The sequence below is a fragment of the Pseudorasbora parva genome, chromosome 25 (assembly GCF_024679245.1).
Source record: "Pseudorasbora parva isolate DD20220531a chromosome 25, ASM2467924v1, whole genome shotgun sequence".
Classification (NCBI taxonomy): Eukaryota; Metazoa; Chordata; class Actinopteri; order Cypriniformes; family Gobionidae; genus Pseudorasbora; species Pseudorasbora parva.
In genome coordinates, this window is record NC_090196.1 from 36,102,294 (window position 1) to 36,174,382 (window position 72,089).

The 72,089-nt window shown below is 42.3% G+C and overlaps 2 protein-coding genes and 1 long non-coding RNA gene across 3 annotated transcripts in view; 1 reads left to right on the forward strand and 2 right to left on the reverse strand.

Moving 5' to 3' along the window:
* LOC137065054 (E3 ubiquitin-protein ligase RNF19A-like) overlaps nt 1-922 on the forward strand; it is a 1,653-nt gene extending 731 nt beyond the window's left edge. Inside the window, exons 2-4 of the mRNA XM_067436618.1 lie at nt 1-73; nt 230-379; nt 464-922. The exon at nt 1-73 is cut by the window's left edge and continues 31 nt beyond it. Of these exons, the coding sequence (XP_067292719.1) occupies nt 1-73; nt 230-379; nt 464-922 (682 nt within the window). The remainder of the gene's footprint in view (nt 74-229; nt 380-463) is intronic.
* A 2,923-nt stretch (nt 923-3,845) lies between these two features.
* LOC137065523 (uncharacterized) lies at nt 3,846-7,930 on the reverse strand. Its single transcript, XR_010901663.1, has 3 exons — nt 7,858-7,930; nt 4,908-4,943; nt 3,846-3,965 (listed from the first exon to the last, which is right to left on the reverse strand). It is a non-coding gene; the product is annotated as an uncharacterized lncRNA (long non-coding RNA).
* A 16,487-nt stretch (nt 7,931-24,417) lies between these two features.
* On the reverse strand, nt 24,418-35,438 carry LOC137065055 (E3 ubiquitin-protein ligase RNF19B-like). Its single transcript, XM_067436619.1, has 5 exons — nt 35,406-35,438; nt 34,851-35,000; nt 33,489-34,088; nt 25,823-25,924; nt 24,418-24,492 (listed from the first exon to the last, which is right to left on the reverse strand). Exons 1-5 carry the CDS (start codon nt 35,436-35,438, stop codon nt 24,418-24,420), a joined length of 960 nt encoding a protein of 319 aa, XP_067292720.1.
* Nucleotides 35,439-72,089: the final 36,651 nt, after the last annotated feature.

The window sequence follows — 72,089 nt, forward strand, 5'->3', positions numbered from 1 at the left end:
AGCTGTGTTATCCTGTGGTCACGTCACTGGTCCACAGACACTGACGGACTACTGCAGAATACAGCTGGATCAGGTAAGTGTAGTTTAGTTTACATCACAAGCAGATTTCTTTATTTTTAAAGCCTTTACAGTGCCCAGTGTGCATTTGTGAGCCTAACCTGATTCTTACTTTGAGATGACAGTATTGAAATGTCTTGATAATATTATTGCTCAAAATGTTTTATGGCAGGGTAAAGCCGAGCTGAGATGTCCTTTGTGTAACGAACAATGGTCTTACACTGAAGTGCGTAAACTAGCCAAACTCACGACTGAAGAACAGCAGTACTTTGAGGAAACTTTTGCCAACAATGCAACCAGAAAGATTGTAGACATCAAGAATGTGAGTATATTGCCTACAGCTTTTATTCTGACAAACATCAGTATGGTTACGCTATTGCTCATAAGCTCTTTCTGTCTCTTCCAGTGTCCTGGTTGTAACTGGTTGATCGAGAGATCAGATCAGTATAATCTCAGCGTCCAATGCACTGTTTGCTCTGTAAAAAACAAAAGAACCTTTGAGTTCTGTTGGCAGTGTCTGAGAGAGTGGAAAGGTCCTCGTCCTCGATCTGACAGATGTGACAATGACGGATGCACCAACAAAGAGCTGGATCTGCTCAGGGATTGTGAAATTATTATTTTAAAAGATGCTTCAAAAATTAAATGTCCAGCTGTCCGTGCTTGTCCAACCTGTGGTTTACTGATCAATCACAGCACAAAGAAATGCAAAAACATTGTGTGCCCTCGGTGTAATGTAGAGTTTTGTTTTGTCTGTCTGAAGCTCACACCTGACTGTCTGAAAGGGAAGGCACGTTGGTTTAAACCCTGTTCAGCTGGTGTGGCTCCACGGCAGACTTCAATTCCAGCTTGGAGAGATAACCAATAAATGACAAACACAATGGCAGTTTTGTGGTAGAATACTATTTAGAAAGCATGTGTAGCACAATGACTTTTATTATATAAAAGTAAAAATATGTCATTGAAAACTTCACCCTTCCTTTCCTGCATGTCATCTGCTAAGACCAAAATGTAAACGTAATAATGTTATTTACAGGAATCCATTTAAAGAAGAAAATGCGTGGCTGTTTTTGTTGTTTTTCTTTTCCTTTTATTTCCATTATCTGTATTTTGTCTGTGTATAAAATGTGTTCCTTTTAAGTGGACTGTTATTTACTTGTTTTGTGTAGTTTGACAATTACAAAAGTCTAATAAGTTATTTTGTTTCTTTCGTTTTGTTGCATTCTTGAATGTGTTGATTTATTTTGAAGATGTGCCCATTATACGTTGGTGTTTGAATTAATTATTGTGTGTGTGTGTGTGTGTGTGTGTGTGTGTGTGTGTGTGTGTGTGTGTGTGTGTGTGTGTGTGTGTGTGTTTGTGTGTTTGTGTGCACCATCCGAGCGTTTGTGTGTGTGTGTGTGTGTGTGTGTGTGTGTGTGTGTGTGTGTGTGTGTGTGTGTGTGTGCCATCTGACCGTAAGTGGACTTCACAGGGTCTTCTGCCATTTCTATTTATTAATGCCATAACCAGAACAACACAATGAGACATATTCATTCAAATCAAAAATACAGCCTAACTAAAGTAAAGTAAAATAAAACACAGCCAAAGGGCAAGAAGAAACGGAGACGGTGCCGTTCATCTTCTGCTCAGTGTTAGAAGCTCGGCCTGTTCACTCGTGCAGTTACACAAAACTCAACAATACAGATGGAAACCATTTTTAAAGCATGAAAAGGGAGTCTGACCATTTCATTTTAAAAATGTAAAATGTTCCTATTATTATTAATAATTGTATGAAGTATATTTTCTTTCACAATCCCATAATCATTTAAGTCTATGTCAAAGCCACTGCAAATCAGTGTTCATTTTTGCTTTAATTAAACGCTCCATATAGATATAAAATATTTGTGTATGTATGCAACGGAAAAATAAATATTCTTTTTGATCATTACAGAAATTACAACAGTAATCAAGACACTAAAAAAGTGCTCCACATGTTTTACTGGATATATTCAATGCATTATTTTAAAAGAGACTTCTTTTTTAATGTATCATCTATCGACTGTTCGTCAAGCTTTCCATAAACCTCTCCAAAACCGAAGAGCAGAAAAAGTGAGCTGGGAGATAAACAATTTTATTAAAAATATTTCTACTGTAGTTATTTGAGACTCTAGCTTGTACAATATTCATATTACCATTAAACATTTTACCCTTGATATCTGTAAAACTTCCCAGCTGGCATTTTAACATTGAGCCACTGTTGAATCAACGTCAGGTGCCAGTGTTGGATAACCGTTGAATTTTGTCTAGATTTTGCAAATCTAATCAACGTTGAAATGGCAACGTCTTTCCAATGTCACGTTTCTCAACATAGGTGAATTTGCCAACATTGAAACAATTTTGATTTTAGTTTAGATTTTGCAAATCTAATCAACGTTGAAATGGCAACGTCATTCCAACGTCATGTTTGTCAACATAGGTGAATTTGCCAACATTGATTTAAGTTTAGATTTTGCAAATCCAATCAACTTTGAAATTTCAACATCACGGTAAAGTCCTGCTTTTCAACATAGTTTTTCTTAAACTGTTTTCCCTGAAGTATTGATGTGTTCAACAGTAACACCAAACACCTTGAAATGGATACATAAACACTAAGTTTGCAAACACACACAGTCAGCTTGGAAGAAGCCAATTGGTCAAAGGAAGAGCAGGAAGAAGATTAATAAAGACATTTCACTGACGTAGGAAACATGCTTTATTACATAGCTGCAATTGTGCCAACCTTTCACATCAATTGTACACATGTCAAACTTTTACTTCTCCCACAAATACTGTCATTAAAGGGTTAGTTCACCCAAAAGTGAAATTGAGGTCATTAATGACTCACTCCAATGTCATTCCACACCCGTAAGACCTCCATTCCTCTTCAGAACACAGTTTAAGATATTTTATATTTTAGTCCCAGAGCATTGTGGCGATCCGAATCATTGATTCATGGCTGTTTGAATCTTTATTTAAGGTTTGAAAACAAACGCGGAAGAGAACACAATGCTGAATAAAATCGTACTTTTTTTTATTTTTGGACCAAAATGTATTTTCGACTCTTCAAGAGATTCTAATTAACCCACTGATGTCACATATGGACTACTTTGATGATGTTTTTATTCCCTTTCTGGACATGGACAGTATAGTGTGCATACTGCATTATGCTCTGGGACTAAAATATAAAATATCTTAAACTGTGTGTGAAGATGAACGGAGGTCTTATGAGTGTGGAACAACATTAGGGTGAGGAGCTAATGACATCAATTTCATTTTTGGGTGAACAAACCCTTTAAATGACTCGCCTTGTCGCTCCACACCCGTAAGACCTCCGTTCATCTTCGGAACACAGTTTAAGGTATTTCATATTTAGTCCGAGAGCTTTCTGTCCCTTCATTGAAAATGTATGTACGGTATACTGTCACTTTTTATGTTGTTGTTATTTTTGGACCAAAATGTATTTTCATTGCTTCAAAAAATTCTATCCAACCCACTGATGTCACATATGGACTACTTTGATGATGTTATTATCTTTCTGGTCCTTCTGGACATGGACAGTATACCGTACATACATTTTCAATGGAGGGACAGAAAGCTCGGAGTAAATATAAAATATCTTAAACTGTGTTCTGAAGATGAATGGAGGTCTTACGGGTCTGGAACGACATTAGGGTGAGAAGTAAATGACAGAATTTTTATTTTTGGGTGAACTAGCTTTTTTAACCTTTAAAAAAAACGGCCCAAACATTGGGCAACATTAAACACAGCTGGTTAAGTCTTCCTTTCTGGTTACTTCTTTCTGCTACCGCCACCAGTCCTCTCAGGTGCATATTTCAAGTCTTTGGCCATGCATTCGTCTACTTTCATTGGCTTTAAGCTCAAGACCGCATCTGATGAGAAAAACAAAAAAAAAAACAGATCAGTATTAGCAAACACTACTCTCTCAAATTAAAATATTTAGCAAATATCAACTTTTGTGGCATTGCCAATGATCAAAGTATATAAATTAGTATTGATCAACATGCAAAGTCATTGATAATCATGTGCTTGAGCGAGCAACAAAAGGCAGTTGGTAGTAACACTTGCTGCAGGTAGAGAAGTTAGTCTAGAGCCCAGAATGGAGTATTTTATTATATAAAAGTTTGGACACATTACTATGTGTAATGTTTTTGAAAGAAGTTTCTTCTGCTCATCAAGCCTGCATTTATTTGATCAAAAATACAGTAAAAAAATGTAATATTGTGATATTACAATTTAAATATTTGGTTTTCAATTTATTATATGTTAAATTACAATTTATTTCTGTGAAAAGCTGAATTTTCAGTATCATTCCTTCAGCGTCACATGATCCTTCAGCAATCGTTCTCATATTCTGATTTATTATGAGTGTTGGAAACAGTTCTGCTGCTTAATATATTTGATGAATAAAAGGTTTAAAAGAACTGCATTTATTCAAAATAAAAACATATTTTCAAATAAATCTCCTTTACTATCAATTTAACACAGTGTTTCTCAAACTTTTTCAGCCCAAGGACCACTTTATCTTCCAATTTTTTCCTGAGGACCACCTACAGAATCCCACTCTAACACGTCCCCCAAAACCAACAAAATAGGAAGGATAAGCTAAATTTAAGTTTAATATGCAACTGTTTCAAGTCAAAAACTAATCATTCAAACACAAATGCAATGATTTGATCAGAAATTATTATATATAAAAAGTCTTCCACATAAACCTGTATTTAAATTTTACAAAAATGTAACAAAAAAAAAGTTAAGGGTTAGTTACTTTCAGATTCAAATAGATGGTTGGGTTAGGTATGGGGACAACTTACCGTTAAAGGAGACTTTCAGGTAGTTTTTCCAAATCTCTGGAAAAAAGAAGAAAGAAGAATGTGACGTGCTAAAGATTTATAGATATTCTTATGCCTCTCCCTGATTGGGTAACGGTAGTACAAGACAAAAACATTCAAACTGATCTAATATGTATAACGTTAGCTTCATGGAGCGTACACACATACACGCCGGTGGAACGACGGACTAACGGCAGTTCGCGGTTAAACTAGTCTAGCCGTAACGTTACACTTAACGGCGGTTCGCGGTTAAACTAGTCTAGCCGTAACGTTACACTTAACGGCGGTTCGCGGTTAAACTAGTCTGCCTATACGTCTACACACACACAGATAAGAACGGCGTTTGACGGTTAGCTAGCACTAACTCCGGTGTTACGAGATTTTTGGTTTCTGAGATTTTCGGTTTCAGTGGGCGGAGCTTACATGAATATTCATGAGTTTCCCGCACATGCGCGTGAAACTGAGAATTTTAGCTTGCTCCTCCTTGTATCTCAGCAGATATAATCTATTGTTTCAAAAAAAGGTAAATCGTTTCAATGTCGCGCGAATTTATGCCTAAACTTCAATTGTTTATTGCGTTTACGAAATATTTATTAGTTAGCAAGTTTTGTGCAGTGGTAGTAGCTATACCTGAATAAAAGTTTGCAGGCTTTAGGCAAACTTCAACTAGTCGTAGCCTACTGATTTCATTTCGTTGTGATTTTCCTTTCTTTGTACCATGATGCTTTAAAACGGTATTTTAATAATTGTCATAATTTTTCATAAACCTGTATTTGTTTATGTGGACTAAAAAGTTAATCTATCCTGGTGTGATTTGTTCTTAAATTCTTGTTCATTTTTATTTATCAAAAAACTTAAAACCACACACAAGCATGAATGTGTTGCTTTAATAGGTCTACAGAAGTACAATTTAAATTAAAAGTGTCATGAGAAAAGTCTGCCTGTTTTTCTTTAGGCTAATAATACTGTTCAAAGGTCTTTCTTTTTTTATGTTCACAAAGGCTGCATTTATCTGATTAATAAAATTAAAACATATTTTTACCAAATGTATTCTTTATATTTATTTTATTTTTTTATCTTGTGATGGCAGAGCTCCAGTCTTCAGTGTCACATGAGTCCTGACCCTTCAGAAATCATTCTAACATAGGGATTTTCTGCTCCAGAAACATCTATCACAGTTGAAAATGGTTGTGCTGCCTTTGCTGCTGTTTTCCGGATTCTTTATGAATAGGTAGTTTAGAAGAACATTTATTTGAAATAAAATAATTTGTAACATTTTGTCTTTACTGTCTTTTTGTTGTTGTTTACCAATAGAATCCTTTCTTGCTGAATAAAAGTTAACATTTAAATCATAGTGATTCCAAACTTTTGCCTTGCAAATCTTAAGAGTGATTAAAAAAGTCAAGATGACAGAATGTCATAAATGTTTTAACATAGATTCAATAGTTTAAAGATGTTTCATTTTTCAAGATTTAAAGTCAAAAGTGTTTCTATGAAGGCATGAAGCCCAATTAAGAACCTACATGTTTATGAAACACATCCGGTTTCACAGAAAAGTCTAGCTGTTTTAACTGAAAGCATATCTTAAAATATGTCAGTTCCATTGTTTTGTCTCAAGATGCACCCACCCATTAATGTTTTTTTCTAAGGCATGTTTAATGTTAAATATTTTAAATATCCTCCTAATTTAACTAGGCCTAATTCTAGTTAATCTAAACCCTGTCTGTGAAACCAGGCCTTTATAACTTTATGACTGATAAATTAGTGTTTGTTGTGCATCAAAACAGATCAGATATAAATGATCATCAATGTGTATCATCCAGGCAGTGCAACTGAAAGAAAGGTTCAATGAAATGGTCAAAGAAAGAGCAGATGACAGAGAGTAATATCAGTATAGGTTGCAAAATGTTTATTAGGCCACTGACATGGTTGTGGGTGTTATTTCAATCATTTGCAGAGGGATAACAGTTTTAAAGCTAACAGAAGTGTATAACAATAAATAAAATGATAATCTGTTCATAAGCATATTATTTATCTGTTCTTCTATTGGAAATCGGATATGTGTTCTGGAATATTTGGTTTCACAGTGTAAGTGGAACCTTACACCGTGTCATAATTTTTATTTGTAAATTTATATTTGTTTGTAAAACAATTAATTTCAAACTTTAAAATGATTTTATTCATACATTTTTTAATTGTAAACATGAAAAAACAAAAACAAAAATCAGCAACATTTTTCAGCACTGTGACTAACCACACAGCAGACAGTTCACATTCAGAGAACATGAAGAATGTTCAATTGTTATGCTCATGAAAAGGGAAAGGTAACACATCATCAGTAGGCTATATGTTACAAAAATATAATGTCCACAGATACAATAAAACAGGTTTATTTCAGTTGTTACAGGCAGTTCATAATCTGATAAAAGACACCAGAGCACAAAGGAAAATAACGAAATGAAATTGCTAAATGTATTCGACTAGGCTGCTTGAAGTTTGCTTCTACCATTACACGTGAATGACTGCATTCATCAGGGACAATTGTAGCATAGGACAATTGCACAAAACGTGCGAATAATAATAATAAACTGTTCTGAAACGATAAATAGTTTAGCCATAATCTCGCGCCGAAATTATTTACCATTTTTGAGATAATCCATTAAACATGCTGAGTAACAAATGTGCGTGAACTAAAATTCTCAGTTTCACGTCCGGGAAACTCATGAATATTCATGTAGGCCCCGCCCACTGAAACCGAAAAGCTCAGAAACCGAAAATCTCGTAACACCGGTTCGCGGTTAAACTACGTTAGTCTGCCCATATAAACTCATTATTAATTAACACAATACGTATATGGACCAGAGTCAGGCACACTCAACATTTATTTAGGAATTTTCTAGTTATAAAATGTGACTTCAAAAACTTTGCTTACCGTCTGAGCTGTTATGGCCAAATTCAGTCGAATCGGTCCAGGTCAGAACCTGCGAGGCTGACGATGACGACACAGACCCACTTCGCGCACGCGCAAGCGCAAGCAGGTGTTGTGTGGAACCGTCAGAGCCTATTGGCCTTTGTGTGATGGACAGTCGCTGTCCTCCAATCAAGCCATACATCTTGTATTCGTGTGTGTGTGTGTGTGTGTGTGTGTGTGTGTGTGTGTGTGTGTGTGTGTGTGTGTGTGTGTGTGTGTGTGTGTTATTTTTTTAATTTTAAGCGGTCTGTTAATTTTTTTCCAGAGCTGTAGGATATATATATATATATATATATATATATATATATATATATATATATATATATATATATATATATATATATATATATATATATATATATTTAGCTCTGGAAGAAAAATTAAGAGACAACTTAATATAAAAATTAACTTAATATATACAACTTAATATATAAAAATTAAAATGCACCAGAATGCAGGAAATCACATCTACAAAATTTAAAATTGTATGGGGGAAATGTATATCCCCAGACCCCCACACAAACAGCCCCACATATAATATTTTCACCAGCCGCCACTGCATATATTGTTCTTGTATGGAATGACTAACCAAAATGATCAATCGGACTTGCTGTCAAAGTAAGCCATAAGATGTAGAAAGTGCTCAACAAACGTTTAATTCAGAGTTGATATTTCAACGTTGTATCATTATTCATGTATCAACTCTTTTTCAACAGTTAATTGATCAGCATTGTTTGGACGTTGTTCCAACGTTATTTTTCTACTAAGATATTTCAACAAAAATTTTAAAAGTCATAGTTGAAAAAATAATGTTGATTTGACGTACAACTCAAAACTTGTTGATATTTCTACGTTGAATTCTTAGTGAGTTAACAACACCAATTCAACTATTTGGTGTTCAACGTTGTTTTGACGTTGAAACAATGTTTTTTCATAAACTGACATTATTTCAACTACATTTAAACGTTTAATGTCAGTTGAATGCCAGCTGGGTTAGATCCTCTTTCTGTGATGTTTTCCTCAGAAGGATCAGTCCTTGTGGGGGCATTGCCTCCATTACAGCAGCAGATGCCTCAGGTCTGGGATTTATAATGTGCTCAGACATTCTCTGTGTGTTAATACCTTTCCATCATTGTTTAACAGCGGACTAATAACTATTATATTCTCCTTAACCCAGTAATGAAAAAGAGAGATTCATTTTTGTATGGGATTTTGTAAACAGAACTGATGGTGAACAGAAACAGAGCTGATGGTGAACAGAAACAGAGCTGATGGTGAACAGAAACAGAGCCGATGGTGAACAGAAACAGAGCTGATAGTGAACAGAAACAGAGCTGATGGTGAACAGAAACAGAGCGGACGGTGAACAGAAACAGAGCTGATGGTGGCCAGAAACAGAGCTGATGGTGAACAGAAACAGAGCTGATGGTGAAAAGAAACAGAGCTGATGGTGAACAGAAACAGAGCTGAAGGTGAACAGAAACAGAGCTGATGGTGAACAGAAACAGAGCTGATAGTGAACAGAAACAGAGCTGATGGTGAACAGAAAAGAGAGCTGATTGTGAACAGAAACAGAGCTGATGGTGAACAGAAAACAGAGCCGATGGTGAACAGAAACAGAGCTGATGGTGAACAGAAACAGAGCCGATGGTGAACAGAAACAGAGCTGATGGTGAACAGAAACAGAGCTGATGGTGAACAGAAACAGAGCTGATGGTGAACAGAAACAGAGCTGATGGTGAACAGAAACAGAGCTGATGGTGAACAGAAACAGAGCTGATGGTGAACAGAAACAGAGCTGATGGTGAACAGAAACAGAGCTGATGGTGAACAGAAACAGAGCTGATAGTGAACAGAAACAGAGCGGATGGTGAACAGAAACAGAGCTGATGGTGAACAGAAACAGAGCTGATGGTGAACAGAAAAGAGAGCTGATGGTGAACAGAAAACAGAGCTGATAAGAGAAACAGAAACAGAGCTGATGGTGAACAGAAACAGAGATGATGGTGAACAGAAAACAGAGCCGATGGTGAACAGAAACAGAGCTGATGGAGAACAGAAACAGAGCTGATGGTGAACAGAAAACAGAGCCGATGGTGAACAGAAACAGAGCTGATGGTGAACAGAAAACAGAGCCGATGGTGAACAGAAACAGAGCCGATGGTGAACAGAAACAGAGCTGATCGTGAACAGAAACAGAGCCGATGGTGAACAGAAAACAGAGCCGATGGTGAACAGAAACAGAGCTGATGGTGAACAGAAAACAGAGCCGATGGTGAACAGAAAACAGAGCCGATGGTGAACAGAAACAGATATGATGGTGAACAGAAAACTGAGCCGATGGTGAATAGAAACAGAGCTGATGGAGAACAGAAACAGAGCTGATGGTGAACAGAAAACAGAGCTGATGGTGAACAGAAACAGAGCTGATGGTGAACAGAAACAGAGCTGATGGTGAACAGAAACAGAGCTGATGGTGAACAGAAACAGAACTGATGGTGAACAGAAAACAGAGCTGATGGTGAACAGAAACAGAGCTGATGGTGATTAGAAACAGAGCTGATGATTAACAGAAAACAGAGCTGATGGTGGACAGAAATCAGGGTTGATGGTGAACAGAAAACAGAGCTGATGGTGAACAGAAACAGAGCTGATGGTGAACAGAAACAGAGCTGATGGTTAACAGAAAACAGAGCTGATGGTGGACAGAAATCAGGGTTGATGGTGAACAGAAAACAGAGCTGATGGTGAACAGAAACAGAGCTGATGGTGAACAGAAACAGAGCTGATGGTGAACAGAAACAGAGCTGATGGTGGACAGAAATCGTCTCAGGTTACGTATGTAACCCTAGTTCCCTGAGGGAACGAGACGCTGCGTCGAAACGCTGTGAGAACGCCTCTGCGTTAATGCGTCGTGAAGCGCCTGTAGAACCATTCCATCGGAAAAAAGATCGATCGTCGGCGTGATGACGTCATCGACCGGAAGCTATAAAACGTCCGTGAAAACAAACAGGAACTAACTTCTGATAAAGCCTGAAGTAAGTGATCACGGACACGCCGGGAGTATGGCAAAGCGACGCAGCGTCTCGTTCCCTCAGGGAACTAGGGTTACATACGTAACCTGAGACGTTCCCTTTCGGGGAACTCGAGCTGCGTCGAAACGCTGTGAGAACGCTTATACCCACAACGCCATAGGACCAAGTGTCTCGTATGTGTGAAGCCGAAGCGCACACGGTTACGAGAGTACCAGTGCCCCAACAGTAGATGCCAGGTCTAGTTCGTAGAACCTGACGAAGGTTAAAGGAGACGACCATCCGGCCGCGTTACAAATATCGTGGAGGGAAGCCCCCGACAAAAGTGCTTTAGAAGCAGCCATACCCCTGGTTGAATGCGCCCGGACAGCCAGTGGAGACTGCTGCCCGGCCGCCTCATAAGCAAGTGAGATGGCCTCGACCACCCACTTGCTCATCCTCTGCTTAGATACTGGGGCCCCTTCTTAGGGGGCCCGAAACAGACAAACAGCTGATCAGTTTTCCTCCACAGGGCAGCTCTGTGGACATAGTATCTAGTGCTCTAACAGGGCACAGCAGATTAATCCTTCCTGGTCTGACGTCGTGAAAGGAGGAGGACAGAATGCTTGAAGAGTAATGGGGCCCCGTGGGCTCGTAGGAACCTTGGGGACATAACCCGGCCTGGGATGTAGAAATCCCCGGCGCAAACTCTAGACATGAGGGCCCTACAGACAGGGACTGAATATCTCTTATTCTTTTGAGATGAAATAGCCAAAAGGAATATAGTCCTGAGGTGAGGAACTTATCCGACACCTCATCCAAGGGTTCAAACGGAGGCTCGGACAAGCCCTGCAAAACACAGGCTAAGTCCCATGCTGGGAACCTCGAGTGCATAACAGGCCTCAACCTTAAAGTGCCACGGAGGAAACGTGTAATCAGAGGGTGTCTTCCCAAGACACTCCACCCAAAGGGACGTGGAAGGCACCCAAGGCCGCCACGTACGCCTTTATTGTGGAGGGGGTCAACCCTGCCGAGAACCTTGCCTGCAGAAACTCCAGCACTGTACCAACCGGGCAGTTAACTGGGTCCCACTGGCGTTCTCTGCACCATGCTGAGAAAAGTTTCCCTTTCAGAGCGTACAGTTTCCTCGTAGACGGAGCTCTGGAGTGAAGGATGGTCTCTACGACCTCGGCCGAGAGACCTTCCTCTATGAGCCTAGCCCCCTCAGAGGCCAGGCCCACAGTTTCCACATCTCTGGGCGTGGGTGCAGGAATCTCCCGCCCGCCTGAGAGAGTAGATCCCTCCTGGTCGGAATCTCCATCGGAGAGCCTTCCAGGAAAGATATCAGGTCCGAAAACCATACTCGGGTCGGCCAGTACGGAGCCACTAGAAGTACCTGGGCCCCGTCCCGGCGTACCCTCTCCAGAACTCCTGGAAGCAAGACAATCGGGGGGAAGGCGTACAGAGGTAGCCTCGGCCACCCCTGTACCATGGCATCCAACCCCAGCGGGGCTGGATGGGTCAGAGAAACCACTGCGGGCAGTGAGAACTCTCCGCCGAAGCAAATAGCTCCCATATACCTTCCATAGGAGCTCCACCACTTCTGGGTGGAGTCTCCATTCCCCGGGCCTCGGCCCCTGCCTCGACAGGCTGTCTGCTTCCTGATTCAGGACCCCCGGGATATATACTGCTCTGACTGACAGCAATTTCCCTTGGGCCCACAGGAGGATCCGATGTGCCAATTTGTCCAACGGACGGGACCTCAGACCCCCCTGGTGATTTATATAGACGACCACCGATGTGTTGTCTGCACATGGTGGCCCCTGAGGTCGGGCAGGAACTGTTTCAATGCAAGAAACACTGCGAGCCTCTCTAGCCGATTTACGTGCCAGTGCCGCTGATGTTCCTGCCATAGACCCTGGGATGAGCGACCACTCATGGTCGCCCCCCCCCAGCCCGTGAGAGAGGCATCTGTCATTAGCGTTACGCGACGAACGAGAGCCCCTAACACGGGACCCTGAGATAGAAACCCCGGGTTTTTCCACATGACCAGAGCACGTAGGCATCGCCGCGTGACTGTGATCGTGCGGAGCGGATTTCCCCTTGGGGAGAATCCCCTTGTTTTGAGCCACCACTGCAGTGGCCTCATGTACAGTAGGCCAAGGGGTATTACATTGGACGCTGCTGCCATGAGACCTAACAGTTTCTGGAACTGTTTCACAGTGACGGCCCGGCCTAGCTTCTGTTCTTTGACTGCTGCCAGGATCGATGCTATGCGTGTTGGCGATAATTGCGCCCGCATTATTACCGAGTCCCAGTTCACACCTTGAAAAGTGGTTCTCTAAGCCGGAGAAAGCACACTCTTCTTGGCGTTCAGCCTCAACCCCAACTTCGACATATGCGCGAGAACAGCATCTCGATGCTGAACCGCCATCTGCTCTGTATTCGCTAGAATCAGCCAGTCGTCGATATACCTCAGTATGCGGATGCCCTGCAGACGCAACGGCGCCAGTTCTGCATCCACACACTTGGTAAATGTGCGGGGTGATAGTGCTAGACCGAAAGGAAGCTAATGTCGGGCGTAAGCCCCATCCTTCTTCGGCACGATGAAGTAACGGCTGTAAAACCCAGACTCCCTGCTGGTAGGGGAAACCCTCTCTATAGCCCCTTTTTGCAGGAGTGTCTGTACTTCCTGTATCATTACCAGAGCCTGCTCCGGGCACACCTCTGTAGGTAGGACACCGCTGCAGGACCCAATGAGATATATTCGATTGACGTTTCCACTCGTCTAGAAAATCTACTAAGGGAACCAGCCTCTCTAGGCTGGCCTCTGGTGTACTTTGAGCAACAAGCACAGTGCCCTGAAGCGGCGGACCGGCAGGGAATGACTGACTTGACTGCTCGGGAGCCCCCCGAAGGGGGAGCGGACCACCCTCGAGTGGCCCGCGGGGACCGCCTGCGCCCCGTCATTGCGGCGGGGTTGGTCGCGCGGCCCCCAGAGGGCGCTGCAGGACAACGGGTACCGTAGGCAGAGGTAAACACCGTTTCCCTTCGGAGGGGACTACCCTCAGCGTCCTTTTGTTTCTCCTGCCCTCCGAGGAGGGGGCGGCCCACCCTCAGGTGGCCCGCGGAGACCGACTGCGCCCCGGCATTGCGGCGGGGTTGGCAGCGCGGCCCCCAAAGGGTGCCGCAGGGAAAACGGGTACCGTAGGCAGGGGTAAACACCGTTTCCCTACGGGGGGAACCACCCTCAGCGTCCTGGCGCTTCTAGCGTCAGGAACGCTTCGACGAGGCCTTCTTGGCGATCAGGACTGTCCTCAGATCAGCCCTGCCCCTCGAAGGCCTCGTCTGAGAGCGCCGCCCCTCGTCCCCGCGCTGAGGGGGAGTTCGGGTGGCGACGCTCTGTTTTTGTTTTGCCCTGTGCGAGGCGCTCGTACTCGGTTTGGGCTGCTTGATGTCAGCAGCAGCCCCAGGGACCTGAGCCCTGAGAGGGAGAAACTGCTTGAGCACCGCAGCTTGCTTTTTGGACTCCTGGAACCTCTCGGTGACAGTATGGACTGCGTCACCGAAGAGGCCTCCAGGAGAAAGCGGCGCATCCAGCAGAAAAGCTTTCTCCCTCTCTTTGATGTCAGTGGGGTTCAACCATAAGTGCCTCTCCGTGGCCACCAGGGCTGCCATAGAGCGGCCCACACATCTGGCCGTCTCTTTGGTGGCCCGAAGAGATAAATCGGCAGAAGAACGAAGTTCCGTAATAATATCTACCCCCACTGCATCGCTACTGTCCAGATCCCTCAGCAGGTCAGCCTGGTATGCCTGCACGATTGCCATAGTGTGCAGGCATGCAGCCGCCTGACCCGCTGCCGAGTACGCTTTGCCCACCAACGCCGACGTTGTTTTTAGAGGTCTGGTGGGCAAAGACGGGGCTTTAAGGGACGATGCCGAGGAAGGCGAGAGATGGCTCGCGAGCGTCTCTTCAACCTTTGGCATCGCCCCATACCCATACTGTTTCAGCCCAGCGATGTTACTATAGACCGAAGTCTGTGGGCTGAAAACGCGGTATGATGCCGGTCTCTTCCACGATCTTGCCACCTCAGTGTGCAAGTCGTGAAAGAACGGCAAGCCCCGCCGCTGAGGCTCTGAAGCGCGAGAAGGCAGGAATCTCTCGTCTAATTTACTTGCACGTTTACTTCCTGCCTCGTATCTCTCGGTTGGCAAGTCGATGTTAAGCCTGGCCACCGCTCGCGTCAGAACCTCAACGAGCTCCTCGCATGCAGGGGACTGAAGTGGCGAGTCTTCAGTCTCGATGCTTTCAACGTCCACCTCCTCAGAGCTGGACAGATGAAGCACCGGCGACTCTCTCCGGGGGGAAGAAACCGCCATGCGTGCTTCCATGCCCCGAGTAGAGCCGCTGGATGGTGCAGGTGAGGGCAGAGATAAGGCAGCGCCCGTCTCTAACCCCTCTGCAACATCCAATTGTGATCCCCACGACTGCAGCCTCCACTCCGCCTCGGCGGCAGCGGGACCAGAGCCGCGGGGAACACGAGCCGAGGCACCCTCCTCAAAGAGTGCCCGGCGGGAGCGCAGCGTTCTCAGTGGCATACGCTCACAGTGCTCGCAAGCAGCCCCCTCGAGGGCTGCCTGGGCATGCTGCGCTCCCAAGCAGGCTACACAAAGAGAGTGTGTATCCCCACTCGTGATGTAACGTGGGCAGGGATGAACACAACTCTTAAAACTGCTTTCACTCGCCATAATTCTCTATCTATTTTATTTTCTCTTTGTTTTGTTAATATATATGAAATATTTAACAAAAAGGGTGGAAAAGCTCTTCACTAGACAGACAAAAACACCAAATAGACAGACAGGTTCACACAGATCGCTTGCTGAAGGCTCAGAAGCTAGTTCCTGTTTGTTTTCACGGACGTTTTATAGCTTCCGGTCGATGACGTCATCACGCCGACGATCGATCTTTTTTCCGATGGAATGGTTCTACAGGCGCTTCACGACGCATTAACGCAGAGGCGTTCTCACAGCGTTTCGACGCAGCTCGAGTTCCCCGAAAGGGAACAGGGTTGATGGTGAACAGAAACAGAGCTAATGGTGAACAGAAAACAGAGCCGATGGTGAACAGAAACAGAGCTGATGGTGAACAGAAACAGAGCTGATGGTGAACAGAAACAGAGCTGATGGTGAACAGAAACAGAGCTGATGGTGAACAGAAACAGAGCTGATGGTGAACAGAAACAGAGCTGATGGTAAACAGAAACAGAGCTGATGGTGAACAGAAAACAGAGCCGATGGTGAACAGAAACAGAGCTGATGGTGAACAGAAACAGAGCTGATGGTGAACAGAAAACAGAGCCGATGGTGAACAGAAACAGAGCTGATGGTGAACAGAAACAGAGCTGATGGTGAACAGAAACAGAGCTGATGGTGAACAGAAACAGAGCTGATGGTGAACAGAAACAGAGCTGATGGTGAACAGAAACAGAGCTGATGGTGAACAGAAACAGAGCCGATGGTGAACAGAAACAGAGCCGATGGTGAACAGAAACAGAGCTGATGGTGAACAGAAACAGAGCTGATGGTGAACAGAAACAGAGCTGATCGTGAACAGAAAACAGAGCCGATGGTGAACAGAAACAGAGCTGATGGTGAACAGAAACAGAGCTGATCGTGAACAGAAAACAGAGCCGATGGTGAACAGAAACAGAGCTGATGGTGAACAGAAACAGAGCTGATCGTGAACAGAAACAGAGCTGATCGTGAACAGAAAACAGAGCTGATCGTGAACAGAAAACAGAGCCGATGGTGAACAGAAAACAGAGCCAATGGCATATATATATATGCACTTATGTGTGTATATATGCACCTATATGTTCAACTATACTGTAAAAAATTGAATTACAGGATATTGATGTTAATTATAATTTATTAAACTGTAGAAAAACGGATCAATTATGTCAAATTACACATAAACCAACACATTTTCAATCAAATTTATTTTACAAACCTGCGCTGTCCATCTACAGTACTTTACTTTTAAAATATAGGTTTTCCGTGTACTACAATAACTAAGATATTATGTATAAAAATGCAGTAAGTACATTAATTCAAAAACATGTTTTCATAATTACTGTATTACTCTTTATTTTAAAAGAACCACTCACAACTTTAACCTCTAAATTAAGTAGGCCTACTTGTACATAAATAGCAACCTTTACAGCCAATTTCTGTTAAATTTACTAAATATAGTACAGAAACTGAACATTTACATTATTAGTCATTGTGCATAACACATAGGCCTATGTCAAGTTACTTCCGTTGTAGAAAATACAAGCTTAGTATATCATTTAGAATATGCAAAAATATCTACATTAAAAGACAATGATCTTTATATTTTTATACTGTAACATTGCAGTTATTATTTTATACATGTACAATTACATTTTATCCAAAGCAACTTACAAATGAAGAGCAGTAATTAGTGCAGTGACACTTTTCAGTTAGGCTAGCAGTTTACCATTTATTTTCTTTTGAGTGAATTTTAGCTATAGATGATCAAATCACTAATATAACACTATTTTTTTTCTCTATTTGTGTTACTTTAAGTGTTAATAGGCTAATTAACATCACAAAGTCTAATGAAATTAAAAACATCTGACTAAAATTCCCAATAGGCTAAATCTATTTAAATCGTGTCTTTGCTTTGTTCATGAGAGGATTTGTAGGTAATGAGAGAGAAGAGGAGAAGACGTAAACTTGCACTAAATTCATTCCGCGTTTTGAGACCGTATACAACTTGTTTGGATCGATACTGAGGGGATTATCTTCAAGGTAAATTAAACATATGATTGGTCATTATTTTCAACAGAAATGCCCGTGATTGGCTACAACACTCAACACTGTAAAATCATGATGTAGCTACTCGCGTGACCCAAATAAAATAACCATATCACTCAAGAAAAATATTAACGTTGTGAATAAACTGCAACTGTAAAGCCTAGTCGAAGTCGATGCACATATTGTGTAAATATTTTCCAGAAATTGCTGTAAATATAGTGAATCTACTGTCTTTCCAGCTTAATCCCATTCAGCTGGATTGACAGCGCGGAGTTGTTTGGAACTATTGAGCGCTCTATGAACCACGTGACACCGTGGCGGCGAGATTAAAGAGTGTCGCAAATCTCTTTTTCTATGGCTCTGAGGCATACATGATAGAAAATGTGTCTGTCTAGTGAGGAGCTAGAGCATGGATGGATTGATAAGTGAATGTCAACAATCCAGTACAAAACTGTTTTTAGATAGGTCTATGCCAGACAAAGATAGAGTTTTAAATGTTGAGCTAGAACATAATCTGAGAATCGAAGACAAATTCATGTGTTTTTGTTAACAACTCGCAATGTACGTCGATCTCACAAATTATGGTAAAAGGACTGCATTTATATAGCGCTTTTAACAGACCCTATGGCCATCCAAAGCGCTTTACATCTTGCCTCACATTCACCCATTCATACACCGACGGCGGTGTCAGCCATGTAAGGCGCCATCCAGCTCGTCGGGAGCAGCTGGGGTTAGGTGTCTTGCTCATGGACACCTCGACACTTGGTCAGGTCGAACCGGGGATCGAACCACCAACCTTCTGGTTTGTAGACAACCTACATGACCCACTGAGCCACTGCCACCCAAATTAATCACTCGATGTTATTTGTGAAGCAGATGATTTTTAAAAATCTATTCAAAAGGTTCAGTCTCGAAACTCAGAGATTTCGATAGGCATTTGCCTACTTCATAAAGTGAATCAAATTATTGACAGTGGAAACTGTGATTTTTTTGGATACAATTTGATCTAAATGTCATGTTCTGGGATCATATTTAATCATTAATAGCATATTTCATTAATAATGCATCAGAATATGCTGTAATGCAAGATTTTGTTTGAGAAATAATTGTATTGACCTCCATGTGCTCGGTTCCCGTAAGCTGACCCCTTTCTTATTCCTTGCGTCACTTTGAGCATCGTTACTGTTAGTTTTTTTATACCACACATTTAATGCAGAGCATCTGCTATTTCCTCTAGAGTGGACAGCCTTTCTGAAGATCGATCCGCTCAGCTCCGCTCGCTCATCCCAGAATGCCCATAGTGACGTGCTGACTTGAAAATATGACAAATAACTATGGCTGGCCTGACTAAAGTTTGGTCTGTTTGACTAGTTGTTCATTTAAGGCATTAGTTGACTATGCACACATTTATATTCATTTAATTACTTAAATATATACTGGAGAGAATTCTGTAAAGGACCTCAAAGTATGACGAGTCAAATGCTTTTATTTTGACACTTCCTGTTTAGCAGAAACTGTTTTTATTTTGAAAGGAATAAAATCGAATAAAAAAAAAAAAAACAAAGAAAAAGAACAAGGAAAAGATTGCTAGTAATAAAGAGAAGGTGAAACAGCAAGAAAGGTTAAATAGATTAAGAAGATAGCTTCGGTCAAAAGTGGCAACAAGGTATGCTATGTCTTATGGTGTAGAGGATGTTTTTGTTAAGCTTTGGAACATACTGAAAAAGTGTTAATGAAAATGGCAAATGTTTGATTGAGAGTAAAACGTTGTTTTGTTTATTTTGTGTTCAGCTCTTACGTTGGTTTATGACCTGCAAGGATAGCCTACTCATTAAAAACGTCACTAAACCATCAGTGTTGACTGACTTCTTTCGACTGGACGATACAAATTCTAAACAATAATGAGCATATTAGCCTATTTTCCACTCAAGCACAAGCATAATGCTTGTGAACAAACAAAACAAAACAAAAAATCTGGAAAAAAGTAATGATTATGGATTTCTCAAAAATAGCAAAGAGACATTTTAATTGTTTATTAATAAACTAATGTTTCTGTGTTTTTTTGTCTGCAAAGATGAAGTTTACGATGCTGACTCTCATATCTGTGAGGCAAGCCTAAACGCAGTTTTAGTTTGGATTTAAAATTAAGATACAATTTATGCTAAACAAGATTCCCTTTAATTAAAGGCTTTCTACAAAACAGAATTTAAAGAAATGTTCAAAATCATGTGTGACCCACTCCATGTCTCCCGACATATTACTTTATGATGTGTCCTTTCTTACTCATGCTGTGCACTTTTCATAATCAACAGAAAATGTAAAAAATATTAATTCATTAAAAAATATCTATAATATTTCATGTTTATACAATGATAGTGCAATACAGAGAAATGCCATTTGAGTAAACGTTTTACCTGTGAGCGTGAGTGATTGAGTGCAGAATTAGGCAAAAATCATTGTCAAATATCACTTACACCAGGAAAAAGTCGATTACAACATGCAGTATAGTTCAGACTCAGCAATTGTTTTTCTGACTTCAAGAGATTACACTACACAGGCTCAACTATTTTTCCTAAATGTATTTCAATAAGTCTATTTATGTATTCTTAGTGCCAATTTTATCTCCTTATGTATCTGTAGTGTGTAGTTACTTTTGAAGCCTTGGGAATAAACTGAGGTCAGCTTGAAGAGAAACACTGGCATCTGCTGCTGAGACACACACAATACAGAAAGATCAGAATATAGCTGTGTCCCAAAGTGAAGGGTGCGCACTTCGAAGGCCAGGCCACGCCTTCAAAGTGCACGAAGCGGCACGAAGGGCGAACCGAGGGACAGGATTGCCAGGTCTGAATAATAAAACCCCTCCAATTGTTATTCAAAGTATCAGATTCACAGCCAATGCGGGGCGTGGGCGGTAGAAATATTGCTTAAGTAAAGACAACTTAACCCATGGACTATAGGCTACAAACACCCCAAAGCAACAGTAGCCTAAATGCAACCCCATTCCAGACTTGGCAACAATGAACCAAAGCGCCGTTAATGGACTAGCAGGTTCTGACAACTGACAGCGGACGTTCGTGAGGAGATTTCAAAAAGAGAAATGGAGCATATATAATAATAATAATAATAATAATAATAATAATAATAATAATAATAATAATAATTATATATATATATATATATATATATATATATATATATATATATATATATATATATTACTTAATATATATATTACTTTTTATATTTTATTTTTTTGAGCTTTTTATTGGGTTTTGGATTGCTTCAAAGCCTGCAACGATGCACAGCAGTCAAGGTTAAATAGTTCTGAATAATGACTGTAAAATTGACAATCATCTACAGAATGATTCAAGAGAACTGAAAGTTGCAGCAGTCGATGTTCTCACTCTCGTGTTACACAAACACACGTTATGACAGATATTTGGCTCCGTCTTGTGTCTCAGACCAACAGTAACAGTAAAATATTATTGACGTGTCAAGTTAGCTTTTTTTTACAATTCTGGTTCAAAGCAGCTTCACAGAATTAAACAGGAAAATAACAGAATCAATGATGCAAACATATCAAAATCTATTACATGTAATTAACATGTTTGCTATTACATATTTAGTATTATATTATATTATATTATTTTTCAGTGAGTCGAAGGCTTCTGGTGGGGGTGTAGACTCGTAGGAGTGAGCGAAGGCTTCTGGTGGGGGTGTAGACTCGTAGGAGTGAGTCGAAGGCTTCTGGTTGGGGTGTAGACTCGTAGGAGTGAGTCGAAGGCTTCTGGTGGGGGTGTAGACTCGTATGAGTGAGTCGAAGGCTTCTGGTGGGGGTGTAGACTCGTAGGAGTGAGTCGAAGGCTTCTGGTGGGGGTGTAGACTCGTAGGAGTGAGTCGAAGGCTTCTAGTGGGTGTGTAGACTCGTAGGAGTGAGTCGAAGGCTTCTGGTGGGGATGTAGACTCGTAGGAGTGAGTCGAAGGCTTCTGGTGGGGGTGTAGACTCGTAGGAGTGAATCGAAGGCTTCTGGTGGGGGTGTAGACTCGTAGGAGTGAGTCGAAGGCTTCTGGTGGGGGTGTAGACTCGTAGGAGTGAGTCGAAGGCTTCTGGTGGGGGTGTAGACTCGTAGGAGTGAGTCGAAGGCTTCTGGTGGGGGAGTAGACTCGTAGGAGTGAGTCGAAGGCTTCTGGTGGGGGTGTAGACTCGTAGGAGTGAGTCGAAGGCTTCTGGTGGGGGTGTAGACTCGTAGGAGTGAGTCGAAGGCTTCTGGTGGGGGTGTAGACTCGTAGGAGTGAGTCGAAGGCTTCCGGTGGGGGTGTAGACTCGTATGAGTGAGTCGAAGGCTTCCGGTGGGGGTGTAGACTCGTAGGAGTGAGTCGAAGGCTTCTGGTGGGGGTGTAGACTCATAGGAGTGAGTCGAAGGCTTCTGGTGCGGGTGTAGACTCATTAGCTGAGCAAAGGCTTCTGGTGGGGGTGTAGACTCGTAGGAGTGAGTCGAAGGCTTCTGGTGGGGGTGTAGACTCGTAGGAGTGAGTCGAAGGCTTCTGGTGGGGGTGTAGACTCATAGGAGTGAGTCGAAGGCTTCTGGTGGGGGTGTCGACTCGTAGGAGTGAGTCGAAGGCTTCTGGTGGGGGTGTAGACTCGTAGGAGTGAGTCAAAGGCTTCTGGTGGGGGTGTAGACTCGTAGGAGTGAGTCGAAGGCTTCTGGTGGGGGTGTAGACTCGCAGGAGAGAATGTAAGGCTTCTGGTGGGGGTGTAGACTCGCAGGAGTAAGTCGAAGGCTTCTGGTGGGGGTGTAGACTCGCAGGGGGTGTAGACTCGTAGGAGTGAGTCGAAGGCTTCTGGTGGGGGTGTAGACTCGTAGGAGTGAGTCGAAGGCTTCTGGTGCGGGTGTAGACTCGTAGGAGTGAGTCGAAGGCTTCTGGTGGGGGTGTAGACTCGTATGAGTGAGTCGAAGGCTTCTGGTGGGGGTGTAGACTCGTAGGACTGAGTCGAAGGCTTCTGGTGGGGGTGTAGACTCGTAGGAGTGAGTCGAAGGCTTCTGGTGGGGGTGTAGACTCGTAGGAGTGAGTCGAAGGCTTCTGGTGGGTGTGTAGACTCGTAGGAGTGAGTCGAAGGCTTCTGGTGGGGGTTTAGACTCGTAGGAGTGAGTCGAAGGCTTCTGGTGGGGGTGTAGACTCGTAGGAGTGAGTGGAAGGCTTCGGGTGCGGGTGTAGACTCATTAGCTGAGCGAAGGCTTCTGGTGGGGTGTAGACTCGTAGGAGTGAGTCGAAGGCTTCTGGTGGGGGTGTAGACTCGTAGGAGTGAGTCGAAGGCTTCTGGTGGGTGTGTAGACTCGTAGGAGTGAGTCGAAGGCTTCTGGTGGGGGTGTAGACTCGTAGGAGTGAGTCGAAGGCTTCTGGTGGGGGTGTAGACTCATTAGCTGAGGAAAGGCTTCTGGTGGGGGTGTAGACTCGTAGGAGTGAGTCGAAGGCTTCTGGTGGGGGTGTAGACTCGTAGGAGTGAGTCGAAGGCTTCTGGTGGGGGTGTAGACTGTTAGGAGTGAGTCGAAGGCTTCTGGTGGGGGTGTAGACTCATAGGAGTGAGTCGAAGGCTTCTGGTGGGGGTGTAGACTCGTAGGAGTGAGTCGAAGGCTTCTGGTGGGGGTGTAGACTCGTAGGAGTGAGTCGAAGGCTTCTGGTGCGGGTGTGGACTCATTAGCTGAGCAAAGGCTTCTGGTGGGGGTGTAGACTCGTAGGAGTGAGTCGAAGTATGCGGGTGCTGAGCTTGTGGAAGATCCATAAGCAAGAGTCAGGGCTTTGAATTGGATCTGGGCAGCGAGTGGTAGCCAATGCAGAGAGATGAATAGAGGTGTGACATGAGCCCTTTTGGGCTCATTGAATACAAGACGTGCCGCAGCGTTCTGGATCACAATCACCAGTGAGAAATGCCCCTGATTACCACCTGAGGGCACTCTCACTGGTGAATGTGACATAAAAGTATTATGGGAGATGTAGTCCTTGATGGAATGACAGTCCGGGGTGGAGTGCCCTCAGGTAGAGTCCTGCACCGGGATGGAGTGACCAATCCCCTGGAGACACACGGCCCCTGGAGAGCATGTCTGCTCGCTGGTTCATTCTGCTTGGTAAGTGCAACGCCTTTGGCGAGTGCAGTCTGCCTTTCGCCCATAGGTGGCGATGTCTGACTTGTTGGTTGAGCCATCTCGACCTGAGCCCGCCCTGGCTGTTTATGTAGGAGACCACTGTCATGCTGTCCATACGGACTAGGACGTGATGACCCATAAGACACGGCAGAAAAGTCTTGAGTGCTAGCACTACTGCCAGCATTTGTAGGATTCTGCATTTCTCCGAGCTCAACCATGAGCCGGATGCCGGTTCGGCATCGCAGAGTGCCCCAACCCGTGTGTCCACACCTGATTCCTTTTTCTTACTTCGATCCAAAGCCGGCCTGAATGCCACGCTTTTTAGCCAGTACTGCAGGGGGCGCATGTGCAGCATGCCCAGTGGAAGTACTGAAGAAGCTGGACAGGACCTTTAGGGCTGTGAACCTATATTGGTCTCACGGTTCGGTTTGATTGTGTTTATCATGCCATCGATTTGGTTCAATTCGATATCCTAAGGCATTGACGAGTCACTGCATCCTCATGTATACAATGTTGTCAGTCAGTTATATGAACTGAACCTTTATTTTTTCCAGCTCAAAGAAAACACGCTTCTTGAATATATCCAACACAACTCCAGTCTGGGCACAGAAGACAACAGGAGCATTTAGAGCAAATACACACAATACTAAAGCCCCTTCAGGAGGAGGTCTGGGTCGCCTTACAGTCAATGCTAAAGTCTACATGCATCTGGTTGTTGAAACCACATATGTACATTTTACTCCTCCCAACAATGCTAAAAAATAAACGTGTGAGAGCGAGTTATAGACTATACATGTTATAGTTAGATATGACGGTGCTACTCTAGCACGCATCGCCATTAAACCAACGTACTAGGGTTGTAACGATTCGTTTTACAATGATTCGATTCGTATCACAATTTGAGGTTGTCGATACGATGATATTGGTTCATTTAGAACGATATGATCCGAAATGATTCAGGGACTTGAAATCAATTCAGTAACTTTTTAGCCAAAAATTTAAATCAGTGTGACTGTTTTATTTCAGCCGAATCAAAGTTAAAACGAATCGTTACACCCCTACAACATACAAACTACTGCAAATTAAAACGAAAGTAAAGTCGTAGCTGCTCAACACACAATCATCTTCATTAAAAGTGCAGAAACTGAATGATCTGTTCAGTGCTCTGGCCGCCCTCGCTCATATCGCAGTCATTGATTGTGAAATGATCTGATGATCAATAAAACGCAGCTCATATCTGATGTTTTCGGTGACGTGAACTCCATTAAATCTGCATATAGTGTGGGAATTGAAGATATTATATCCATTTTTCAGAGATACATTTATGTGCCCAAGTGTAAATTAAATCGTTTTGATAAATCATAGCTTTGATTTACACAGCGCGTGTGTTCTCCAGGTCGTGATTACCAGGTTGTTCATAAAAGTAGAAATGTGCCCAGATGTCGGCTTTTAAAGTAGTTGGTGCATTTCTAATCATTCGCGTCTTGCCTCCCTCTGCCGTTGCTCTCCACTACCGTGACAAATAACATTATACGTGACGTCAATAACATTATAACCGGTTATGGTCTATTACTGAACCGATACTGAATCGTGAAAATCGAAAAACCCTGACTCGTTCTGAGCTGGAGGCACCGCATCTATAGCTTGTTTCGTCAATAGGCTCTCTATTTTGGTTTTGAGGATGTGAGTTACGTTGCTCTCCACTAAAGTGTGTTATGCCCTGCAAAGCGGGGTGATTTGCGATCGAATTGGAGCGAGTAGCCTCGTTGTATTGTGTTTATAACCCACTGTGACACGCCTCTGCAAAGTTACACTTGGGTTTTATAGTGTCAAGTGCAGGGCACAGTGATTTAGTGTAAAATCAGTGTTTCATAAAACAACAACATTTACACGTTTTTATCTCTGAAGAGTGGATCATACATATTTAACCTGCAGGGTACATGAAAAATCCCAGACACTGGTGTTCTCAAACTCTTCCAATGAATCCGCCACATCTAAGAGTTCCTTCCTCATGTTGTAGTTGATGAGGAACTGGAACACCACCCATACGAAAGGAAAATATATTTACCAATATATTTTCTTGAAATATATTTTAATATATGGAATAATATATTGATGGTATTATAAAATATATTATATATTCATGCAATATATTGCAAAATATACAAATGATTGCCGCTTTCAATATATTGCAATATATTGGAAAATATAAATATTAAATCCCATATATGTGAATATATTGCATGATATTTTCAAATATATTGCAATATATTTTGGTTTCGTAAGGGCATTTTGAATCTGTTCTAATCAAACACCTCCAGAAACAGGAACAAACAAGAATCACTCCGTTGCTGTGAGCTGAAATATAAAACCAGTTGTGCACCTTATCATTTTAAGCTTAAATAAATGGGCGTGTTTTAACCTGAACACAACCAGGAAGAGTTTGCTGGCCAGAAGTCATGAGTAGGGAAACATGAATATCATATGGGCAGTGTATGTTTAATAAACCTGTTTAAATGTCATTATTATTGACAGCATTTATACGTTCAGTAGTGTAGACAAACCTGCAGTCTTTGACCGTTGTAACTCTTGTATGAAGGTCTGAAAGGCTCTGACTGACAGGACAGATGTGATTTCTCCTGCTGAAATCTGATCAGACGAGACTCTGTTAGCAGCTTTAGTTCATGTTTTAACTTGAAGCAGGTCTGACTGGTTTCCTCACGCTCTGAGGTATTTCGTTTTTAGGGTAAAGGCTAATGTTTTAATAGTGTGGTTCACTTTAGTCAGTAGATTCATGAGCGCATTGAGTGCATTGTATCTCAAGTTATCACACAGATCTAGACCCACCCAAGAGGTCAATTTTGCTGTCTGCCAATATATCAATTAAATCAATTATTGCTTTGATACCATACTAGTTGCGTTCTATAGTGTCTTAGTGGGTATGATCTAGTGCTGTACAAATCTTTCCTGTAACACACTTAGAAATTCTGATGCATGTTTCTGAGCATGATGTGTTTGTGTGAATGGATGCTTTGTGACTTTGTTTTTTACTCTCCAGTCACATGAAAGCTTCACTTTGAAAGCAGGAATGTTTGAGCCCAGACCACTGTTCTATGGGTTTGTAGAAGTACAAGTCCATTTACTAACCTTTAAATATATATAAGCCTATGTTACATTATCATTTATTCTGCCATATAAATGGTATAAAAACTATAAAATAATTAGTAGCTAGTGCAATCTTTTATTGCTTCAAATAACTTGTGGTATTATTATAGTTAGTAGCGTAAGATGGGGTTAAAGGCATCTTTGATTTTATTTTCCTCCCCTCTAGATTTGCCTCAGCACATTCCAAAATATCCCCTTTTCAAGATGCTCATGGAAATCTTTCTGATCCTTGACATGATCAGAGCAAAGATTATTCTGCGTTCATTTTATCTAATATTTAATGTTTTGTTTTTATGTTGTAGATTTTAGTAGCAAACCAGAATCGATACAATTATTGAATAGCTATATTTTGAAACAAAGGTCTTGTTACTGATTTTCAGATTTGTTCAAAGTAAATTAAATAAAAAATAAAATAAAATAAAAAGTTTTTCAATAATCGAAGAATGTGTAAATTATGGTATTTGTGAAAGTCACCATATTTAGCATGATCATAAACAGCGGCTGACTTTAACATCATAAATATTTGTCATATCAACATATTTATTATGAAAACATCATATTTAAAAATATGATATTAACCATATATGATTTATTGTTACTACTGTAAATCTGTGTTAAATGTTTATGGGATCTCATTCAATGTTTTCAGAAACTTTACTTTTTTAAATTTTGTTCCTGTATTTAAAAAAATATATATTTCTATATTAATATATTTAATGGCTGTATACAACCCCAAATCAGAAAAAGTTGGGACAGTTTGGAAAACGCAAATAAAAAAAGAAAGTAGTGATTTCTAAATTTACTTTGACTTGTATTTCATTGCAGACAATATGAACACAAAATATTTCATGTTTTGTCTGGTCAACTTCATGTCATTTGTAAATATGCATCCTTTCCTGTCATTCAGACCTGCAACACATTTCAAAAAAAGTTGGGACAGGAGCAATTTAGGGCTAGTAATGAGGTAAAAGGGTTAAATAATGATGCGATTTGAAACAGGTGATGTCAACAGGTGATTGAAATTATGATTTGGTACAAAAGCAGCATCCAAGAAAGATCTAATCCTTTAGGAGCAAAGATGGGCCGAGGATCGCCAGTTTGCCAACAAATACGTGAGAAAATTATTGAAATGTTTAAAAACAATGTTCCTCAAAGAAAGATAGGAAGAGATTTGGATATTTCACATTCAACAGTGCATAACATAATTAGAAGATTCAAGGAATCTGGAGGAATTTCAGTGCGTAAAGGACAAGGCCGCAAGCCTAAGCTGAACAACCGTGATCTCCGATCCCTCAGGCGGCACTGCATCAAGAATCGTCATTCATCTATAAGCGATATGAACACATGGGCTCAGGACTACTTTGGCAAACCTTTGTCAAGTACCACAATACGTAGTTACATCCACAAATGCCAGTTAAAACTGTACTGTGCCAAAAGGAAGCCTTATGTTAACAGTGTCCAGAAGCGCCGTCGACTCCTCTGGGCTCGGAGGCATCTGGGATGGACCATCACAGTGGAAATGTGTACTGTGGTCAGATGAATCAGTATTTCAGGTATTTTTGGGGAGGAATGGACGACCAAAGAAGGTCCATTCGGTCCTCCGGACCAAAGAAGAAAAGGATCATCCAGACTGTTACCAGCAACAAGTCCAAAAGCCAGGGTCTGTCATGGTATGGGGTTGTGTCAGTGCCCTTGGCAAAGGTAACTTGCACTTCTGTGAAGGCACCATTAATGCTGAAAAGTACATAGAGATTTTGGAGCATAATATGCTGCCTTCAAGAAGATATCTTTTCCAGGGGCGTCCATGCATATTTCAACAAGACAATGCAAAACATTCTGCACACATTACAAAGTCCTGGCTGCGGAGGAAGAGGGTACGGGTACTTGACTGGCCTGCCTGCAGTCCCGACCTGTCTCCAATAGAGAATGTGTGGCGCATTTTGAAGCGCAAAATGAGACAACGAAGACCCCGTACTGTTGCCCACCTTAAGACTTGTTTGCAGGAAGAATGGGACAAAATTACACCTGAAACACTTCATCACTTGGTGTCTTCAGTCCCTAAACGTCTTTTAAGTGTTGTGAAAAGGAATGGCAACATTACAAAGTGGTAAATGCTTTACTATCCCAACTTTTTTTGAAATGTGTTGCAGGTCTGAATGACAGGAAAGGATGCATATTTACAAATGACATGAAGTTGACCAGACAAAACATGAAATATTTTGTGTTCATATTGTCTGAAATGAAATACAAGTCAAAGTAATTTTAGAAATCACTTCTTTTTTTATTTATTTTACACATTCCATACTGTCCCAACTTTTTCTGATTTGGGGTTGTATTTATTGAGCCAAAACAAATGATTTATCAAAATAAACATAAAATAGTGCAAAAGTACTTGCGTTTAGTACAATACAAATATACTATAATGTATTTTTAATACATTGAATAGTCTTTTTAACCTGGGTTAACTTATATTAAAACAATGTGTTTTTAATAATGTCTCTGTATGTGTATCTGTGTGCCTTTTGCCCTGTGCTGGTTTTACTGTGCGGCCATTAACCCGAGATCACAGTTTCGATGCTTTATCCATTAAAAGCCTGACAACAACACTACATGTGTTTAGTTTTATGATAATATAATTCACTTATTAAAGTTAGGCAATAAATGTAATGTAACGGCAACTATCATTATAATAATAGGGTGCAACAAGGCTAAAGGCACACCTTAATAAAATGTGCTTTGGATTACTCCCATAGTGTATTATTGCAGAACAATATACATATATATATATATATATATATGTTTGTACTGAACATTCATGGAGCAACAGACTATGTGTAGAAAAAGCGCAAATTAACCAAACTAAACTAGCCAATCAGATTTCTGATTCACAGACCATATGACCAGCTTCATCTCCATATCAGTGTGAACAATCCATCAAGCACAAGGATCTAATATGACTTCTGACTTGTAATGTTTGCCTGAACCATAATCATAAACATACACTGTCAGGCAGAAGGACAGAATATGAGATTAGTTCTTTATTAAACTCATAAAAGACCTTGAAGCAGATCTGACACACACACACACACACACACACACACACACACACACACACACACACACACACACACACATCACACAAACTCATGCGTGATACACACAAGTGTAAGGTGCTGTCCTGGCCATTAATGCTTGGATAACACGCCCACGTCTCCGATTGAAAATAATGGCTAGTGTGGTGGCTGGGATGTACTAAGTGGCTCCTCCCCCAGTTTCAGTTGAAGCTGATACGAAAGTGACTTAAACTGCAGTTCATTAACTGGCCACTAGAGACAGACTCCAGAAGGAGCAGAATCTCATTGAGCCCCATGTTAAAATGCCCAAATTCACAGCAGAAAAACACGTTTACAGCCTGGGACACATTGTGGTTTTGGTCTTTATGGCTAATTTTGACCTTCATGAAGACTGTGAGGAGGGTGAATTTTTTTATAACTCAATCGTTTACATTATATAAAGCCTTAAAGTTCTGCATAATTATGGGTGTGGCCACTTTGAGTGACAGGTGGATTGCTGTTTGTCTGCTGTCTGTTACGGCCGTTTCACACCGCAAGCATGAGCGGCGCGTAAGCAGCGCATATTTTTTCCAGCGCCCATGTTAATCAATGAGTGCATTCAGGAGCAGGAGCAGCACGTGAGCGTCAAGCAGGAGCGTCGCGTGAGCAGCACTTCAGCATAACTACACCGTGACTGCAGCTGCAGACGCGCGAGAGTATTCACACTGGAAGCGTTGGTGCAGCGTCACAGCAGCGGCTCCCACAATGATAGAGCCTATAGCTGTCTGAGTGTTAAATACTAATCTAAAATAAATTATTATATTTTCTGGCTAGTTTACTTTAATTTTTATAATACTTTCACCCAAACTGAATAATTAAAACAAGTTTAAAGGTAAATCTTCTACAGATGATTTTTATTCTTCGTTTTCTTTAATGACATACTCCAGTTATTGTTAAAACACACCACGTGTGCTTCTTGTGTGCATTTTGAACACTTTTTTGTGATATTATATTTATTTTGTCCATCAAAAGTGTGCTTTCGCTTCACACTGTGACTGCAGCTGCAGACCGAGAGCCTTTACCTGTCTGAGTATTAAATACTAAACTAAACGAAAGTTTGTTATATTTTCTGGCTAGTTTACTTTATTTTTTATAATCATAACCATACTTTCACCCAAACTGAATAATTAAAACAAGTTTAAATTGCTAAAATCTTCCACAGATATTTTTTATTCTTCGTTTTCTTTTCTGACATACTCCAGTTATTGTTCAAATACACTACACGTGCTTCCTGTGTGCATTTTAGGCACTTTTTGTGTGAAATCACATTTATTTTTATCCTTTAAAAGTGTGCTTTCCCTTTAATTGAGCGTCAGGAGCGTCAGCAGCGCAGCAAAAATAGGCTCTCCGCCGAAACCCCCGCTCCACTGCTGCTCACGCGATGCTCCTGCTTGACGCTCACGTCCTGCTCCTGCTCCCGGTGTGAATGCACTCATTGATTAACATGGGCACCGGAAAAAAAACGTGCTGCTTATGCGCCGCTCACGCTTGCGGTGTGAAACGGCCGTAACCCTAACCCCTGCTCACGCTTGCGGTGTGAAACGGCCGTAACCCTAACCCCTGCTCACGCTTGCGGTGTGAAACGGCCGTAACCCTAACCCCTGCTCACGCTTGCGGTGTGAAACGGCCGTAACCCTAACCCCTGCTCACGCTTGCGGTGTGAAACAAGCGTAAGTCATCACGTCACCTAAGCTCCGCCCACATCCCGCCTCTTTGCTTATTTCTGGGCGATGGCGCCCTGACAAGATGGCGACAGCTCGTCTCTACTTTACGCTTCAGAACAGCTCTTTGTAATCCTATGGGTGATGTCACGGACACTATGTCCATATTTTTATACAGTCTATGGCATATACATAAACCTACCAACATCTATGGCATAATTTTTGGAATGATTTATCGCAATAGGAAAAAAATAAGTTTTAGTGGCATAACATCGGTTATTGGAAATGCTGTCATTTCGCAATCGTTTTTAATCGACATTTAGAAAATATTGCAAAGGTTTTACACACATCTGTAATGGCACTAATGGACATTTTTCAGGAACTTTGGGAGGAGATCTGAGCTTTAGCTTTAATCTCTAAATTTCCATAACTGTTTCACAAAAAGTAGTTGATTAGTAATGTGTGTGCACTCTCAGAAATAAAGGAGCAATGCTGTCACTGGGGCGATACTCTAAGGCCACATTTACAGTGCATGGTTCAAGTGACCCAATTCCGATTTTTCCTCTCATGAGGCACAGATCGGATATGACATGTGAATGTGTAAGCAGGAAAACAAAAATGCATGGATTCCGAGATCCTCAGATCGGATTTAGGCCTCACTCATATGTGGGAATAAATCCAGCCAGGACAGGTTTTAAAACCACTAGCCTAAGGTACAAAAGTGAAAAGGTACATTTTTGTACATCAGTGTCTGTTCTGCCTCAGAAAGCTATCTAGATTTCACATTGATAAATCTATGATGACCCTTTTCTATCGAGCCTTCATTGAATCAATCTTGTCAATCTCCCTTGTGGTGTGGTTTGTTAATTTGTCTTTGAAGAACAAAAATTAATTGAATCGAATTGTTAGGTGGGCAAGTAAAATTATAGGTGAAACACAATTTAACTTAGCAGATCTTTACTCCACTTATTTACAGCGTAAGGCAAGTTTTATAATGAAAGATTGTTCGCACCCTTTACATTATGAGTTTCAGCTCCTGCCCTCTGGATGTCAGTTTGTGGCCCCAAGGTAGAGAACTAAACAATACAGGAACGCTTTTGTACTTGCAGCTAAAGAATTATTAAATGAAAAAAGCAGGAGATGACATGCATGGCTATTGTATATATCGTAGGTGGGTGTCGAGGGTGTGTGTAGAAGCACATTGTCATGACTTTTGATTTATTGTAATATTTATAGGAATTGTATGTCGGACTATTATATTTTATCAACTGTCTTAAAAATGGATTGCTGAATCTCCTGTCTGCGCAACAAATTTACCTTCCGGTACTAATAAAGATACCTTGACCTTGTACCTTACTCACCCCTAAATGGTACTTATTAGTACCATTTCAGTTTTGTACCTTAGGGTAAGGCCCCAGGAATGCTGATGCAGCACATTTTTGGCCACTTTTGTAAATTAACATAACAGGGAAATTGGCTGTAAATTTTGTATTTGTACCACTTTAATAGTCAGTCTTATGGTTTCTTTCACTGCATAAAAACAGATTGTGACATGAAAAATACACAAGACTTATGCAATTACTTCTAGAATTTTAAAGCCAGATAAGCTAAAATTGCAACACATATCCCAACTATAAAAAAAGCTAACATGCCTACAGTGGGATTCCACATATTTGTATCGATGGGATTCCACATGTTTGTATCGATGGGATTCCACATGTTTGTATCGATGGGATTCCACATGTTTGTATCGATGGGATTCCACATGTTTGTAATGATGGGAGTTAGCTTGTTTGTAATATATTGGTTATCTCTCCAACCTGGAATTGAAGTCTGTCGTGGAGCCACACCATCTGAACAGTGAACAAAGTAACTACTAGTCTTCAGACAGTCAGGTGTGAGCTTCAGACAGACAAAACAAAACTCTTTATTACACCGAGAGCATGCAATGTTTTTGCATAGTGTTGTGTTGTGTTCAATCAGCATGCCACATGTTGGACAAGCACGAACAGCTGGACACACAATATTTCCAGCATCTTTTAAAATAATATTTCCACATTCTCTCAGCAGATCCAGCTCTTTGTTGGTGCAGCCTTCATTGTCACATCTGTCAGATCGAGGACGAGGACCTTTCCACTTTCTCAAACACTGCCAGCAGAACTCAAAGGTTCTGCCCTTCTTTGCAGAGCAAACAGTGCATTGGACGCTGAGATTAGATGGATCTGATCTCTCGATCAACCAGTCACAACCAGGACACTGGAAGAGACAGAAAGAGCTGATGCATATGAAATAATTAACAATCCCATTAAAATTGTATGCGTATATACACTATTGTTCATTACTGACATGTCGTATTATAGCCACTTTGCCTGTGTTTTAGGTTGATGTCAGTAAGTTTTATAGAAGACAGAAAGAAAAAACTGTGCCTTTTCCAGAAAGTATTGATGATGATGGCAGTGTATCAGAAAATAAGGTCATAAGAAAGGAAGAATTTGAGGATCAAGGAGGATAGAAATGTTGAGGGTGAAAGAATTCAAGACACACTGACAAACAAATGCTCCAGAAATAATGAATAAACAGGTCAAAAATCGAGTCGTGTGGAAAGTGTGGGCTACACACACACACACAAAAAGAAGAGTTTTGTTGATTTTCACTTGTTCTACAATTATTGATTTTGAATTCCGAGAAAGAAACAATGCTCAAGGTTTTTGGCATAACCTCATGGAAAGTGCTGATGATGTGTGATGTCTGCGCAAGCAGGGTGCCAGGAGGTATGGAAATACATAAGCTGACAGGCAGGCATAGGACATTGCATTGGACAAACATTGAAAAATATTGCATTGAAAAATGTTCCACAGAAGTCATATATAATATTTTTATTTATTTATTCATTTTTAGACCACTTCTATTGTTGATTGTGAAGGGTTTCAATCAGAATAACAAAAAGTGTTTACTAAATAAAATGGCCAACTCCACCTTTAATTTATGACTCAGTAAATGTAAAGGAGGAATACTTACATTATTGATGTCTATTCTCTTTCTGGTTGCATTTTTGGCAAGAGTTTCTTCAAAGAATTGCTGTTCTTCAGTCGTGAGTTTGGCTAGTTTTCGCACTTCAGTGTAAGACCATAGACCGTTACACAAAGGGCATCTCAGCTCGGCTTTACCCTGAATATGATCATAAGATATTGATTTAGAGATGAGTTTACATAATATGTATTTTGAGTAGACACTAAAATGCTTTGGTATGAGAAAATTATGAAAACTGGTGGGACATGTAATTGCTCTTTAGATTCACCTCTACATTCACCTCTTTTTTGCACCTCTGCAAATAAACTTAATCTGCTGGTGTACACAGGCATTACAGCAGTCTCTCTTCTCAACACACAGGCAAGTGCAGTGAGCTCCCCTGGGCGCTACAGCAAAGCAAAAGTTTCCTTAACCCTGAGCAGTCTGCAGAAAACGCGTACAGGATCACAGAATCCATTCATAAAAACAGAATGTCACTGTGGCGACGTGGACGAACGAGAGACATGGGAGGAGCGAGCGTGACCAGGTGCAAATGAGCTTCACCTGTGAGCCACAGAGCTCTGTGTCCAAGCACATTAATACTAGAGGCGAAATGAAGGAAAAGATGTGGTAGAAAAAAGTGTACACGCAATAGGGATAACCACACCGTGGAGAGGATTATGAAACAAAACCCTTTAAAAAATGTGGGGAAGATTCACAAAGAGTGGACTGCAGCTAAAGTTGCAGATTTAATTCTCCAACAGGACTGGGCACCTGCACACAGTGCCAAAGCAGCCAGTGCCTGGTTTAAGGACCATGGTATCTCTGTTCTTAACTGGCCAGCAAACTCACCTGACCTTAACCTCATAGAAAATCCATGGAGTATTTTGAAGAGGAAGATGCGATACGCCAGACCCAACAATGCAGAAGAGCTGAAGGCGGCAATTAGAGCAACCTGGGCTCTCATGACACCGGAGCCGAGCCACAGACGGATTGACTCCATGCCATGCCGCATTGCCGCAGTAATTCAGGATAAAGGAGACACAACTGAGTACTGAGAGCTGGACATGCTCATACTGTTCATTTTTATACATTTCCGTTGGCCAAGATTTATAAAAATCATTTCTTTGTATTGGTCTTAAGTAATATTGAAATTTTGGAGATACTGTTATTATCATCAAAATTAAAAGAAATAAACATTTGAAATATATCAGACTGTGTGTAATGAATGAATATAATATACAGGTTTTACTTTTTGAATGGAATTAGTGAAATAAATCAACTATTTGATTATATTCTAATTATATGACCAGCACCTGTGTTGGACAGTAAAATGTATTAATGTAATAATTTTAACAGTCCTAAACCTCTGTTGTGTAGCACTTTGAATGTACACAAATTAAAGGGTTTGTTTAATTTTCATTGGAATAAAAGAAATGCTGCACTGTAAAACATTTATGGTGGTTTTTGTTGGTTTAACTTAAAAAACGTAAGTACCCTGGTTGCCTTAAAATTTTGAGTTTATTGAAATTAAAATTTTGAGTTGATACAATGAAGGAAATTAGTTTAATAAATAGAAACTTAAAATATTTTTGTATCTGAACCACATAAAAAATGTGATAAATCATGAAAATAGCACAATTTGGCATGTTTCACTGCGTCATCAGAAATAACACACACATAATTACCCAATATGCTTACAAAATCTTTTAATAATATTTTAATAAAGGCTGTCGAATCTCAAAAAATGTTCATTGTATTAACTCAAAATTTTAATTTCAATTAACTCAAAATTTTAAGGCAACCAGGGAACTTTTTTTCTAAATATTTTTTTACGGTGTGTTTGTCTTTATTGGATCACCCAAAAAATAAATACATTAAAATACATTAAAACATTTTTTTTAATATATATAACCCTAACCCTAACCCTAATGCATCTGAAGTTATAATTAAATATGGAGCAACTGTGTATATTATATATTTTTAGTTTTAAACGGTGCTCTCTCTTTTCTGTAGATATACTCGAGTAGATGATGCATGCACAGTTACTTTCCACACATGCACACTACATTTTGGTTGAAATAATTTTTATGCGTGTAATCAGTTCTTTCAGTTTAATTTAAATTATTGGGGGAAAAAATATGTTTAAATTTGTTTTAGGATTTGATAGCCTTGTGTTGTGGAAAGAGCAGTAAAAATTACCTTAAAGTACCACTTAGTGTCCAACCTACTTTAATACAGTTATAACCCATTTACACATGAACGAGGGATCTACAACATGACAAAATAAATTATAACATGTTCATGGAAAAGAAAAAAAATGGATAAAACTATGGGACAAGGTTGTGCAGCAGCAACAACAATGAAAGGAACCTCAAGGTTGTAAATGTGCAATTGTATAAGACCCCATTCCTGTATTTTGTTTGGGGCCCCGAAATCACTAAATCTGCTTCTGTAAAATGTGCTAATTCAGAACATAAAATAGATCCTTTATTAAACCGCTTTGTGGAATTTAACGCATCTTTACAGAAGCTGAATGGATTAATTCAGACCTAATAATGCTTAATGAGAACAGTGTCATACAGAGGGCATAGTGTCACATTATTTAAAGGGGAAGTTTGCACTGAATCAGTGTTTATTCTTGTTACTTTCATGTGACTGTTTTTGCGGTCAATTTGGAAACATTTCCAAATTGTATTTGTATATTTTTGTTGATAAGGCAATACCTTTGTTGCTTTTTAAGATTTGGCTGGTGGGTGCCTATAAGGATTTTGCCTAGGGCATCAAAATGGCTAGAAAAAGCCCTGCGCTGGTGGGATCATGCTCAAAAAAGAGCCGCACCATCTGTTCCCCCCACCATCAGCCACACAAGTCCGAGTTTGGAGCCGCGGTTGCCTCCACGGGAATGTTATTCAGGTGAGCCCAAGCATTTTTAACAAAGTGTTCTGTGTTCTTTTCTCTCCAACCTCAGACATTCGCTACAGAACGATCTAAGGTAGTGCTGGTGATCACGCTGCTCTCCGGACGCGTGGCTCAATGGGGAACGGCGGTGTGTGAAAATCAACACCAATGCTGCTCCTCATTCCAGGCCCTTACCAAGGAGATGAAGCGGGTGTTCGACCGGTCGGCCGCTGGGCGTGAAGCGGCGCGACAGTTGGACAGAAATGGAACGAGGACGTGCAGTGGGACAGATTCCTGCATGGATTGGCTGACCGCATCCAACAGGAGATCTATACTCTGGACCTGCCTACGAGCTTCGATGGACTAGTTGAACTGGCTTTAAGGGTTGATGCTCAACTGGAACGTCAGAAGCAACGAGCTGCGGCGTCCCCGAATGGTCTGCGGTCAGTGTCATGGATGCGGTTAGCCTGTCACTCGATCATGAACCCATGCAGGTCGGTAGAGCTCGGCTTTCCCGGGAGGAGAGAGATCGGCGGCGGGCGAATGGCTTATGCCTATACTGTGGTGGTAATAACTTCTTGGACCATTGTCCGGTAAAAGCCCGCGCCCGCGCCCACCAGTAGAACGGAGGTTACTGGCGGGCGGTCATTCTTGAGGAAACCCTTCATCAGCCACTCTCCTCCCATTAAGACTTCAATGGGTGATCTCCACTCATCAGTGTCACGCCCTAGTGGATTCAGGAGCTGAGGGTAACTTTTTGGACAAAACTCTCACCACTCACCTTCAGATCCCTCTCAACACACTCACCCACAAGATTTCAGTCAGTGCACTTGATGGACAGAGCCTCCCGGACATTTCATTCAAAACCAACACTGTCACTCTCATCACTGCAAGGAACCACATGGAGGAGATAGAATACTTCATTACCGATTCTCCGTTGGTTCCCATCGTCCTCGGTCACCCCTGGTTGGTTAAGCACAACCCCAGGGTTGACTGGGGACACAATTCCGTCTCGGGTTGGAGTAATCAGTGCTACGCCTCTTGTCTTGTGTCTGCCTGTATGTCTGTGTTTAGTTCTGTGTTGCAGAATGCTGGGTCACAGGATGATACGGTGAATTTGTCAAATGTGTCCCAGGTATCTCGACCTGAAGGAAGTGTTCAGTAAGTCCCAAACTGCTTCTCTACCTCCTCACCGTCCCTACGACTGTGTCATGGATTTATTGCCAGGGTTGTCTCTGCCTAAGGGCAAGTTATACTCACTTTCTGCTCCTGAGAGGGAGGCCATGGAGAAATATTTCTGATTCTTTGGCAACCGGGCTCATCCGCCCCTCTTTTTCTCTGGCAGGGTTCTTTTTTGGGGGAAGATGGATGGATCTCTTCGACCTTGTATTGACTACTGAGGGCAAGCTAGTGGGGTCCACTCGGGAAGATATCGCCGTTGTCTCTGGCTGGCCGTCTGTCTCTCTGGATTATCTTTTATTTCCTTTCCTTAATGAATCAAAGTGTTGCCAATCATGTTGAAACGTCACTTATATACGATCGCCAGACGTTGCTTGACATTAGAATTACAATAGAGTCTTGCTCTAACAATGACGTACCTGCTGAGTGCTTTGGCTTTCCGCCGCCTCCTTTTGTGGGAAGTCTACCTGTGTGGCTGCATCGTGGGCCGTCTGCACTTCCTTGGAGGAAGTGGCGTAGAAGGAGAGGAAAACGTGGTGGTGTGGTCGTCAAGCTGAGGCTGGGACTTACGCCTGGACTGGTTCGTCGACGCTTGATTTCGTTTTATCTCATGGTGTCTCTATTTCTGATGTTCAAATTGGTGATTTAAGTTTTTCAGATCATAGGCCTGTTGTTTTTAGTATTGATCTTCCATGCCGCACCACTGCATCTGTTAGTCCCAGTAAATGGTCACGTGTAGGCTTATCCTGTCCTTTATCTGTGGATGCTTTTTCTGCCGCCTTTTCTGATGCAGAGCAAGTGTTTTCTATTGAATACCTATCAGATGCGGCAGATATAAATGAGGTATTGAGTGCATTTAACCAACTGTGTAACAACACTCTTGACTTGATAGCACCTCTGAGGCTTAGATGTCAGAAAAAGAGGGATGAACCTTGGCTAAATAGCAATACGCGGCATTTAAGACAACTCTGCAGAAGAGCTGAGCGGAGATGGAAAAGGAATAAACTACAGGTGTCCTATGAGATACTACGAGAAGCTTTAGTGTCATATCAAAAAGCAGTTAAAACAGCTAAGTCACAATATTTTGCAGAGTTGATAGCGAAAAACTCAAACAATCCAAGGATCTTATTTAAGGTTTTAAACTCGATTTTTAACCCGGTGGGTAACAATTATTTCACTGAATCTGTTTCTACATCAGAATTTTTTTTTGACTTTTTTTGTGGAGAAGCTAGTTACAATTAGACAGTCAATAACACCCGGTAATCTTGTCCCTCTGGATACTCCTTTGGCCATTAAGTTCTTAAACACTTTTGAGCCTATTACTATGTCTAGCTTAACAGATATAGTTTTTAGGCTCAAGTCCACTGGTTCATCTCTTGATATTGTGCCTACATGGTTTTTCAAACAAATATTTCATAAAATTGGGTCTTGGATCTTGACCATTATAAATAAGTGCTTTCTTTCAGGTGATGTTCCTGCCCTTGGTAAACATGCTATGGTGAGACCTATATTGAAAAAGCATAACCTGGACATTGCTGATCTATCAAATTTTAGACCCATTTCAATTGTGTTATTGCAGTTACAGAGATTTCTTGATGAGAACAGTATTCTGGAAAAATTTCAGTCTGGTTTCAGGAGGTTCCACAGTACTGAATCTGCTTTATTAAGAATTTTGAATGATATTTTGTTATCTCTTGATTCGGGGGATTCTGTCGTTTTAATTCTACTAGATCTGAGGGCAGCATTTGAGACTGTCGACCATGGAATTTTACTATCCCGTCTTGAAAAAATTGTGGGCATCCGAGGAAATGCTCTCAATTGGTTTAAGTCTTACCTTACAAATAGGACCTTCTCAGTCGGCATTGGTGGCTCTGTTTCGTCTGTAGCTCCTATTGCCTGTGGCGTTCCGCAAGGCTCCATTTTGGCTCCTACTTTATTCTCATTATATATGTTACCTCTCGGATCTATTTTCAGGAAGCATGGAGTGTCCTTTAATTTATATGCAGATTATACTCAAATCTATATGCCTTTTAAACGTACTGACACAAAGGGTCTAGAAACCTTTTTGCATGTTTAAATGAAATAAAATCCTGGATGTACGCAAATGTTTTATATTTGAATGCAAGTAAAACAGAGGCTATTGTGTTTGGGCCCTCTTTAGATAATGTAAAAAACCAATCAAAATTTGGCTAACCTACAGTGTGAGATCAAACCTACAGTTAGGAGTTTGGGTGTTACCTTGTACTCCTCCTTTAAGCTTGACAAACATATTAACACTGTGGTTAAATCGTGTTTTTTCCATCTAAAGTTGTTATCAAGAGCCAAGTCATTCTTAACATCAACCAAACTTGAAAGAGTTCTACATGCCTTCGTTCTGTCCCGACTTGACTATTGTAATTACAGGTATCTTACTGATCTTCTTCATATTTACACTCCTTCACGCACTTTATGATCCTCACTCTCACTCTTTCTTGTCTTACCACGTATACGCTTAAAGACCATGCGAGCTAGAACTTTTAGCCATGCGGCCCCTCGCTTGTGGAACTCTCTCCTTCTCGATATCCGTAATAGTGACAGTCTGCATACTTTTAAATCTCGTCTTAAGACCTACCTTTTTACACAGGCTTTTTTATGATTTACTACTTATTTTTCTGTCTCTATGATGCATGTGTGTTTTAAGTGTGTTGATTTATGTATTTATATTGTTATTGCTGTTTTTCCCTGTAAAGTGACCTTGGGTGTTTTGAAAGGCGCTGTTAAATAAAATGCATTATTATTATTATTATTATTAATTCACTATATGCAGGATTACCCACGTTTTATATTAGAAGGCTTCAAATGGTCCAAAACGCTGCTGCCAGATTTTTAACTGGGGTCCGCAAACGTGAACACATAACGCCAATTTTACTGTCTCTAAACTGGTTGCCTGTGCATTATAGGATAGATTTTAAAATATTGATGTTTGTTTTTAAAGCCTTAAACGGTCTTGCCCCTTTCTATTTATCCGAACTCGTGACTGTGAACGCGCCCGGTAGGTGTCTACGGTCCTCCAATACCCGTATTTTGTCCCAGCCTCGCTCCCGTCTGAAGTCAAGAGGGGATCGTGCTTTTGCTGTTATCGGTCCGAAGCTTTGGAATGGTCTTCCATTATCATTGAGATCTTTAACCAGCGTACATGATTTCAAACTTAAAGTAAAGCTACATCTTTTAGACCAGGCATCTGCCTAAATTTTAAGCTGTGTTTGTACTGTGTTGGGGTTTTCTTTGATGTTTCTTTATGTATTTTATGTAAAGCACAGTGGTCAATGTTGGTTGTGTTTACTGGTGCTATATAAATAAATAAAAAGAAAGAAAGAAAAAAGAAAGCAGAAAAACATCATGGTAAGAATACTTATCCTTTGCCGTTGATGTCTTAAGCCTTCGAGAGGTTGCAGGGAGCATCGGTCTTCACAAAATTGGACATGCGTAATGATTATCATTTGGTCCACATAAGAGAGGGGGATGAGTGGAAGACAGCATTTAAAACCTCCAGGGGGCACTTTGAATACTTGGTCATGCCCTTTGGGCTGTCCAACTCCCCGGCGGTCTTCCAAGCACTCGTTAACAACGTGTTGAGAGACATGGTAGATCAGTTCATTTTTGTCTACCTGGATGACATACTGATATTTTCTTCGTCTCTCCAGGAACATTTTCAGCACGTTAGACGAGTGCTCCAGAGGTTGTTACAGAATGGGCTTTTTGTTCAGGCAGAGAAAAGCGTGTTTCATGCACAGTCTGTTCCTTTTCTAGGTTTCATCATCTCGTCTGAGAGAGTGCACATGGACCCCGAAAAGGTTAAGGCTGTGGTGGATTGGGCAACTCCAGATCCCCGTAAGGCCCTGCAGCGGTTTCTGGGGTTCGCCAATTTTTACAGATGTTTTATTTGTAATTACAGCCAATTAGCCGCTCCTCTGACAGCCTTGACCTCCCCCAGAGCTACATTCAGTGTCCGAAGCTACATTTTCCAAAATCAAGAGCCGCTTTGTTTTGGCTCCCATTCTCATCGCCCCTGATCCATCACATCAGTTCATGGTGGAGGTCGATGGGTCAGAGGGGGGGGTAAGTAGGGTTCTATCCCATCGCTTTTCCTCGGATGACAAGATGCATCTTTGCACGTTTTTTTCCCATTGATTATCTCCAGCTGAACGTAACTACGATATTGGTAACAGGGAGTTGTTGGCAGTAAAGTTGGCCTTGGAAGAATGGTGTCATTGGTTGGAAGGGTCAGGGGTACCTTTTATAGTCTGGACCGATCATAAGAATTTGGAATATATCAGATCCTCCAAAAGACTGAACTCCAGGCAGGCTCTGTGGGCACTTTTTTTCAGACGCTTTGATTTTTCTCTCTCGTACCGACCGGGTTCCATTTACATTTACATTTACATTTAATCATTTAGCAGACACTTTTATCCAAAGCGACTTACAAAAAAGGGGAGAGTAATAGAAGCAACGGAACAGACAAGGCCAAAAACCTGTAAGAGCTGTAAGAAATCTCAATTAATTAGCACAATACACAACAAATTTTTTTTTTTAATTTTTTTTTTAAAGACAGACATCTACAACAAAAACTCACGTACGCAAAGTGCAGAACACTGGATTTTGATAGCTAAGATAACAACCCATTAGGACTAAGGCTGTTGCCCCAGCTGTTGTCCAAGAACATCAAACCCGATGCTTTATACCCGATGCCGTTTGAGTGTTGTATAAGTTACCAGCCACCTGTTTTTCCTAGTCTGGAATCCGAAGTTTCGGTCCCCTCCACTCACGCCTTTGTCCAGAGGTGCCGTCGTACTTGGACCAGAGCCTGTGAGACTCTGCTCTAAGTGAGATCGCGTACCAAGGCCCAAGCCGATCCTCACCGGTCTAAGCCTCCCGTCTACGTCGTTGGTCAAAAGGTGTGGCTTTCATCTAAGAACATTCCTCTCCACTCCGTTTGTAACAAGCTTGCTCCCAAATTTATTGGTCCATTGTCCGTCACCAAGATCATTAGTCTGGTGGCAGTCCGCCTCAAACTGCCTCCTGCGTACAGGAGAATTCATTCCATATTAATCCGCCTGCCCCGGTTCCCCCACCGCCGCATCTCATAGATGGGGAACCAACTTATGTAAATCGTATTCTGGACTCGAGAAGGAGGGGGCACGGATTTCAGTATCTGGTGGACTGGGAAGGTTACAGTCCGGAGGAGAAAAGTTGGGTTCCTGCGAGGGACATACTGTAATACTCCCTTATCAATGATTTCAATCGACAGGTAAGTTCCACTGGGAGCGCCAGGAGGCGCTCTTAGGGGAGGGGGTACTGTCAAGGTTCATGAATTCACTGGTTCATTCTGTGTGTGTGTGTGTGTGTGTGTGTGTGTGTCTGTGTGAGTGGGAGGCGGGGCTTCTTATTACCATTCATCAGATCATCACCACCACCTGCTGCACTTGATTACCGGGTCTACATGTTGGCTTGCTAACCACCCTGTGTTTGTCAGATCGATTGTTGATGTTCTGTGGTCCTGTCCTGTTCTCCTCCCGTTTCATCTGGTGTTTGCTGTTCTCGTGGATCCTGTTCGTGTTCTGTGGATGTTTTCACCGTGGTGGATCAGCTCCCGGATCTGGTTGGCCATTGAGTGCCTTCGTTACCCGGATCAAAGCCTGCGTACATCGTCTGACTTGCATATCACTAACTACTGTGACAAGAGATGGAACCAGCTTAAACCTCTGACCTCCTTCGTATCTACTAACCGTGTCCTGAGAAATAAAAGATCTTGTATTGCTCTCGCACTTGAATCCGCTTCTGTTTCATGACATTAGTAGTGTATTTATAAGTATATTGTAAAGAAAATCTAGTTCCTACATTATGTTTCTATACATTGACTCACTGAGGGCTATAACCTGCAATATGCCCTTTAGAGGATTTGCCATCACGTGGCTCCCTCTAGTGGACAACATTAGTGGTATGGCCTTTGTCTTTGAATCACATTTAACTCTTTCCCCGCCAAACACGGAAATTTCCGTTATTTGTGAGAAAACGCTTCCAGGCCAATAACGGAATTTTCCGGGTTTCCGTGTTTTCACTGTCGGGCGCTAGGGAGTGCTATTGCGCATCTTCTGAATGAGTACTGAATCTCCTGATCAAAACACACGTGAGGAAGACGCATTGAAACGAGCAATCGCATGTAATCATATGCATATTAAAAATAACGTGATCATCCTCATTAAACAGCATATGAATCAAAACTGCCTAATGTTACTGAATGAAATGTGTACCCAGGATGAGCTACAGGACTGTGTAAGCATTAGGGGTGTTGATGGACTCGATCTCCTCATCTGTGTTTGATCATCGCTCTGAATCTGATCTGGAAACAGTCTTTCACAAAAATTAGATTTTCTCAGCTTTTTGTTCAAAATGTTGCTTTTTTTATGAAACCTACCCATATTCAAGTGTTGATAAAAAAGGAATGCGTGAAGCTAGAATAAAATGATTTTGCATGCTCAGATATTCATTTAACAAAATATTCTATGGGCTATTAAATTTAGGTGAAAATTGTCAAAAAGCCTGGCGGTGGCAAAAAGCTTTTTTTTAAAACGCTGGCGGGGAAAGAGTTAAATAATTGGCAGAGTTTTTTATTTTTATGATTTCTGATTATTTTAATGATCACTTTATTACTGATAATACACCCACAATAAACTCAAATCCTCTGATGTGTGGTACCTGTGTACCACGTGTTTAATGATTATTTAATAGTTGCATTCAGTTCTGTTCTGGACCTTACTTACTGTATGTCAAATGCCACCAACAGATTTATTTTTCTAAATCATAGTATTACTAACCTTATCTAGATAATGGGGCAAGTCTTAAATCCAGCTCATTAAGTCTGATATACAGGCAAAGCCGAGATCCTAAAAAGACTTATTGGTAAAAACCATGTACAAGCTTGTGTTTTAGAACCAAAACTCACGCACCATATTTTATAATCATTGAGAATGCTTCTGTAGTTCTTGATAAACTGGTCAGATAAGGGACTCTTACCTGATCCAGCTGTACTCTGCAGTAGTCCGTCAGTGTCTGTGGACCAGTGATGTGACCACAGGATAACACAGCTCTAAAAACATCTGGATAATCATCACATGGATCTGATGGGGAAATTAAACTAAATGTTGTCCGTGTTTAAGATGTATGTTTGTCCGCTATAGTGACGTAAACACAAAGTGATTTGGCATACTTTAGCTATGAATGGCGGTAGACCTAGTACGGTAACACTTTACTTGAAGGGGTGTGCATAAGACTGACATGACACCTTCATAATTATGACATGACACGTCATGAATATGAAGGAGTTTTTATGCATGTTTATGACAACTGTCATTAAGTGTCATTCGCTCAATTATGTCATTTTTAATGCAAAGATGACATTATGTGAGATGTCTTTGTTATGATAACTTGACATAAACCAATACATCATAACCTGTCAGTGTCTTTGTCATGAAAACTTGACATTACCAAGACAACATAACCTGTCATAAACATGACATAGCAGATTATCAAACTAAAAAACTACTTAGCTTTATGGGTTAACATTAAACTGTCATGTGGTTGGTTTTGATGTTGACTGAGGCCAGTATAATGTCTTTTTTTTCAGTGGCGGAAGTTTAATTTATCATTAAAATGAGGGTCCAGGTCTGCCCACGCCCACGGGTCCTGGTCAGCCCGCGCCTGAGGGTCCTGGTCAGCCCGCGCCTGAGGGTCCTGGTCAGCCCGCGCCTGAGGCTCCTGGTCAGCCCGCGCCTGAGGATCCTGGTCAGCCCGCGCCTGAGGATCCTGGTCAGCCCGCGCCTGAGGGTCCTGGTCGGCCCGCGCCTGAGGGTCCTGGTAGGCCCGCGCCTGAGGGGCCTGGTCAGCCCGCGCCTGAGGGTCCTGGTCAGCCCGCGCCTGAGGGTCCAGGTCAGCCCGCGCCTGAGGGTCCAGGTCAGCCCACGCCTGAGGGTCCTGGTCAGCTCGCACCTGAGGGTCCTGGTAAGCCCGCGCCTGAGGGTCCAGGTCAGCCCACGCCTGAGGGTCCAGGTCACCCCGCGCCTGAGGGTCCTGGTCAGCCCGTGCCTGAGGGTCCAGGTCAGCCCATGCCTGAGGATCCAGGTCAGCCCGCGCCTGAGGGTCCAGGTCAGCCCGCGCCTGAGGGGCCTGGTCAGCCCGCGCCTGAGGGTCCAGGTCAGCCCGCGCCTGAGGGTCCTGGTCAGCCCGCGCCTGAGGGTCCTGGTCAGTCCGCGCCTGAGGGTCCTGGTCAGCCCGCGCCTGAGGGTCCTGATCAGCCCGCGCCTGAGGGTCCTGGTCAGCCCGCGCCTGAGGGGCCTGGTCAGCCCGCGCCTGAGGGTCCTGGTCAGCCCGCGTCTGAGGGTCCAGGTCCGCCCACGCCACAGGGTCCAGGTCCGCCCACGCCACAGGGTCCAGGACCGCCTACGCCACAGGGTCCAGGTCCGCCCACCACACAGGCCCGTCTCAGCCACGCCAGGGTCCATGCTTGGTGCCTTTCCACTGGCCTGGCCCTCCATCCCTCCCCCCAAGTCCGGCCCCAAGACTTTTATTGATGTTTTGACTATGTATGGGCGTCAGGGGCTGACCATGGGGGGGGGGGGGGGGGGGGGTGTCTGTCACAGGGTGTTTTGGTGTTTCATGTTTTTAGGTTTTCATGTTCACTGTCATGTTTTGTCATGCACTTCCTGGTTTTGTCATGTGTTCCCTTGTCATGTGACTCTATGCCCTCATGTGTTCCTGCCTCATGTTCCCGTGTCTTGTTGTCATTGGTTTATGGGTTGATCATTGTTCACAGGTGTCCCTTGCCTTGTCATTAGCCCTTGTGTATTTAAGCCGTCATGTTTGCCATGTATCGATGGGTGCGTCTCAATCAGCTCCCTAGTTCAGTAGTCAGGGCACTGATCAGAGAGTCAGCCCATTGAATTATGTCCTGATCAGTGCCCTGACTAGTGAACTAGGGAGCTGATTGAAACGCAGGGTTTGTCAGTTATTGTATGTGTAAACCACTGTGGGTGAGTTTCTGTTCATGGTTAGTCAAGTTTATCTCAAGTCAAGTCTATGTCAAATTGAATCAAGTCAAGTCTTTTGTTGTTTTGCCAAGTCTTTGTTTTACATTTATGTATAAAGGCAACTGCACTTGGGTTCTCAACCTCACTGTCCAGTGGATTATTGTTACAATAAACATATATAACAACATATACACACATAAACAAACACAGAATATTTTTGTCAAACCCAAAATAACGTTGTTGTGAATTGTTTTACCTACTGCAAACTAAATTGACATTAAACACCTAAACAAACTAACCTGACTGAGGCTCTGCCATCAACTGTTACAGCGTACACATAACCAGTGGTGCCACCATAGACATCATCATATAGGTGTATATGTCTATGCCACTCTATCATTTTGAGTTATATTAATAGTTTTATTGACTCTATACGATTTCCTCTATGATGCCATATTTCAGGTCAAGAAATATATTTATGACACTGTTATAAAATAGTTTGAGAGAGTATTGACACTTAATGACATGTTAATGACAAATTCAATTTATTAAAAAAATCATGACATTATAATGGCCTCATGACAGCCAATGTCAAAAACCAACCACATGAGTTTAATGCAGCTAAGTAGTTTCTTAATTTTAATAATTAATCTGCTATGTCATTCATGTCTGTTTATGACAGGTTATGTTGTCTTGGTAATGTCAAGTTGTCATGACAAAGACACTGACAGGTAATGATGTATCGGTTTATGTCAAGTTATCATAATAAAGACAACTCTGAAATGTCCTCATTGCATTAAAAAAAATGACATAATTGAGCAAAAGACACTTAATGACAGTTGTCATAAACATGCATAAAAACTCCTTCATATTCATGACGTGTCATGTCAGTCTTATGCACACCCCTTCAAGTAAAGTGTTACCACAGATATTATAAAAAACTTACCAATATCGCTGAACTTTTTCACGAATCTAATGCCTTTCTCAGATCCATCATATCGCTTCTCGTCATTGCACATGATCAGGTTCCTTTCACAAACTATGAAGTTTCAAGTGAGGGTGTAACCTGTTTTTATAGTGTCGCTTCTAGATGGTTTCTCTTTCAGATACTGAAAAACCTGTGATTAAGTGGCGGGGTTAACTGTATCCAGCCTGCAGAACGGGAATGACTGTATGTGCCGCTCCTCCCTATAACTACTCTGATTGGCTTGATCTTCCTTTCAGAGACGTAACAGATGAGGAAGGACACACACTCACAAATGGAGTTCAACTTGAATTTATCTTTTTTGGACAGAAAAGAAGAAAGGATTTCACATGGCTGAAGACTGCGGACATTCATAAAAGGCTGCAGCATCGACACTCAAATCTGCTGCCAGCTAAACTCATTCTAATTAAACACAATAATATACAATGTGTTAAATGTTAAAATACATGTGTAATTCTTCATGAATTGTGAAGTACATTTGTTAACATTTAAAACAGAATAAACACAAAAGTGACATACCTTTTTTGGACAGAAAAGAAGAAGGATTTCACATGGCTGAAGACTGCAGACATTCATAAAAATGACACTGTTCACTCATTACAACTCATAATACAAATAATTGTTAGATTGTTTAGACAGACATTAATCACATAATCACATAAGTAATCACATTAAATGAACGTGCTCACGTATGGAAATTCAGTACATTTTATAACTTTCTCAACAACCGTGTTTAAGCATTAAATGCATTATTTATTTATAATTTTCCCTTATTTGACTGATATATTTCTGGTCTTGGAGTCTCTACTAACAAGCTGATGAGTTGAATCAGTTGTGTTTGATTAGAAAGAGTTCAAAATGTGTAGTGTTGGTGTGCCTCCAGGAACATGGTTGGGAAACACTGGGATAGACAATATTCATATACAAATCTGTATGAGCTGGAAAAGTTGTCAATTTCACAAAACCTCATTGTAATGCACAGAAGAACATCACATTAGTACTCGCAATGCCCCTTAAATGATTGTTTTGGTAAATTAAGTTGGTCTTTAAGCTAATGCACGAACAACACCACAGCATTTAAACAAAAATTAATTGGTTGAGTATCCACAGCTGAAGGGTTAGGTCTAATTTATAAATCAAATAAATTCATGAAATGTGATTATTATAAAGGAAATTAGAAAGATATATCAGTATCATTTTAATTTAAATCGCAAGACATACTTCTATTTACTGGTGTTATTAGTTTTACAAGCCATGTTGAGTGTGATGACTAAAAGATGAAAATAAGTGTCATTTTAGTTATGAAACTTTCTTGTTCTTCATTGCAAAGCTGAGATCTTCTCTGAGACTTGACAGTGATGTCCATTTGGTGAGCGGTATTTAGTCAACAAGAGAGTAAAGTGAGCAGTAAACACTTGATTTGGTGTCAAATGAGCTCACTCAAATGAACCAAGATCTGGGAGTAATATAATATTCTCAGATCAGGTGTGGTCATATCAGCAATTGGTTCAACTCATTCAGTTCCAAAAATCTAAACACGGAGGTAAACAAAATCTTTGCTACTGTCAGTGGCAGACGTCAGAAGGTCTAGCCGAGGAAAGGCTGCTATTGGCGGGTTAACAAGCGTTGAGCACCCGCTGATCCACTGGATCTCACAACTCCAAAAACACCAGATCAAATGTTCAAATGGGCAGCAACTGAGGACGTTTCACAAGTCCACGAGAACACGAGTACAGACAAGAACGCATATTGAAAAAACAGCCCTAGTTTCTCTTTCCTTTCAGATCCTGAAAGTTACATGGTTGAGTTTCATTCAGGGTGGAGATCTTCTTTAAGCTGCATTTGTACAACATTATTAAGAACAACTGCAGCTCATACACACAACATTTGACACATGAAGGGTTTCAAAATGACAGCAATGAAACCAGAACCTACTCGAGGCAGGGCTGTGCTGTATTTAGTTTGACACTCTGTGTTTGATTAAGTTGACTAATGTGTTGTGTTGCTGTGATTGATGTGTTGATTGCTCATGCCTGGGCAGTGTTGGTATAAATAAAGGAGAAAGCACAAGGCTCAGAGTTTCCGTCTCATGGTGTGTTATTAAACATAGCGACAAGACATTCATATATCACCACGCTCCACTCGGACAAGTTAAATAAGGACACAAGAACACAACAAGGGCTATTTTAAAAAGATGAACCGTTCAGTAATGTGAGTTTTCCTTTTTTATATAATAAAATTAAAGGAAAAAATATATAAAAAATGAGAGTGAAAGTGCACAAAGTATTCTGTTTAAAAAGCAATAACTTGAAATGCTTTAAAATATGTGTTCCTCTCCTTCTCAATTCTTTGCAGTTTTTGGAGGGTGGCAGAAAGTCTTTAATTAATTATCATTTCTATTTTATATAATTATTTGGTTGTGTTGTTTAGTGGCTCAGTTATTTTGATCTAAACATTTTACAAAATGCCTTATTTTTCCACTGTAATGATTTTTGTCTTGCATAACATTGTTTTTTTTCTCCACGGTTTTCACCAAATTCCAACCACTTAACATATAGACTCATTGTATTCATATTTCCTACACATTTTTTTATTTTATTTTATATAATGTAGCCTCCCAATAATATTGACTCACAGCAGCTTGTTTCAGTATCTGTTTGTGATCTGTGAGCAAGAGCAGAACCTCCCGTTGAACTGGTTAATTGGAGATTTGCCATGTGTGTGTCTCAAGGAAATGATTTCTACTGTGAACTTTTACAGCCACGTGTACATTGACCTGCAATTAAAACCAGATACTTGATCTGTACCAGTATATTCCAGGAGGATGGAAAAGTAAACCAAACCAAATATGTGCTTCTGTAATGGTGCGTTCACATCAGACGTGAATGAAGCATTATGTTGCGTTCACACCGAACGCAAATAGAACAAATAGCGCATCTACAATCATGTTTACATTGACTTAACATGGAAATCACTCACTCCATATGCTCAATTCACATTCTGTGTGAGTGCAGCATTAAAGGGAAAGTTCACCCAGAAATTAGCCTGTGATGTTTATCTGTTGACCACCAGTTTGTCTGAGATGTCGGTGTGTGTGTGTTTCTTCAGGAGAACACAAATGAAGATTTTTAACTCAACCGTTGCTCGTATAATGCATGTCAATGGGGTGTATTTCTATGAGAGTAAAAAACACAGATATACGAATCCATATTAAACCCTGAGGCTCGTGGAGACACATTGATGTCTTAAGACACGAAACGATCGCTTTCTGCCAGAAACACAACAGTATTTAAATCATTTTTATCTCAAATACAACACTTTGTTTTTATGTTTTTTTCCTTAAGTTTTGCGCTAGTAATAATGCGATTATAACTGAAACTAATCTGTGTCAGCGTCCAGGTCCTAACAATAGGCGAGTGACTGACGCCTGACTAAATAACACCTAATTAACTATTAACTATTACACATATGAAATAACACACAAAATGTCTGCACCTCAGTTTAGCATACTTTAGGTAATTCTGACACTGAATGCAGATCGATATTTATTCACTTGACATGAAGAATCTCTGGACTAACAGTCAAGACACCTTCATTTATACTTTTCACAACAAAGATTGCCTGACAGCTAGCCTAGAAATCTAGACGCCCCCTAGCGGCAGCAAATCTAATCTGCAGTGAGTGTCGTCTAGCAACTCTCAATACCCTTCTGAGCTGTAAAAACCAAACTCTGGTCGGGCCAATCACATCGTGTATAGAGTCAGTGGGCGGGGCCATAATGACGGCCGAGTTGCGTTTGCGTGCTTCTAGTAAACACAGAAACTGGTGAACGACGGCTGTCTGTCGAATCAGCTCTGACCGCAACTCTAGAAGACTTGAGTTAAGCTTTTCTCTGAGAAAAGAACAAAGAACGGCACTGAAGTCATTCTGAAGAAGGGAAGATGTGTTCGGAGTTTAGCTGACCGGATACGGCGAATGTTTAATCTGTCTGCGAGCTCTGCTTCACCTCCGTTGCTCTGGTTGGTGTAGCGCTATCCTATCGCGTGCAGAGGGAGTTTGATAGACAACCGTTTATCCGCCCCTCAGATTGAGCCGTCAATGGAGAGTTTCCAGACCAAACATCTTGATGTGGATCTGGCTTGTCAGGCTACCTGAAAGCAGCTTTACAGTGATAATTGGAAATTAATTGTTTTCGATGAAATTTTCATTTCTGTTGTAAAAACTGATTAGTTATTTAATACCCCATCCAAATGGCAACAGCCCCGGCGGCCCGAGAACGCAAACCATGAAATAGGTTTGAAATAGTTTTGAAAATATACCATCATTATCCCCGCTCACAACCGCCTCAATAGCCCCGTTTCCACCACAGGAACTTTACCCAGGAACCAGGAACTTTGGGAGGTACTTCGTGTGTTTAGACCGCAGGAACCAGGGTCTAAATGAAGTTCCGGGTAAATATTTCCCCCTCCAAACGGCCCTGCTCGCGAGCTAGTACTTTTTCAAAGTTCAGGAACTTTCGAGGGCGGGACTTGGGCGCTGAACATGCTGATTGGTTGAGCTCACGCAGCATTTTATTTCAATAGGCATTTTTAAAAGTCTTTTTGCCGTTCAGTAAATAATCAGTCTTGCTCTCTGTCTGATGGGGCGCGGTCGTCTCAGCCATCTCACGTTCAATGTCCGTAATAGCTGATAATAATATACATTGTCATTTTAAATCTAGCTTTACAAGCTTTCTGAATATGCTGCATGCTGCTGAATCTGCATATTAGTGCTCTTTTCTGTCGTTGTTAATTACCTCTTTAGTAAACCTATACATAACCAGCAAAAGCAGCACAGCTTGAATCTCTTCCGTACTTGTTTATTTTTTTCACCATGTAAACGACCTGACCGATTACTTTTAAGTGTGCGTCCTTACATGATGTGACGGCGCGCGCCGCGCTCATGTTGACAAGAGAGGAAAGTTAATTTTTCTGAGGGATAAACTTTTTATTTCGTAAGTTATGAAGATAATGTTGGAGTAATGACACAGCATATATTGCCCCAGGCAGTTTTTACTTTAACTGCGCCTGACAGAAGATTTTTTTTTTTTTCTGAGATGATTATTACACTTTACAACAGATAAATAGCTTATAATATTATACTGTATTAGTCCTGGTGGCCATTAAGAGTTGCTATGGCTTCAGTTAACACACTCCAGCTGCTGGAGAAAACAGCGTTGACATTTTTGATGTGGCAGACAAACTGCTTATGTGACAAAATGATTGCGATTGAAAGTCATCACATGTGAACACCAGATCGGTTTAGATAACGTCTCATGTAAACAGTCCACTAAATCTTTCAATCGGTACACACAAAAATGATTACTGTCCGTTAGGGCTGTCATTTTTTTTTAAAATCGAATTCGAACGGAATTCAAATATCAAGCAATGCATTCAAATATATTCAATTATCTACAATGCCGTCATCTCCAGCAGCTGGAATGTGTTTACGGATGCCATAGCAACTCTCAACGGCCACCAGGACTCATACGGTTTTATAAAAGCTATTCATTTGTTGTAAAGTGTAATAATCATCTCAGAAAAAAAAAATTCTAATGTCAGGCGCAGTTGAAGTAGTTAATGATTGTTTGCTTACATAGGCTTAGGGACAGTGTCATTATGCCAACATTATCTTCATAACTTCTTATGAAATAAAAAGTTTATCCCTCAGAAAAATGTGTTTTCCTCTCTTGTCATGCTTGGTGCATGAGCGCGACGTGTGCTCTTCAGTGGTGAAGGCGCGCGCTGTGTACGTCACATAAGGACGCACACTCAAAAGTAATCCGGTCAGGTCATTTACATGGTGAAATGTTTTGTTTGATTGATTCATGAAAAGGTTTATCCACCCATCTCAAAACGATTACAATTTCATTTAGTTTGGGCATTTTTATTACGATTGAGGTGTTTATATGGAGCATTTTCCTTCAGATTGGACTTTTAAACCGATTACAGTGCTCCATGTAAACGCACCGGCAGTAAAAAATTGCGCTACATGGCACTTTAAAAACCGGATAGTTTATTTATAGTTCGATTACGGATATTTCACGTCATCTTCGAATGCATATTCGAATATCGAATAAAAAGTGACAGCCCTACTGTCCATCACTGGCTTTGGAGGAGCAGTCGCGCGCAGTCCTACATCACCGGACTAATTTGCCTAATCTTCTCGGAACTTTAGATCGCAGTCGAAACGCAGCTCGCACTCTAAAAATGCTGGATTAAAAACAACCCAAGTTGGGTTGAAAATGGACAAACCCAGAAATTGGGTTGTTCGAACCCCTTGAATGGTCCTATTTAAGCAACCCAATTTCTGAGTTTGTCCCTTTTCAACTCAACTTGGGTTGTTTTTAACCCAGCACTTTTTAGAGTGTGGTTTCAACAAGCTGTTATTGTACTAACAAGGATGTTTTGTGTTCTAAAACTTACAGGATATTGTTAATAGTACAATCACCTCCTATATGTCAAAAGATCAAGGAAAATGTAACCTTTATTTTTAAGAAAATGTCCGTCAATCCGGCCCAAAGTGAATTACCTCACAGAAAAGATAATATCTTTATATGAAAGTAAAGGTTAAAATGCAGATGCTAAAACCACAACATCCGTGCTAAGTGTACCACTTAACTTCCAAACTAAGTTTTTTGATTACTATTTGAAATATTAAAATTAGGACTGGGTTAGGTGTATAATTGTGTATTGCAATTATAGCGAGTATGATTTAAAGAATTAAATAATATTTGAACATGCATTCCAGTCAATAAACAAAAGAAAATTATTTGTGAGTAATCCAATAACGTCCCCGGTTACGAATGTAACCTTAGTTCCCTGAGAACAGGGAACGAGACGCTGTGTCAGCTGACGCTATGGGAAACGCCTCCAGCGTGACCGGTGTCTGAGCTACTATCAAACCACAGCAATCCTATTGACCGGCGACAGCCTATGATGTCATCAAGGTGTGACCAGGAAGTATATAAGGGCGCCTTGCAAACATGACACCAGCTTCTTCGTCTGAAGGGACTGTTCGCAGGCAGGCCCCGAGGCATGGCAAAAGTGACGCAGCGTCTCGTTCCCTGTTCTCAGGGAACTAAGGTTACATTCGTAACCGGGGACGTTCCCTTTCGAAAGGGAACTCGAGCTGCGTCAGCTGACGCTATGGGGAACGATATACCCACGCCGCCATGCCGAGGGGAGTGCATGCCTACTGGCAGTGACAACTGTCAGGACAAGCAAATTCAACTGAAATGCCTGAAACACTCCCCCTCTGGTCACATTAGGCTGTCAGTGACAGCATTCCCTTCGGTCATAGCCCGAGCTGTGGCCTTGGGGCACCTTCATGTACCCTACCCCGGCCGCTCAAAGGCCTGGAACCAACCTGTTCGACAGAAGGGGTTCCTTTAAGGGAATGTGGCTAGGGGACCCGAGGGCGCCCCAGCCAGTCACTATTCGGGAAGAACTTCACCGAATGCCACCAGGGAGGCTTGACCTGGCGTCACTATGCGGGACGCTTCCGTCTGCCAGCCCAGTCTGTTAACAACAGAGCCTCTGGAAACTCGCCTCTGGAGAGGCATCAAGCTGAGGGACTGCGAACTGGCAGTGTCCGCCTCAGGCCGGAACTCAGAGACGGGCTATCCTGGAGAACAGCGCTCAGCGTAGTGCTTTCCCACCCTTGCTAGCGAGGGGAGTCAGCTGCTCGATCCTAGGATCTACCGAGCACATACATTACAGGGGTGCTCAGGAGGCCTGAGAAGGCCTACAGGCTGATCTCACAGGGAGGCCCCGAGGGGCCTACGACCAACTGACCAGGCCCAGGCGGCCGTAAGCTCACAGACAACCCTCCTAAGAGGGGAGCTCTTAAGCCTGCCTGGTAGGTACCATGCTGTAGGCAACCTATGCAAGTCCCTGTCCTGTAAGGACCGCATAGCAGCAGTGTAAACTCGTCGTGCTAGAGTATGCGCCCGCCATCAGGTGCTGCCGGCTAGGACCGAAGCCTGATGGAAGGAACCACTAGCTGTCAGCTTGAGCCAGTTATGTGTCTCCGTCCAAGGAACTCATTCCCCCTGGGAGGCCCCGCAGGGCCTACTACTTGCCAGGCTACTCGTAGCCGGCACTGAGACCAAGGAACGACCTCAGGGAGGCCTGGTGAGACCTGCTACCTGATAGCAGATCATGCTAGCCGCCCTGGCTAGCAACCATGCTCACTGTCATAGGAACCGGGAACCGGGGCTCACCCTCCGGGAGGCCTAGCGAGGCCTAATCCCTGTCACCCAGTGGCCGAGGCCCTGGAACACCCCCTCAGGGGAAGCCAGATGAGGCCTGCTGCAACCCAGCAGGCCCTCCGGGAGGCCTGGTGAGGCCTGCTACCTGCCATCTGGTGACTGGAGCCCAGGAACTGTTATCCAGCGCTAGTTCCCTGGAGTACCCCCTCAGGGGAAGCCAGATGAGGCCTGCTGCATCCCAGCAGGCCCTCAGGGAGGCCCCGCGAGGCCTACTACCTATCATCCAGTGACTGAAGCCCAGGAACGACCCCTTGGGGGAAGCCAGACGAGGCTTACTGCTACCACAGCAGGCCCTCAGGGAGGCCTGGTGAGGCCTACTACCTGCCGTCTAACACCTGAAGCACGGGAATACCCCCTCAAGGGAAGCCCGGCAAGGCCTGCTGCACCCCAGCAGGCCCTCAGGGAGGCCTAGGGAGGCCTACTAACTGGGCTTGTAGCCATGCCAGTGACGAATGCTCGCTGGCAGGTCGGATGAATGCTGGCCGCTCCAAGTCGGGCTGACAGTGGCTGTCTGCTTGGCTGACGAAGACCTAGACATCCAGATACCACCTGGGGAATCACCCCAGGGAGGCCATGATGGTCCTGCTTGTCGACGAGGTACTGCTGAAGCCGACATCGTCGGGGATATTCCTCCCAGGCGCACATTGGCCCGATGTCGCGACTCACCCGCAAGGAGGCCTGCTGAGGCCTCCTGCTCAGAGTCCACTGCCAGGACTGCCCAAGCTGGCTGCTCACAGCCAGCTGGTAGCCCATGCCCCTCCCGGGGCTGGCTTCATCCCGGAGGCTCACGGGGTCCTCCATGCGATGACGCAGTCCCATCCGGCAGTGCCTACAGACATAGCCTAAACACATTGCCAAAAGCAGTGTACTCAGAAGAAAGTACCTAGACCCTCAAAGCGAGGGGAGTACAACTTACGTCACCTGCGTCAGGGCGGCCGCTCTTCCTTCATGCAGCGGCCTACCGTTCACGCTAGGGCGTCAGCCATGGCAATGCTTCGGCTTCCAGGGGAGCATCCGACCGAACCATTACGAAGCACACAGGTTGCGAGTGCAGCTCAACCCGAGCCCTAAAAGGTAGAGCAGAAGACACAGAGCAGAGGGCAAAAAATATTCACAAATATGCTACCCACCGGCCCAACATCCTCCAGGATGGGGCCAGGGGCCGCCAGAAGGTGGCAGCCACAACAAGCTCTGGAAAGCGGGGTTTTCGCAAAACTAGCCCACCTGCGTACAAGCGTGGGACGCCAAACCCCGCCCCACGACCACTGGCTAAGTCGCTGTTCATTCTGCTTCAGACCAACCTGCATTACTAAAAACCCCAAAACGCAGAGAAGGGGGCGGGCCCTGGCCGGACGACTCTAATGTAAGAGGAGGCTGACTAGGGATGCGAAAGAACATGCCCTGCAATATTCAAACCGAGGGCCTCGGGCGATAATTACTTTCCTTCTTTGGAAAGAAATGCCCCCCATCCCGCAAAAGCCTAGGCCAACCGATGCAGTGGCCCGGAGAGGGCCAGCCTACATAAGAGTATTATACGCGGCTCGGGGGAGCGAAAAAACCTCAATAATACTCCGTCCAAGCCCTGCGAGGCTAGACATAAATCTGTAGTTCGTGCGTAAGCCTAAACTCACCCTCCCGTCTATGAAATTCCACGAGGGGCAACGTTGACCGCTTTACCCTGGGGTGGCTAAGAGCTTCCTGTTTGACTAGGAGAGCACACTCGCCTAAAACAACAGCCCATTCCTACAAGAATGAGCGGTTGCCTCAATACTGCTTCATCACACAGAGAGAAGGCAAAAAAACTGTTCGCACAGCTGTACATACAATGGCGGCTATTCTCTCCTAGCAAAGCTAGCTCTAGACATACCACATAACGGCATCTAAAAAATCGTTCTAGCCACCGGACAGGGGAACTACAGGGCCCTATGGTGTCCTCCATCGATACCGTGATCCCCAAACCCTTGGCGGGGAGCATGAAGTCTCACACAACATAAATAATAAATGTTTCCCTCGCAAGGGGGACTTACCAGCTCGCCTCCTGCGCGACGATATCCACACATAAGTTTTACTCACAGTAGGCATGTTTAGGAGCGCAACCGCCTGAGGGTGCGCTTCTCACAGCCCAGCCAGGCGGGGTCTAGAGTATCATCGTCATGGCCCCCCTCAGGGCCGGATGTAAGAAGCGCCTAGGGAGAAAATGAAGAAGAGCAGTAAATAAGATGTAATTCTTAACTCACCCACCTAAGGGAGGGATATTTCATTCACGCCAACAGCGTTGTGATACTATTCCTCTTATGTGGGAGTCCGCCTCTTTGCGCCCCGCCCTTAACCGCGGGGAGCATGAGAGGCGATGTTGGCACTCAGGCCCCGTCACTGGTCCGTATACCGTGACGCCTCCCGCCTGCCTGGGACCCGGATCTCAGCGGTGTGCGGGTCCTCGGACACCACCACCCGCGCTTCTGTGACACTGGCCCTCAGGCCCTGCTATCGCTGATATGGCGCACAGCTGCGCCGCGGGTCAGGGTATTTTCCCTGATTGAGATCCCTCAGCAGGTCTTCCCAGTATACTTGCAACACCGACACGGCGTAAAAGTAGCACCAGGCTGACCCGCTGCCGTGTATGCCCCGCCATCTAAACTTCTTGAAACATAGTTGAAAGAAGCTCAGATGGCAGGGTTGGAGCTAGAACACATACCCATATCCACCCATCCTCCAAACATCAGCATTTAACACCCGCTGATGTCCGTGAATACACTGAATATGGGTTCTTCCATACCCTCACGATCTCAGTCAGGAGATCAGGAAGGAATGGAAAAGCTCAACTGAGCCGACGGTTTTATGGCCGGGGAGAAATCGATCGTTCCGTTTAAACGAGCGATCTCTCCTTTAATGCGCCCACATGACGGCCGCAGCCTGCATGCAGCGCGCTCATAACAGCCATCAGCTCAGCATACACAGTCAGGATGGCTGAGAAATTAATCTCCCTTCTCACCAGCCATCCCTACGAGCATTCGTGATTAGTCTCGTCAGTCGCTAGATCGCCGGAGGGAAACATCCCCTCGCGGCGATCGGCGACCCCATCCGAGGGACTGTGACGTGCATCCGCACTCAGCCTCAGCGTGAGCGGGGATCACATCACTAATCTCAGAGGCTAAAACGCTCTTCCCTCAGGAAGAGCGCTAGACGAGAACGGAGCGATCTCGGATTGAAAACTTCGCTCACATTACACACAATCGAACAAATGACTCCACAAGAGCTTGACTGTGCATGCTCTTAATCCCGACAGAAAATAAATGAATCTGGATTACCTTTGACTTGAAGCATTCAGACAAAAACAGTCCCTGAAGACGAAAATGCTGGTGTCATGTTTGCAAGGCGCCCTTATATACTTCCTGGTCGCACCTTGATGACATCATAGGCTGTCGCCGGTCAATAGGATTGCTGTGGTTTGATAGTAGCTCAGACACCGGTCACGCTGGAGGCGTTCCCCATAGAGTCAGCTGACGCAGCTCGAGTTCCCTTTCGAAAGGGAACTTAGATGCAGCAGAAGTGTGTGCGTTCATACCAGTCACAACTTGTGTGAATAAATCATGCTATTCGCGTGTAGTTGGATGTTTGACCATGAGTTTACTCGCTTTATTTGCACGTGACATTAACTTCACAACAGACGGGAATCTGCGTCATGGAAGGTCCTTCTGCCAGGTGGCTCCAGTCTCGTTGTGAAATGGCTGACATGGATTTTGTTTTAAAATATGGTGGATAATTTCAATTTGTCTGCTTTAGCTTGCTTGTAGTCTCAATTTGTGCAGATATAGCTCAAATTGCGTAAAGAGTGTGTCTTACCTCCTCACTCACTTTCTTCCCAGCAAGATCCTTTTTATTCCTGTTTCTATAAAAGTACAACTCTGGATATCAACATCAGGAGAATAGGGAGAATTCCCAGTGGGCCGCTCTGTCCGCTCAGAAATTGGGCCGGCAGACTCGGCTGCATCATTTTTCTTTTCTCTTAATTTTTTCTGTATGTCTATGTGTTAAGTTACTGTGTGACTGATATATCAGCGCCGCTAATTACACTAGATTTCAATTTAAAGCAGCGCATGATCATCAGACCGTGCATTAAAAAAAATGTCGCTTTCTGTTGTCAGAGCGCTCTCTCTCTCTCTCTCTCTCTCTCTCTCTCTCTCTCTCTCTCTATAAACTCTAGCGCGTTGGTGTACTCAGCTCGTTGCCATGGAGAAACAAAACAAAATTGTAATTTAATGCTGTGGAGAGAATAAGCTAATCGCGGAAGGATAAAATGGATAGTTGCCAGGGGGAGCTGAAAAAGCCAGGTTAAAAAAAAAAAGGGCGTTGGAGGATGCACGGTCAAATGTGCCAAACAAACAGATATTTTTTTTCTAGACAAACGAGCACACAGAACATAGTGACTCAAGATAACTTACAGTGACTATAGGAGTATATGTAACGTTACATTTATGCATTTGGCAAACACTTTTATCCACACAGCTCCTGATTGGTTTACGCGGCACGTTCAGATTTTTCTAGTCGTGCATGAATCACGAGTTAAGGCCTTTGCACCCTGAGTCCGATACTTTCACCTGCGTTTTTTTTTTTCTTCGTATTTGTGATCCGATGCACACTGAGACCTTTAAAAAGACACCAAACATGAAAGGAATAAAACAATAGATTCACAAAATACATAATCTGTAGTATATCTGCATTCTGTGACTTGAAACAGGGAGAGGGGAAGGTTTTGGGCAGGGAAATGTCCACAGAAAAGTCTTTCTGTGAGATCTTCTCTCCAGATTAGTGAGTTGTATTGCTTTATTGCAGGCATTAGAACTGAGCTTTTGTCTTAGCAGTAAAACCCATCCTTACAACATTATACATTTAAACATAAAAAGGGGACGGCATAAGGACTTAATATCTCAACATAATATCTTGATGTTTTTGTTTTCTTTGTGCCTTGTGGTTCAGGGCTTTCATATAAATGCAATGCAATAATTTTTTTTTTTTTTTTTTTTTTTTTTTAGATTTTAATGCCTCAGAGCTGAAAAGACTTCCCTTCTTCATTTTACTCAAAATTCAACAATCGCCAGTCATTATTTTGTCTACATATATCAACAATATAGACAGAAGGAACATCAAGATGAATAACAATGATCAGTTACGTCCTCGTAGAAATCAAGGAAAAGATGTGATACCAGTTTCTATGCATGAGAAACTTCCCAAAGGCCCACTCGACAATGACAGGGAAGAACATGCATCATCAACTGGAGGTAACAGTTCTGGATTCCAAACTAAATAATTGTATTTAGTAATAAAAATACAAATAAAACTAATAACCTAATGAAAGTAATGATCAAGTAAAGCAATTCATCATTGGATCTACATAGAAAAAGTTTGTTCACAAAGTCTAACCACAAGGTCTACACCTTAGCATAATGGTAACCTCAAAAAATGTACTTAACACAAACTCTTTTAAATGTGAAATACAACTGAACACCAAATGTTAATAAGGCATTCCCTTTACTAAAAACACATTAAACAGGACTTTAAGTTGAACATTTACTCCCCTGATCAATCCCTATGCAAAGCATGCTAGGAACTACAAATCCACTGCCCAAGTTCAGTCAGTGCAACAGAAATGTTGCATGTAGTCCCAACACATATGGTTAATGTTAGCCATTTGTGTTGGGACTACATTTTTACATTTTACACATCTAGTTTAACATTATACAATGCAGTGCAAATGAGAATTGAGCTTTTAATTAAAGCTGCGGTCCATAAGTTTTGCATCTGTGCCACTATCTCTGTTTGAAACCTGCAACTTATCTTCTGTACGTTAGTTGTGCGTCGGGTCAGCTCCTCAGTCCGGATGAATCTAATGTTTTGACAAGTGTGTGTTGCTTGCTATCTGTCACTGAACCAGTGTGGATACTGTACTTCAGAATCACAGATTTTATGTATTGGAGTATAACCTAAATAAGAATTTTCACTGGTAAATGTCATCTGAACATGTATCATTTCTGCCACTTTTGGGAACAAAACATTGCATAAATCATGCTATACCAACAGTGATTAAATCTCTCATGTAACATCAAACTGCAAATTATTATTATTGTTAAACTTTGGTCTGAAATTGTTAATGTTAACAGCCTTAGTATTGCGTGACTGTGTGCATTAGTGTTACCTGTAGATTCCGTACAGTCTATTCTTTTGCTTTTGACTACGTGTGTCATTAAACAGAGACAGATTCAATAGTGAGTGAAAGAAAGAATGTTTATTTCTCAGAACACAATTAGTATATATAACGGAGGTCCCACACAATGGCAGGTGATGCAGGGACTCAATGGGTGACCAGACCCGGGAGATAATCCACTACAGTGAGTACATCCACAGACACAGACAGGAACAACTCAGAACAGCGAACACCAGAGGAAAGGGAAGGACGACAGGTCTGGATCACAAGACACAACCAACAATCTGATAAACACATGGTGGTTAGCAAGCCATAAAGTAGACCGGGTTATAAATGCAGTCCATTTAATCAAGTGCAGCAGGTGGTGGTGATGATCTGATGAGCCGGTAATCAGTAACCATGCCTCCCACTCACACACCACACACACACACACAGTGAGACAGAGTTAACCAGTAAATTCATGAACCGTGACAGTACCCCTTCCCCTCAAAGCACCTCCTGCCGCTCTCAGCAGAACTTACCTGTTGATTGAAATCATCAATAAGAGAATGATCCAGAATGTCCCTTGTAAGAACCCAACTTCTCTCCTCCAGACCGTACCCTTCCCAGTTCACCAGATACTGAAATCCGCGTCCCCTCCTTCATCTACGAGTCGCGGTGGCGGAACCGGGGCAGGCGGATAATAATAGAATGAAAAACAGGTTTCAATTTGGACACATGAAAGACGTAATTAATCCTCCTGTACGCAGGAGGCAGTTTGAGCCGGACTGCCACCAGACTAATATTCTTGGTGACAGTGAACGGACCAATGAATTTGGGAGCAAGCTTATTACACATGGAGCGTAGAGGAATGTTCTTGGTTGAAAGCCACACCTTTTGACCAACAATGTAGACGGGAGGCTTAGACCGTTGTTGATCGGCCTTGGCCTTGGCCTTGGTGCGCTTGCACTCAGAGTAGAGTCACACGGGCTATGTTCCAAGTGTGATGACACCTCTGGACGAAGGCGTGAGCGGAGGGGACTGCGACTTCGGATTCCAGACTAGGAAAAACAGTTGGCTGGTAACCTATAATACACACAAACGGAGAGAGGCCCATAGACGATACTGGTAATGAGTTATGTTTATACTCAACCCATGGAAGTTGTTGAAACCAGGAGGAAGGATTCTTGGAAGCCACACATCGCAACCCTCTTTCTTAATCCTGGTTGGCTCGCTCGGTTTGGATGTGGGCTTTGGGGATGGAAACCCGAAGACCGACTTACGGTCACTCCCAGCAACCTGCAAAATTCCCTCCAAAAATTGGAAATAAATTGGGGCCCCCTGTCAGAGACCACGGGAGGCCATGTATGTGAAAGACATGCTCAATGTCAGCCACCGCTGTCTCGTTAGTAGACATGTGCCGATTTTCGATAATGCGATTTATCACGATAATGAATATGCACGATATTGTTATCGTGGCCACTTTAAAATATCGTAAATAATAATGTATTAACAATTTATAATTTTTTTATAATGCACTCAAGAATACTTTGCCCATCAACCGTATAAATGCTCAACACTGCTGTCAAAGGGACACGTGCACAGATGTAAACAAGCCCAACCTGCGTTTGCACATGACTGAACGGGTGAAGGAGACGCGCTGCTGAAGTGCCGCTCAGTGACAGCAGAGGGCGCTGATGAACGGCAGAATGCAGCCGGTTACCCCGGAAACCAGCAAACAAACAAAAAACGCGTGTACTTTTTAAAACAGCCATTCGTTTTTGTAATCTCAATGTTGTTCATCACAGCACCAAATACTTAATACTTAAAGACTTAATAGGCTATTTATTTTCAAACTTAAACATTTTTATGTTTTAATCTGGACTACAACATACCCTAATAATCAGAACTGTTCTAATTATTTGTTATTGTTCAGTAAAACTTTGAGACATACGACTTCATTAGTTAACATGTTAATTCATTATTACCAAACTGACAATGAAAAATACTTATAAAGAATTAATCATTCTAAGTAATGTTAATTTCTTAGTTACTGTTTAATAACATTACAATCAAAATAACTGTTTTAATGGACCTAAGATAAAACTAACAATGATTAGTTGACTAACTGACTTAACTAACATTACCAAAAACATTATACTTTCTGTACCAAATGTAGCTATTGCTCAATCTTAGTAAATGCATTAAATAATGAGACCTTATTGTAATTTGTAAGCTTACCTGTTGTTCTTTATAGCCTAATTCTTTTGCACTTTAATCTGTTTGAAAATTGTACTTTTACAGCTCTGAAAAATATCAATAGACCACTTAACATTGATTTCTCATTGAGTGGTCTCTTAATTTGTTTTCCAGAGCTGTATATATTTTTGATGCATTATTGTATTTAAACATTCAGTTATTTTTGTTCTTACAAAAATAGTTCTTAAAGCTGTTATGCTATGGCAACACTTTTTTTGCAACTTATTTCAATATCGTGATAATATCGTATATCGTGATAAAACTTCATCAATTAATTGCAACATGAAAAATTGATATCGGCACATGCCTACTCCTTAGTGGAGGGTAATTTAGGTAAGGGAATAAAGTGAGCCACCTTTGAGAACCGGTCCACTACAGTTAAAATGACCATCTTACCCCTTGACCAGGGTCTCGAAGGAACAGACAGTGGTTGGAGTAACCCATCTGGACGATTAGAAGTCTTACCACGGGCACAAACCGAACAAGCCAAAACAAAATCTCGAATGTCACGAGCCATCCCTGGCCACCAGAATCGTTGCTTGACCAAAAAACTAGTACAATTAATGCCTGGATCATGCCACATTCGAACAATGACCTCACTGAATAATGGCAGACCGTAAACTCTCCAGCATGAATAATTGATTCAATCGAGTGGACCACCGAGCGGAGGAGTTACCCCTTCTTAGGCCGATCTGACCTTCAACTCGATCTCCCATACAAGTGTGAAGACAATGAGTCTCTTGGGTAAAATGCACTCAGGAGTTGACAGGCGTTCAGAGTGGTCAAAAACATGAGATAAAGCATTGGGCTTGATGTTTTTGGAACCTGGCCAAGAGTGAATAATCAAAAGTCCAGAAATTTGCCAACAGAGCCTGGCTGGAGTTGAGTATTTTAGCAGATCTGATATATTCTAAATTCTTATGATTGGTCCAGACTATAAAAGGTACCCCCGACCCTTCCAACCAATGACAGCACTCTTCCAATGCTAAGGACTGCCAGCCCCTCCCTGTTACCAATATCGTAGTTACATTCAGCTGTTGACAATCGATGGGGGGAAAAAAACGTGCAAGGATGCATCTTATCATCTGAGGAAGAGCGCTGGGAGAGTACTGCACCTACCCCAACTCGACCTCCACCACAAACTGACATGATGGATCAGTGGCAATAAAAATGGGAGCCGAAACAAAGTGGCTCTTAATTTTGGAAAATGTAGCCTCAGCTACATCAGACCACCTGAACGTAGTACTGGGGGAGGTCAAGGCTGTCAGAGGAGTGGCTAGTTGGCTTAAGTTACGAATAAAACGTCGGTAGAAATTGGCGAACCCCAGAAACCACTGCAGGGCCTTATCGGAATCTGGGCTTGGCCAATCTATCACAGCCTTAACCTTGCCAGGATCCATGCGCACTCTCTCAGACGAGATGATGTAACCTAGAAAAGGAACAGACTGTGCATGAAATACGCATTTCTCCGCCTTGACAAAAAGCCCATTCTGTAACAACCTTTGGAGCACTCGTCTGACGTACTGAGCATGTTTCTGGAGAGAAGAAGAAAATATCAGTATGTCATCCAGGTAGACATAAATGAACTGATCTAAAATGTTTCTCAACATGTCATTGACAAGTGCTTGGAAGACCGCCGGGGAGTTGGACAGCCCAAAGGGCATGACCAAGTATTCAAAGTGCCCCCTGGAGGTTTTAAATGCTGTCTTCCACTCATCCCCCTCTCTTATGCGGACCAAATGATAAGCATTACGGAAATCCAATTTTGTGAAGACTGATGCTCCCTGCAACCTCTCAAAAGCTGAAGACATCTACGGCAAATGATAAGTATTCTTTACCGTGATGTTATTCAGCCCTCGGTAATTAATACAAAGTTGCAGAGATCTATCCTTCTTACCCACATAAAAGAACCCCACCCCCGCTGGAGAAGAAGAGGGGCGGATGAGCCTGGCTGCCAGAGGATCAGAAATATATTTATCAATGGCCTCCCTCTCAGGAGCAGAAAGCGAGTATAACTTTCCCTTAGGCAGAGACATACCTGACAATTAGTCTATAGCACAGTCGTAGGGACGGTGTGGAGGAAGAGAAGCAGCTCCGAACCTACTGAACACTTCCTTCTGGTCAAGATACTCCCGGGGCATGTTTGACAAGTTCATTGGCTCATTCTGCAACACAGAACTAGACACAGAGGTATAGGAAGACACAAGACAAGAGGCGTAGCACTGATTACTTCAACCCGAAACGGAATTGTGTCCCCAGTCAACTCTGGGATTATGCTCGGCCAACCAGGGATGATCGAGGATGATGGGAACCAATGGAGAGTCAGTAATAAAAAAAGAATATCTATCGTGTGGTTACCTGCAGTGATGAGTGTGATTGTATTGGTCCAGAATGAAATGTCCAGAAGGCTTTGTCCATCGAGTGCATTGACTGAGATCTTGTGGGTGAGTGGAATGAGAGGAATCTGAAGGTGCAATGCAAGTGTTGTGTCCAAAAAGTTACCTTCAGCTTACAAATCCACTAAGGCTTGACATTGGTGAGTTGAGGCTGCCCCTTGAAGTCTTACTGGAAGGACAGTGGCAGATGAAGGTTTTCCTCTGGAATGACCGCCCATCAGTAACCTTCGTTCTACTGGTGGGAACAGGCTTTTACTGGACAATGGTCCAAGAGGAGAAGTGTCCGTTTCCCCTGCTGTATAAACATAGGCAATCGGCCCTATGCTGATCTCTCTCTCTCTCTCCCATGCAGGAACCTGTCCCACTGCGCGTCCTCATTCCATTTGGATTTGGCACCTATTTTGCGGAATTCAATCGAGTAGTCAGAGACAGATCTGTCTACCTAGTGAAGGTCGGAAAACTGCCACGCAGCTTTGCGCCCAGCAACCAACCGATCGAAAACTCGTTTTATCTCTTCGGTCAGGGCATGGAACGAGGAGCAGCATTGGTGTTAGTTGTCCCACACCGTCATTCCCCATTGAGCCGCTCATCCGGAGAGCAATGTGATCACCACCGCTACCTTAGATTGTTACCAGAGACAGAATGAACCAGTGAATTCATGAACCGTGACAACAGATGAATCTCCAGTTGTCAGTGATGTCATTTGGGCCTTTCTGGATTAATCTGTTTAAATAATCTGCTTAATTACTCCAGTTTCTGTGAGCAAAGGCTATAAATGATCCGCTCCTCGCGTGCGATAGCCTACTAGTCGGACTCCTTCTTTACAGTCCCTGACAGAAGTCTTGTCGCTTGTGTACAAATTGACCTAAAGTGCCGCTGAAATATATTTCTAATCAAGATTTTTTTTACAAGAAATGGCTCATTTTAATCCCACCAGCTTTTGTGATAATGTTTCAGTGAAAAACTAAACTTTCAAAAAGTATTCTAATATTCACAGCTTGGTAAAGCCCATTAAGTCAATTTTTGCAAAGACATATAAGTGTTGTCACCTTGTCATATGAGCTTCCCCTGTGACTAATAATGGATCAATTAGGTCTCAAGTGTGTATAAAAAGAACCCCAGTACACTAGACCTTCACATCAACTGCAACTAGACCTCTGCAAACATGCCTAAGATTCACCCTGAGACCAAAATTTTGATTATCAAGAGGCTGAAGACCAGATCCACTGCTGATGTGGCAGACACCTTCAATGTGTCTCAGCGTCAAGTACAGAGGATAAAAAAAAGATTTGAAGAGACTGGAGACGTTTTTGACAAGCCCAGGTCAGGCAGACCCCGCAAGACAACTGCTCGAGAGGACCGTTTGTTGGCTCGAAGATCCAAGGCCAGCCCATTTTCCACTGCAGCAGAGCTCCACGAGACCTGGTCACCTGAAGTCCCTGTGTCAACCAGAACAGTTTGTCGGATTCTGTCTCGAAATGGCCTCCATGGTCGAATCAGTGCCCAGAAGCCAGCACTAAACAAAAGACAATTGAAAAACCGTGTGGCATTTGCCAAGTCCCACAGCCTGCTAAAAGGATGGACGCTGGAAAAGTGGCAGAAGGTGGATTTTTCAGATGAATCTTCTGTTGAATTACACAACAGTCGCCGCAAATATTGCAGGAGACCTACTGGTGCCCGAATGGATCCGAGATTCACCCAGAAAACAGTGAAGTTTGGTGGTGGAAAAATCATGGTCTGGGGTTACATCCAGTATGGGGGTGTGCAAGAGATCTGCAGGGTTGAAGGCAACATCAATAGTCTAAAATACGAAGAAATCTTAGCTACCTCTTATATTCCCAACCATAAAAGAGGCCAAATTCTGCAGCAGGACGGTGCTCCATCGCATACTTCCATCTCCACATCAAAGTTCCTCAAGGCGAAGAAGATCAAGATGCTCTAGGATTGGCCAGCCCAGTCACCAGACATGAACATCATTGAGCATATGTGGGGTAGGATGAAAGAGGACGCATGGAAGACAAAACCAAAGAATATTGATGAACTCTGGGAGGCATGCAAGACTGCTTTCTTAGCTATTCCTGATGACTTCATCAATAAATTGTATGAATCCTTGCCAAACCGCATGGATGCAGTCCTTCAAGCTCATGGAAGTCATACAAGATATTAAATTTGGATCTCACAGCACCACAACTTAATTTGCTGACATATTTTTGTATTTGCAGTAAATTTGTTCCATTTCTGTATAGGCGACAAAACTTTTGTCTTGCCAAAATTTGACCTTTCTGTCTTGATTAAATGATAAATATTTTTTCTGTGAAAATTATTTATTTCAGTGCATTAAACATCATTTGGGAGGGTTTTAGCTTTTCATATGAGCTATTTCTAACACCAATTAATTAATTAAAAGTCAGGCTAATATCAGGTATTTCTAGAAAATAGATAAGCGACAAGACTTTTGTCAGGGACTGTATGTACACAGATGTGATATGTAATGACGCAAAGACATGCTTTAATTTCCAGCAGGAAACCACCACTCCATTCTAATTATAACATATTATTAAAAGCTTACCGTTGTGAATCAGGGTACGGGAAGGAGATAGTTTTGAAAACTGGCTTGTTGTGTAGCTCAAACACTGATTTTGGATAATCTTTAACCAAAAAAAGTTTTAATCAACATTTGAATTTCACACAGATCTTTACATGATGTCTCCAGTAACAACTCTAAATCTCTGATATCACTCATCTTTTCTTTGCGTTTCTCTTTCTTGTACTTTGTTTTATAAACTCATCACTTTCTTAATGTGAACTCAAATTAAAAAATACCTAATCTAAAATAATAAACAAATAGAAAAGCTGATGACATTTGCAACAGTATTGCTGAAGTGAATATTATCAGTATTGTGATTCAGCTGAATGGCTCAATGTATCGTGGTATGAGACCTGAAACACTGCAGACAGATTACAAGGTGGGGAATTATATTAAATAATGTAACACAAACAAAAGTTCCACCTTTGAGTGTCTGGTCTGATCTGATTAAAATAAACTGTTCTGATTTAGACATTTTCACATCACTCGTATCAGGGCTTCAACACACTTCTCAACACAAACATCATGCATAAATTATCAACATCATTGCATATGTCGTATGCGCTGTGGACAGTTAAAAAGTATTTATTGCTGTTCTTGTTTCTTTTTTTCAGATATAGGCATTTCCTTGCAGGGCATTTACACAGTTCTGTGTGTATTTCTCTTAATGGTAATTTTTTTCTGGTGGACTGGTGGAGTGAACTTGCTGTCTACCTCGCTTACGGATTCACCAGAGAAGAGTGAACTGTCACAATCTACATCAACTGGATTATGTAAGTATCTGCCTTGTCCGCATACTGCCTTGTCATCAAAGCCTCATTTGAATATGTCCCTAGATAATGATAGATCCATATGCAACAATAACGGACATGCCATTCTGTGATGGATGACCATTTCTGATGGATGACCAAAGCAGGTAAAAAAGGATTTATCCAATGCAGATAAATCCTAAGGGCCCTGACTGTCAGAGGTGGACTCGAGTCATGTGACTTGGACTCGAGTCAGACTCGAGTCTTGAATTTGATGACTTCGGACTGGACTCGACAAAATGTACAAAGACTTGAAACTCGACTTGGACTTTAACATCAATGACTCGTGACTTCACTTGGATTGAGCCTTATGACTCGAGAAGACTTGCTACTTCCCATGAAAACCTGGGGCATTTTTTTTTCACACGGCCGCGCCGCTCTCAGTGTATCTGCATCTGTAAAAAAATTTTTGCACCTGTATGTATGTAGAGAGCATGCGTGCTGCCTGCACGACATCCAATCACTGTAGTCCCACATTGGTTTGATTCGACAGTATCCATAGCTACCAAGACCGCGTATAACACGTGACTTTGGGCTTCTTTTTTTGGCAAGTCGCGGTAAAAAATCTCGAGTTGCAG

Bases quoted from the DNA above. Each gene is read 5' to 3' on its own strand.
- LOC137065055 (XM_067436619.1), bottom strand. From the start codon at position 35,438: ATGTGCTTGGACACAGAGCTCTGTGGCTCACAG. The intron at 35,001-35,405 runs GTGAAGCTCATT...GATCATATTCAG, and splicing joins CAGAGCTCTGTGGCTCACAG to GGTAAAGCCGAGCTGAGATG. The intron at 34,089-34,850 runs GTAAGTATTCCT...TGTCTCTTCCAG, and splicing joins AGAGAATAGACATCAATAAT to TGTCCTGGTTGTGACTGGTT.